Below are 71,695 nucleotides of genomic sequence, written 5' to 3' on the forward strand. Positions count from 1 at the left end.
ATAAGAGTTGGGCCACGCAGTGTTTTATTTGAAAAATAATCTCAAGTAACTGACAAAAGTAAATGGAGCCTGGCCGCTGTGCCAAGCTGCTGAATCATGTTGTTAATTGAATCAGTCAGGAAAAAAAAATATTCATGATTGATGAATAAATAATTACAGAGATTATTATGTTGCATTAGATTTTAAAATTAAGAATAGAAACACACATTCATTGTCCCGCTCTGTCTTGATGTCAGAGAGAAATTGTTCATATCTCGAAGAGAAAAATTGTTTGGGCATGCAGACTAAAGACAAGCGGGGAGGCTAATGGCAAAAGGTTGGGAATCACTGGGGCAGTAGAGGAGGGGACTGTATAGATTTTCTTTTTTTACATTGAGTAAGATATATAGATATAATAAGGGGAAGATAATGCAGCAGCTCATTTTCTATACCCCTTAAAACAGTGTAAATATCATTGTTTCATCTGCACTATTCATTAAAAAAAAAAAAGGTGCTGTATGTAACCCTGGAGAAGGGGAGTTGATTGTTGAGTCTCATTCACAGGTCGTCAAATTCTGACGCTTTGGGTTTGGTAGTGGGACCGAACCACTACTCCTGCTTTTTATTGCCCTCTACTGGTTTCCCTCTGGGTAGCAATTTTCTTTTGTTTCTCCCATTTATAACAAATTTTCACAACTTTATCACTAGCTGTTTCTGGCACTGCACAGCATTTATAAGCCCAACAACTATAAATGTGTACGGTTTCCTAACCCTTCAGGGATGGAGAGGGGCACCGGTTGGCGTTGCATGAGTCAGGTGCCGATGGACGCTTTGGTTGTGTCCGAAATCACTCACTACTTACTATACAGTCCACTATATAGTGAGTTAGCCATTTTGTAGTGCTCTATGAATGTAGAGTGGGAATTATTATACCCTATATAGTGGACTCAAAGTATCCCACAATGCACCATGAAAAGTGGCACACAACCTGCTGTACATGTTTAACTTATAATGACATGTTACCAGTTTCTTTGCCATGTAATAAACTGTACTGCTTCACTATAATTGCAGCATTCACAGACAAACACTTGTCTTTTGCTGGACACATTTTCCCCACAAATACAACATGCTAATATTTTTAGCACAAGTCTATGGCATTTTACATTGTATAAATTAGCCTAGTGATGAGCGGACATTTCCTCTGCTCATATGGAGCCAGGATAAATCAAAAAGACTCAAAAATCAGCTGTCTTCCTCCAGAGTTATATACGGCGCCTTTAATTTACTGTACAGTGACTCACACAGCACCACAGTCCACCTCACTGCCTCCTCTCCAGTTCATTTCGATCGTCTGAACTTTTGTTCTCCCATATGTACAGATCCACACTGTCGCTCAGTCTGAGCTCATACACCAACTGTTCACCTTCTGAACTCTTAATAAGGACGTCCGATGTCTTCTGATGATGTACCATCCCTGTGATGTTAGGTTAGTAACTAAAATGAGATGTTTCACTGTGAATTTTATTGTTTTTGCTTTCACTTCGATCGACATTGAACACAACTTGTTTGCTTTGACACAAGCGTAGAGGCATTTCCTTTATTCATCAGAGTAGAAATGCTCATCTAGGATCACTCTTTTAACTTTGTCTTGCCTGTTTTTATTTTAGCCAATAGAATCTGTAATGTAGTACGAATAGTTTGGGACAGTGTTATAATGAAACATGCAATATATTGTATCAAAAAGCACTGTGTCGACACGGTATGTACTGGTGTTGACCCAGTGACACAAAATGCACAGGTGTGTTTCTAAAGCACAGTCGAATACTGTGAGTTGAACTGTACAGTACATCTTTTAACCAAGTGTTCTGACACCACATGTTCAAGTCGTTGATTTTACTGTAAGAAGCAGGTAAAGTAAAAGTGGTTTAACTGCTGTCACATAAAAATACCCATTGTCATGGACTTTGTTGGACTTCACTGTACATAAGTGCTCACTGAAGATGAAGACAATTTGTGACTGTGACACCACAGACAATGACAAGAGGCTTGACAGCAAGAAAACTTCACCAACCCATCTGCCACCATTTCACTGGAGAATATACTGTAGATTTATAAAAGGCCCTATGTGTCCGTGAGTTTCGTCTGTGTTTTGTTAGAGGGAGCTGAGTGACTGATTCACACTACAAAGTTGTCAACGCCTTTAGTTCCACCTCCACCTTTAGCCACCTCTTTGTTGTAGCTAAAGTCATCGGTCTCTTTATCTCTCTCTCTGTCATTCCAAGTGTGAGTTTTTGGCTCTCTATGTTAATAAAAGTCTATTTATTCTCTGTACAACAGGCTCTGAACAAATCTGTGGGGAATGTGAAGGGAGGGAAAAGCTTGGTTTGGTCTGAGAAGAAACCAGTGGTTTGTTGCTAATCATCTGGAAGATTCAGCACAGCTGTGTGAACAGGTTAGAGTAGCCACACTGCCTGTGTGAGCAGCTGCGGAACATCTAGAGCAGTGGTTCCCAACTGGTCCAGCCACGAAGTCCACATTTCTCCTTCGTCATTAGTTAAAGGCCCACACAGTTTAATATATTCAGCGTCATACTTTTACGACATTTGCTGTCTCTGTCACGTAGCTATCTGTTAGTCACTCACTCTACAGCAGGAAATGGCACTTCAAAATAAAAGCTCTGTGCCGGAAATTGACTGTACTATAAAATACAGTGTGTTTTTTTCAAACTTGGCATGTTTGCAAGTCAATTGGGATCCATTCAGAATGGATTTGGGACCCACTTTTGGACTGCAACCCACCAGTTGAGAGCCTCTGATCTAGAGAATAGGAGGCTCGCCTATTTTTCATGTGATGTGTGTGGTTTCAGCAAACAGTGTTTTGATAACCATATCAACATCATACAACATTTCACAGTTTCAATGTCTATCTGTCACAGACATGAAAAAAATAAAATTTGTTTTTAACTCAACACTTCCTGTATTTGTTTCAGAATAAAAGCCCTCTGACACCATATCTGTGGACATAATCCCTTAATTTTTTAACACAAAGTTTTTTATTGTGAAATATTTGCAGGACCGTGTTGATAATGCAGTTGCAGTCCGCTTTTAATCGTGGAAATACAGTACAGTACAGTATAGTACAGTACAGCAGCAGCAGACAGCTCTGCAACAGCGCTGCAGCAGCAACACTGTCTGTGTGACGCCATCATGCACTGCTCACACAGACAGTGTGACCAGAGTGTTACCTGTAGTGCTTTTTATTCTCCCAACACTTGGTGTGAGTTGCAGAGTGTTGGAGATATCGATCACACAGATGTCTGCTTTTTCTTGAACGTGCTTGATCTGAGCAGTTTCATGTAGGAACTGTTTTCTTTCTACCAAACTACACCCATTTTGAGCCCCACAAACTGAGTGCAATCTAGTTCCATTATATTGGAGAGAAGGCAGACATCTCTATGGCCGATATCTCCAACACTTGGCTACTCACACCAAAACAACCTAGACTGATGAATAGCACTACAGGTAAGAGAAGAAATATGTACTTTTGATTTTAGAGTGAACTGCCCCTTTAACTTATTCTTTCAAGTCTGCAAACTCCATCCACTAATTTTAAGTCCAATCAGAGTGCATGCTGCTTTACTGCAAGCTGCCAAATTGCAAGAAAACAGATCGCCCAGATGTTTGAAGTGTAAAATAAATCAGGAAAATGTAAAAGGAAATGGGAATAGGTCATTTAAGTGGTTGTGAAACAGTTGCAATAATGGCAAAAGGATGTCATATTTAAAGACGTCTTCATCAGTGTCATCACTGATTATTAGGAAGACTAATGAGACATAAAAGCATCTGGTCTTTGTGTCACAGTGGGCTCTAAATCTCCAGCTTTCATAACTGTGGTATAGTAATTTATTATGTCATCTTGTTTATGTGACAGGCTGTGCTTATTGTGATAAAATAACCTCAACCTTTTTGGACAGGTCAAAGTCAAAGAATCTGTTTAAGACAAGACAAATATAATGTGAAAATTCCCTTTATGTCAGTTACGCTCTGGTTTTCTTAGACAGTGATAGAAAATTGTCCTCGGTCTGAGATAAGGACGGAAAATAAAACATTGAATGGGAGAGGGGGGAATCAAATAGAAATCGGAGCTGAAGTATGCCAAGAAGGGATGCAAGACAAAGAATGTGGGGCATGTTTTCCTTCTGTGGTCTAGGAAATGTGCTCTGATTTCTTTTTTTGTTTGGCCAACAAAGGCTGCTGCTCAACATCCAATCGTTTGATGTTTTGTGGATGAACTCCAATCAGTGAACCCACATTTCAGGCGCAGTGGTTGGTGCATTTATTCCTTTAAGAGATATGAAGTTTTATTTTGAAAACTCTGCACAGTCACTATCAAAAGTTATTAAAGGCAATGGGAATTTATCTTATAAATGGCATCTTTAATTTCCCTTAAAAACTACTAATTAATGAAAAACAAAATTAAACTTTATTCAGTGTCTGCTTGCTCAGGGTTCAGGTGACAAAAATGCAGGCAAATATATGAGATACAATTAGGAATCAAGGACGACAGCTTCACTTTACAACAGCAGAATGTAATAGTCTTTAAAGATGTTAAACATTTTAGTGAATCAGCTAAGACTGACAGATACCTGCCACACCATCACAGAACAGTCAGCGCTCCTCTGTTTTGTCTGTGTGTGTTTGGGTGTGTAATACACAGGAACACTAAAGTGCTGAGTCATGCCTCCTGCACTGTGTCAGTTTTCTAATCATTTATTAAACGGGCATGGGAATAAAAATGAGTGAAACAGTCCATGACGGAAGCAGATGAAAGTACTGCAGCTCATGGGCAGCACTTCCAACAAACTTTTTAAACAAAAATGCTGTAGAAAATATAGAAACTAAAAGTATCAAACATCAACTTATATTCATTGTGATTTGTTCTGATTGTGCTGCAGCTGCATTAGTGTTGCAACAGTATCCTAATAGCTCACAACTGCATCGTTAAAACTGAGACACCACTTTGAATTCGAATGCTCCGCCATGTCTAGCCTGGTTTTACAGTTTCCGAGAGGAGATAATGTGACGTTTCTGGTATAGAAAACACTTCAGTTTGCCTGTAATCCATCTGAATAACTTCAGTGTGGGAGAGGATGAGAAGTCAAACAGGAAAGGAATAAACAGGCCAAACATTTCAAGTGACAAATAGCAAAGAACCAAAACCAGACACGATGTGATGATTCTCTTACATTCATTCAGACGAACGGTGTAATAAAAAAAACATTTTGGAATATAAATTGTGCGTGGTTTAAACACTCTGTTCACATGGAGAGAGTGAAGGAGATCTGACTTAAGAGTAGCAACCGGTCAGTAGGTCACACATAAAGAACATTACATAACCGAGGATCAACAGAGAATCCCGGCTGCGAGGCTAGATTATAGGTTAGGGGTAGAAATGGCAAATTGAAGTGACCTCTGGCAGTCCATATGTTCGTGTGTGTGTGTGTGTGTGTGTGTGTGTGTGTGTGCGTGTGTACCGGATGCCTGAAGGCTCTCAAGGCATTTTGGCTGAAAGACAAGCAGCCTCTCTGTACTCTGTGTTAAAGGTTAAACCCTCTCTCTCTGTTTTCTTCTGTTTACCTTAGCTACACCCCTGAGGTTTTAGAGTGTCTATGAGCGTGTGTGTGTGTGTGCAAATAACAAACTGCGTAAGTCTCTATGAACTGAAGATAAAATACTGGAGCAAAAAAAATACGTATACAAAACAAGTAGGGAGTAAGCAGAGTACATGCCCCTCACCAAAGCTGCATAATCCTTTAGTATTGCAAGTGAAATTGAAAGCCAACCCCGAACTGGTGTTTTGCTTTGCGATAATTGCGGGGAGTGGGGTTGTTTGTTTATTTGTGTTATTGTTTTTTTTGGCGCCATGTCCTCAATTTTCATAGCTTCCTCTTGGATGCCGCCTGCTTAGAGTCTGAAACCTGGTTGCTACCTTTTTATAGACCTATTTACTGTTATTAAACAGTGTGATGTTTTTTGGTGGGCGGGGCTTAACTGGTGGCAAAACAATTTTCCATAGACATTAGCCAGCGCTAGCTAGCAAGTTCTGTTGGCTTGTTTTAGACAATGGAGGAAGATGATGCAAGTGGTGTGTTCAGAAATACTTATTCCGAGTGCAGGAGCGTTCTCTGGCTCAAACTGTACCGTCGTAAATTCGTAATGCTGTTGGAATGTAGGCTACCGTCCAAGTTATCCAGAGCACCGCACTCTAGTTAGTGGCAGAGCATACTCTGGGCATTCTGTCTATAGAGATGGAGCACCAGAGCGCCAAGCGGAGTGTTTGTTTATATACTGTTATCCTATGGACTTAATTTAGGAGTTTTCTGGTTGTGTTACGTACGTTATTCATTCATGTTTAATCTGCTTCCTGTTTGTAGATTCTCTCCTCGTGTGTCGTGTCTGGTTTTACTTCCTGTCTTTGTGTGTTTTCCCGCCTGTTTTCTGTCACACCTGTCTCGTTAGTCCTTCCCTGTTCCAAAAGTATTCTATTCACACCTGTTCTGTATTAGTCTCATTTGCTCCACCCTAATGTCCTCCTACTCCAGCTGTGTCTCGTTCTTGTGATTAGTTTTCTGTGTATACCTGTGTGTTTCCCTTTGTTCTTTGTCAGTTCGTCTGTGGTCATTCCTGCGTTATTCCTGTCTTCATCCCTGTGTTCTTGATGTCCTCCTTGCTCCATATCCTGCCTGATATCTTGTGTTTGAATTTTCCTGAGTTCACTGTATTTTTCCCAGTTGGTTTTTAGGCTATTTTTTTGTTCTGCTTTCATTTGGACTCTCAGTTACCTGCTGTAGGCTATCTGGATGTTTTTCATCGGCTATAGTAAAGCTCCTTTTTTGTTAAAACTTCAACCTGCCTGTTAGTCCGCATTTGGGTCCTCCTTGAACTGCTACGTGACAAACTTAACCACTTGTTAATTTATATAGCAATATAATGCTCGGTTAATTTGGCCAGCAGGCCTCTCAGTTTAGTGTAGAGCGTCAGACTGAATTTATGAATGCACCATGTCAGGTCACACACTCTGCGGGACCGCGAGTTTTACTTGAATAAGTAAACACTGTACAGTGGATGGATGATGTCACAGGAGGCTTTGTGGTTGATCACTGTGCCAGTCTTACAGAGGAGGCCAACACCTGTACAGTTTCCTCCAGTTTGTTTTGCTATCAAAGCTAATGTTAGCTAATGTGCTAAAAAGTTAGCATTGCAAAGAAATCCAATATTCCTCTTCATACCTCCCCAATCTCTGATGAGGTGAACATGATAACCCTTAATACACATAACGTTATTCATCCCTACAACAGGAAATACTTTTTCCCTAACCTGATATGAAGTGTGAGTAGCAGTCATGACATTTTAAGACTCCTATGTAGCCTACAGCCCTGTGGTGCCGAGGTGTGTTTTGCCTCCAGCTAACAAACTGACGTCATTGTGACGCTGGCCCTAAAAAGGTCTTCAGAGTCCTGACCTCACCTGCAGGTTGTGCCCCGGAACATCCCGATCACAGCAAAATAAGAAAACACAGGCAGAGGGCAGAGTCTCTGCAGAAAAATACACCACCACACACTTCTAGTGGGTCATAGGTGATGATTGAGAGGGATTACTTCTGTATGAGTCATAGTATAGTTTAGTATAAGTCATAGTGTGAATATATTATGAAGATTGTATAAATAGATATGGTAGATTAATACTCCAACAAGGTCAGTGTTGTCTTAGTACACATAAACAACAACCATCGCTGGAGGCAGGAAGAGTCAGGGACGCCCCAGCTGCAGCCACACAGAAGGGAGAAGGAAACGCATCCAAACACAGACAAACTCAGTTCCCACTGGCAAGGCCCTGAACTAGTGCTGCGCTGAATCACTGCGAGTAACTAAAGCTCAGTCTGACCAAATTTTAAGGACAATTGTGAAGGTTAAGGGTCATTAAATGTAAGCAGTTGTTAATTCATGAAATAATTTAAGCTACTGTATATCGGTACAAGCACTGGCACACTTTAAAATGACATCAGGGAGGATTTTTAAACCAGTAGAGAAAGAGCTGTCAAAGTAAACAGCCACAGAAACACGGAGTGAGCGATGCGAGAGGGAGGTAGCATCCTGAGTGAGAAATATATTGGTGATGTTATCTGTGATCATGGAGATCTTATGAGTGTAAAATATATATTACGTGTGTGTGTGTGTGTGTGTGTGTGTGTGTGTGTGTGTGTGTGTGTTTCTGTTTCCCACAGTGTGACAGAGGAGCATCCGCACCAAGAGTGCACTGTGAGGGCGTTTAGCTGTCAATATAGCTACAGCTCATAAATTCAAATGATTCAATGCATTTCATGGAACATACACAGCAAAACTTAAAAAGAAAGTATTATTTAAGAAATATTCATAATCCTTTAATCTACATTAAAGAAATTGTCTACTCTGGAATAGGCTGGGCTGCAGAGTAGAAGAGTATTAGCATGCAGTGGCAGATCTCCCTATGGGCAATACAGGCAGACGCCCCAGGAGCCAACAAAGCTTTTATTTACTTTAATTTCACAGATAAGAAGACAATGAAACCTCCACAAAATAGCATTTTTAAGTCTTGTGTGTGATTTATCCTGGCTTCATTTGAGTAGAGGAAATCTCCGCTAGTGGCTAGGCTCATTTATACAATGTAAAATGCCATAGGCTTGTGCTAATAATGTTAGCATGTTGTTTTTTGGGGGAAATGTGTCCAGCTGTGTCTGTGAATGCTGCGAGTTATAGTGAAGCCAATTTGTGTACTTGTGTTTGAAATAGATGCTATTAAGCCATATTTAATGTGTTTTGGGTGTGTTTTGAATCAACTAAACTTTACAGAAACAGAAGCCACCAACTAGTATTTTGGAGGTGTAACTGCAGAGTGCCACAGACACACCACTGCACAAGTATAAATGCTAACGGCGTAGGTCACGTGTGTAGGCCTCAGCGTAGGCTCCACGTAGAGCTGACGCACAAGTATAAATCCCGCTTAAAACTACTACTTAGAGCGGGTTGTTCACTAATCAGAAGATCAGTGGTTCGATCCCTGGCTCCTCCAGTCCATGTGTCAATGTATCCTTGGGCTTGATACTGAACCCCAAATTGCTCCCTATGGCTGTTCCATCAGTGTGTCAGAGTGTGTAAATGTGTGTGTGAATGGGTGAATGTGAAATGTAGTGTAAAAGCACTTTGAGTGGTTGGAAGACTGGACACAAGCGCAGTCCATTTACCACTTAACTTATAATTAAGCACATCCTCACAAAAAAAAACAAATTAAAGTTGTTTAATTTATTTAAGATTAAAAGACATTTTGCACCCTCATTTGCACCAGATCCTGCCGATTGTTTTTGCACGTTGGTCTTATTAATCAAAAACTAGCATGGCAAAAAGTAGAATCCTGGATTGCGTTTATGACGAAGAGACATGTGCTACGCTGGTTGTGTACGACTGTAGCTAACCTGATCACAATGCTGTTTGTCACGAGGGAAAAGTCAGGTAATGTAATTTCATTTTAACCTTGTAATTATTCAGCAAGTTGGGGAACACATACTGTAGCAGTCACTCAGCACATTGTGCACAGTTTAATTAGAAACCTGCTCCGTTCCTGTGAGAGACACGCGAGAATTTCATTAGGGATCAAAGCGCAACACTGGTGAGAGACAGTGGAGGCTCGGTGAGCACAGGACTAAAACACAACATACATATGCAAATATACACTTCATGTTCTGTTGTGATTACCATCCATGCTCCAATCTATCAATCTGCAGTTCATTACATGTAAATATAAATTATTTTTAGCTATGTTAAGGCCCTGATATAAAATGATGCAACAAAATACAGAGGAATCCTTAGGGAAAATAATTTTTGGTGGCATTTTATTCATGCTGCTGCTGTAAACAGATGCATTGTTTTTTTTTCCTGAAAGGATTTTTTTGAAGTTTGGGAACTTTTCTCCCTTCCTCACTCTTCCATATGTTCCGCATGTCTTATATCATGAAAATTAGATAACAGTCTAGGGGAAAACAAACCGTTGGAACAGATGCATGTGCCCCGATCTCATCAACACCGCCTGGTATGCACAGCAAACCCCCTGCGAGGGAGAACAGCTCAGCTGCCACACTCAGGCCTCTGAGATGACAACATGCAAACAAGTATTGTTGTTGTTGTGTTTGTTATTGTTGTTTTGTGTCAGGCCACCGACAGGAAGCTCTGACGTGTGGATTTGATGATACGGAATGTCAGGACGCCACCCATACACGTGTACAAATCTGCAGCCGCACACTAACACATAAACACACACGCGCTTGTACACCATCACCATAAACACGTTCACACATACTGTGCACGACGGGGGTCTGAGTGAGACCAGATTGCATGTTCAGAGAGTGTCAAACGGTCAGACTGCTGAGCTCAGCGTGCAGCTGATGTATACTTCACAGGGAATCAAAAAGTTATGAACCAAAACAGAGACACTTTCCTTTTTTCCCCCAGGAATACAGATTAAAAACTAATCTGCGACGGTTAATAATGCAACTACAGCAGGTGATATACTGTAGGTAAATTATTTTGAGATCCAAACTGTAAACAGGTCAAAGGAGCCACAGGGCAAAGTGGAGAAAGGGCAGTAAAGTAATGAAATCCATGAAAAAAATATGGATTGAAGCTCAATCTTATTACCATCCAATATGGCAACAACGTCTGCCTGCTGAACTGCTGGCCCAGCGTTATTAGTTAAAGAAAAATGGAGCTCTCGCTGTGTGTTTATGTGTGTGGCAGGTGGATGGTGGGTGGTTGGGCCTGAGCAGCCAAATGTTACTCCTTTCTCAACACACACACACAGATGCTTATGTTCGGCAGCTGAGTTACTGGACGTCCCCCTCCGGGTGCCTTTACCTCCTCTCTTGCTCCCTCTGCACGTTTTCTCATTCCAGTCCCAATCAATCCCACAATCCCCTGGGGGGTGGGGTGAAGTTGAGAAACAACCCTGCTGGACGCTGCTGCCACACCAGATGATCGTCTTTCCCCTCCTTGCCCTGCAAGTTGCACGGCCACCTGTCCAGTCCTCAGGTCCAAACAGTCTCTAACCTTCACACTCCAGAAAGTTCCGTGGTTAGAGTGGTGATGTCACTCTCTGGTGTTATTCCATTCTGCTTTGTTGCTACGCATTTGCTTAATTTACTCTTTAGCCATGCTGGTGAGGTGGCCCTATGGATGGCAACGTCAGATTGTCAGTTGGTTGGGCTGTTGGTCCACCTCTATGGTCAACACATTCTCATTCTGAACTTGTCACATATTGACGTTTGGTTATGGACTTCTACACCCAGATACGATGTGCAAGGTACCCTGGGTGCCTTGGTTGTTGACATTCTGGGACTTCGTGTTAAGTTCTGCCTGTTACATGCAAATGACTTTGTTTTCTTTTGACAACTAACGCACATAGTTGAGTTTAGGAAAAGAACAGGGTTTGACTTTATAATCTTACAGGACGCGAACAGTCGGTGTTGGTTGCAGCCATGCACCACCCCTCCCACCCACTGTACTTGGACTTTCGTCGCCTTAACATGTGTTCTTGTCCCGCCACGTTTCCCCCTGATGCTGCCAAGTGCCATTAAACTATAACAGTGACCGGCCGCGTATCATGCCGACGTGAAGAACAGCTTTTTTCGTCAGTGTCTGATGCAGCACATCACTGCCCAAGCTGCCGTTGCTATGGTTCAGACTGAAGTACTGCATTTCCACAACTATTGGACTGATTGGCATGAAACTTGACATTTGTGGTAATGGGGGATTGCCATGAAATCTGATATAGACGTTCATGTCCGAGACTGCCATGAGGCCATAGGAATTCTAACTTGTCTGACAGGTGCAAGCGACATATTCTCATATAACAGTCTGTATGATATCTAACAAATTAGCACCCCATGAGGGACATTATGTACCTAACATAAAGTTAAATACTTAACGTGAAGTCACATAGGTGGTTTAGTCAAGTAAAGTCACGTAGGTTAGGTAAACTGGGAAAAGAAACATGGTGACGACGTTCTTTAAAATAACTCAAAGTTCACTTGGTTTCACACAGGACAGCAACACCTGTCTCCTGGGGCAAAGTCCTGTGTTTGTAAGACCCATCCACCACCGCTCCCACCCACCCTTCTCGGACTTTTGCCGCCTTAACTTTCATTCTTGTCCCCGCTGCGCCTCCCCCTGACGCCGAGTGCTGTTAAACTATAACAGCGACCAGGCGTGTATCATGCCAATGCTAAAGGACGGCTTTTTTCATCAGTGTCTGACTCTGCAAGTCGCTGCCAAAGCACTGGATTTCAACAACTCTGGAGTGAGACTGGTTTGGTGAGACAGACATGTCTCTTCCCTGTGTGTGTGTGTGTACCTCTCACTCATGTTGCAATGCTTTTAAGAATGCACAGATTTGATTGGCTGTGTAGAATCACATGACAGCATTTCATGCAAAAATGGACACTGAGGGCATAGAAGTTAAAATTTTCATTAAAAGACAACATGGCTATAACATGACAACAACGACTGCTCTTTTCTTGGTTAGCTGCAGAGAACAGAATGGCTGTAGTAAACTTTAAGAATAAGACAGAGCAATGAAGCACAACAGAACATTAATAGGTTAATGAAACCATTTTGAATATACAGAATCAATATATTGATAAACTGATATTTCTGACAGCACTAATCTCTTCTATATTTTGGTGTCTTTGCTGTGCTCTTCCATTTCAGTAGTTCATTAATGCATTATTTAATAAATTCTGTCATGACACTTTCATTACTGTAATAAGCTGTGATTCATTTCAGTGGGTGGGAAAAAGAGACAGCCTGAATGCTAATGTGACATGTCGCCTAATGAGAGCGCAGCAGCGGGGTTGGCCGGACAGGGAGTCCTGTTATCCATCAGTCTCATCTCCTCTCAATCTCCTCATGGTTGTCCTGACAGAGCGGAGCCCTCACTCCTCTCTGTGGACCAGAGGTCTGGATAACTGTTTACTTGGCTCCGTCTGCAGCCTGGAACCAGAACATCAGTTTTATATGTGAGACGTGTAAATCCCCCCCAGAAGAGATATAGCGGCAATTAAATGAGTCAAATGATATTCATATTCATGGCACACACAAACAAATGAGCACAGCATTTGCAAATATGCACAATAGAGTCTGCCAAGTGATGATCTGCCAAGTTTCAAGGACAACCGCAGAGAACGCAGACTTATGAAATAGTTAAGAGTATTACAACCTAGATTCAAGTCTGATCTGAAACCTAAACACTGTGAAAACACAGAAGAAAACAAAGCCTTTGAACTGTAAACTGGGAATGATGCCAGAACCAAACACATCACAGCGATTAAACAATCTTCCATCTAATATTGAAGCCATTAGTTCCAGTGTGCTCATGGAGCTCAGGGGACAGGCTGCAGGTCACACTTTTGATGGCTGCATTGACAGGAACCGAATGTCTCTTTCATCCAAAATCCAATATTACTAAAAAAATAAAAAATAAACTGCAACATACAGAACCTTTATAGCGCACAGTCCTCCATAAATCCAGAGAGCAAACAAAAACAAATACGACTAGAAAACAAGCAAGGATACACAAACAAACACAAAAACAATACAAGCTTGAATCTCTTTCTTTCAGCAGCGAATATGAGATGATGCATGAGCCATAATCCGCAGGCATGAAGTAATCTGAGCAAATGTGCATTTGGATTATCAGTCTGGAACAGTCTAATCTGAAACACTTCTCAAACTGGTTGATGGAGAGGTCATGAAAGAGATTCAGCCGTGTGGAGATGCAGTGTGTGTCAGTGTTTGCCTCAGTGTTGTCAGGATGATGAGAAACAGATAGACAGTATCTGCTGCAGCGGTTTAAGGGTGCTTTCAGACCTAGAGTTCGCTTGCTTTGGTCCGAGTCATTGCCTAGAGTTGGTTCGTGTTCTCACAGCATTTACAAGCGGACCAGATCAAATGCTTTGCCCGAGAGAGCTGCTCTTGATTGGTCAACACATTCTCACTTCCACATCTGTCACATATCAGTATTTGGTCATGGACTTTCCACGCCAACATACGACGTCCAAGGTCCAAAGAACAGGGTTTGGCTTTAGAATCTTACAGGGTGCGAACACTGCTCTCTAGGGTGAAGGTCGTGTTTGTTGGATCCATCCACCACCCCTCCCGCCTGGCCCAGTCTGACTTTTTCCACCAGATGCGTGTTGGTTGCGTCTCCGCTCCGCTCCGGCACGGCAGCGGAGCTGATAGGATTCAATTCTAGTCAATGTGTGTGTTTCCACCAGCTGCGGCTGTGCTGCGTTCCGGCTCCGTCTCAGCTCCGGCACTCTGGAGCCCTCCGCAACAGATACGCAGGACTTCTATTTTTGACGGACGCCGGAGCACTACGCAGCAATTCCGCACAGAGCAGATTGTGCGGGGCAGGAAGTCGTGCACAGAAACAAAATAAAACATCCGGTTAATTTTCAAAACAAAATACACAGTGTTCACGGCGGATCATATTTCCCTGCACTACACCTTGAAAACTACATAATGGGCACTGAAGTCAACAGGTCAGAAGACACCATGGACGAGGAGATATTAATCATGGCAGTGCACTGAGATGTCTTCCAGCGGAGCTGCACAACAAACGCAGCCAGTGGGTATTGACAGACGGCGGAGCATGCAGTGGATAACCAGTGCTGCCGTTCCGCAACGGGCACGCATCCAGTGGAAATCCAGCGTAACTTTCGTCCTTTTCCTGCCACATTTCCCCCTGATGCTGCTGGGCGCTGTTAAACTATAACAGCAACTGACCACGCCTTTTTCGTTGGTTTCCGATGCCTCAAGTCACTGCCCAAGCACCAGATTTCGACGACTTCGGTGTGAGACTGGGCTCGATTGGTCAGAATTTGCATGCGGGAAAAATCCAGGAAGTAAACAAAACATTGAAGAAGAGTACACTTGCAAGATAAATGTGACACTTTCTAATGTCACAATGGAGGGACAACTACGCAGGTTGATTTTAGCGCTGGTCATCGTGGACTATATTGCTGTCATTGTTCATTTTAGTCAAACCATACAGTTTGAAAACGAGGCGCAGCTCCAACTAGAAAACAATGTTTTGATGCACTGGATGTGCTGAATGTGCATATTAAGGCAGTACAGGAGGAGGTGCACATTAATGATCCTCCAGGACTGTAACATGCTCATGTTTAACCCAAACAGTGTGTCATGTGACTGCAGCTGGTTCAGATCGAGGTCAGAACACCACAAACAAACCGCACCAGAGGTCGTTTGTAACCAGACTGAGACCACCTCTTCAAGAAGGTCTCGGTCTGGTTGTTTTGGTGCACATCTGAGTGTGATTGCTGTGTTCACACCTGCCTAAATGAACCACACTTAGAGGGCAAACTAACTTGAGTGTGAGTAAACCGAACCAAACAGGGCAGGTGTGAAAGCACCCCAAGTGACCTTGGTGGGTAACTTGGGTCCTGTGTTTGTTTACCTCTTCTGTTGGCAAATATCAAGCATACAACACGTTCCTACTCTTATTGGCTTATATTTAGAGTTCCCTTGGCTGCTGCCACACCTTCCTCTGTGAGTCAGTGTGACTTTTATCATCAGGGTGCACTATGTGACAGCTGCTGGCAGGTCTACCAGCACCCTGATCACATTTAGGATGTGCAAATGTGTTTTTCTGTACCCATGTTTCCCCATTCTGCCTCGTCAACTTTACTAATAACTGTCTTCACTGATGTCAGTGAAAGTACCAGTGTATTCTAGGTGACGGGCTGCTGATTTGAATCTGTCAAAGAATCCTGGAGTATCAAGGCATAATCTAATAACACTCTCAGAAGAAAATTCATAGTGCTGCGCTGACTCATTAAAGTTAATTTCCTTATCCTGCTTTATGAGGTTGTTCCACTCTTCATATGAGAACAAGAAGGGGATTTTTCCACCGCTTTAATTCAGACTGAAATACCTCAGTAACTACTGAATGGATTGCCATTAAATTTGGTAGAGATATTAATGAATCCTATCGACTTCGGTGATCCCCTGACTTTTTTTCCAGTGTCACCACAAGTTAACATTTGTGGTTCTGAGTGAAATGTCTGTTAGAGAGAAAACTGTCCAGGGGGCACTAGGACCCAGGCACTATTTGGGCAATCAAGATGAGAGCACCTGAACTGTTAAGAGGCTCATGGAGCACAGGTGTGTCAGCTTCAGTCCTGCTCTGTGATCACTCCTGTGCACGTGCTGCCTTGGTGAGCCAAACAAACTCTTTGTGTTTAAAGTAGGATTATGATATTGTCAAAGTAATGTAGGGGCACAAATGTATGCTGAGGCCATACAGTCCAGGAGTGGAGGTAGTGGCAAGATATGAGAATGTCTCTTTAATTTTTAAATATTAATGTGTTTGCCTGAGGTGCTGAAGTGCTGGTTGTAGGTGCGTGGTAGTAGGGGGGGAGTGGGTCTGATTACCCTGGGGGGCGGGGCTTTGAAAAGTCTGGAATGAAAAGTATTGATTGGTTTGCAGTTTTTTTCCCCTAAGTAATTAGTGTCATAACTAAATCCAAAATGGCTGAATAAATCAATTGAAGGACTGAACTTTGTACAGAAAAATATAACAGAAGCTCCCCGAGGCTCCTCTCACCTCTTAAAGGCACAAAAGGGTGCAGTCTGCCCCTGCACAAGGATTTGTCTCTCAACACACGTCTTTCCCTAAGAAAGAGAAATTGGTATTTCAAAGAAAGAAAGACCGAAAGAAAGAGACAGAAAGGGAACAAAAGCAAACTGACTTTGTAAAATAGAATTTAAAAATGTCTGTGAGAACGTGGGCGGATTATGAGACTATGAGCCTTTGGGCACAGGTTTGAATGAATGAATGAATGAATGAATGAATGAAGTGTCCCACCACTTCCCTGTTTTACTTTTAGGGGGGAAAATGATTTATATTGTGTGTAATTTTATTTATTCAGTGATAGTTTACTTCCAGTGTATCAGCCTGCTGATTGGTGCGCCACCCCCCTGCGGCATGACACCTGAACTTTTAATTGCTTTTATGGAATTGCTGTTAGTGACCCTGAATGTAATGAACCGGTCTGTTACGACATTTCAGCCACACTGACGGTTGACTTCATTATCTAAGCTCACCTGTAGTTATATCAGAGCTTAGTCAGGTGTCACATTAACATGATGTTTGGCACAAATATTCACGTCATCACTGGAATGAACTGCGATAGCTTTGGTAATCCTTTATTTTTTCATCTAGTGCTGTCAACAGGTCAAAATTTCATTTTCAGTCAGGACAGACAAGAGGAATAAAGTAACGATAACATTTAATACAGAATATGAGTGCACAGATTAACAGATGATTTGTGCTGATTAAGATTTAACAGAAGTCTTTGGCGTTTGGACACTAGAGGGAGATATTTTGTGATCGAGGGACATCTGAGCAGCAGCAAGATACATCCTCCCATTGAGTCCAGACACTGGTGGCAGTGGTGGTGGCTGCTGACTCAGAGGCTGCTGACTGCTGAGGCATATAGGCTGATGAATGTGTAAAGACTAGGTGGTGATGGAGAGGTGGAGGGCGTGCACATCTGCAGCAAGACAGAACTACGGCAGAGAAAGAACCATATATAAAATGTTGTGTGCTATTAGTTGATTGTGAATCCGCTGATGACAGACCCAGACAATGACACCTCAAGACAGTGAGTGAGCATGTGTGCAAGGATTGAATGGCAAGGTGAGAAAGAAACTTACAGCCTGAGCATGAAAAGTATTGTGTTCCTGACTGAACTTTCGCTGGAGCTTCATTTGTTGAAGACGATAAACAAATACCTGCAAAACTGGTTCATCAACCTCGGCTGTACTCTTTATACAGGCTAAAAATGGTGAACATGCTAAATATCAGCGTGTTAGCATTGTCGTTGTGAACGCTTTAGCATGCTGATGTTAACAGTTAGCTCAAAGCACCACTGTGCCCAAGTACAGCCTCACAGAGCTGCTGTAGCAGTAACACTCTCCCCACACACAACCTCACAGAGTTAAACATCAGGGCCATTCTAGCATTGTTGCCTCAATAGAACAGGACATCACACACCCACTCAATCACCACCTTACCCCATTTCCCTTGGGGCTCAGGTACAGAGCACTGAGGTGCAGAAGGGCTCCATTTGGGGAAGAGCCTGATCCTACGCAGCCATAGCTACTGTAAACAATAGGCCACGCTGAACAGGCCTGTGTGTGTCACTGCATGTTGCTCCTGTGTGCTGTTATATATGATGATGTCTGATAGCAGACAGTTGTAGGAAAAGGAATCTCCCCCTCGAGGACAATGATGTCTTAAGTAAAGTACTGAAGTGCTGATTCACACTGGGAATTTGTTTTTGTACTTTGGATATAAAAAGGTGCCTGAGTGCATAAAACAAACCCGTCAAAATAGAGCTTGTTATTAATAAAAAAGAAAAAAAAGCTTCAGGGGAGGGTTCCCACACAACCCGACAGAGGTGTGGGCTAATTATTTATATATCAAATATAGAAGATTTAGTTTATTTACTGGCCCCTGGCTTCCTATCATTTCGCAAAATTAAAGCAAGTTGAGTATCCCTGTGTCAGCTTCAGACAGAAGCCCTACCAAAATCTGACACTTATCCTCAAAGATGTTTTACCTTTTTACTACTCGTCCTCTCTGAGTCGCAGCTGTGTGACTGCCTGCATGTTCACTCTGATGTAGAGTCTGTAGGGACCGCTGCAGTAGCTGCTCCGTTACATGTGAAATTCCATCAAATTAAATTAATGCAAATGACCCCAGCTGCAAATGCTCACAGAACATGCTTATTCAACACACACACTTTGCTGGAGAACGTAAATGACCGGGTACACACATTAACACAACACTGTGTGCTTATGCAGAGTTGCACACATGCATGTTCACTTAACAGGAGCTGACACGTTCACCACACAGAAGATAATGGCCTTGTGTCTGTCCATTTGCTAATGTCCCATATGTGCCTGCTTGGTTAGAATTCAGCCCTTGTGCCCGTCTGCATTCTCTTCAGTGAGCCACAAAGTGCGAGTGCATCCCTTGTGTGTAAATAGAGCATCTCAGTGAAAGGAAAAAAGCCATCCTAAAATAGAATAAGTCATATAATTAGTTTGTAGCAGTCAAAACATTTTAATAGTTATTTTTTAATCAAGTGTAATGTGCTTTTTTTTCATGCTTTAAGTCAGATTTGATTTCCTGGAATCAATTTTCAACAAATCTTGTGGGCGTGAACTTCAGCCTAAATGATGATTTAAATCAATAAGTGTTATTTGTGCGTAAAATAACTGTACATAGGTGACCAAAATCACCTATGTACAGTTATTTTACGCACAAATAACTTGCTTAGTGTAGGGGAGAGAGGGGCACAACCTAGCACGGGGTAAATTGTACCACAGACTTTTTGAAGTGGTTACAATGGGTCGATCCTTTCGTGCCTCTGGACAGTTGACCACAATACTGCCAAACAGTGAAACAGCAAAATTCCAAAGATTGGACGTGTTTCAGCTGAGTTCAACGACAAAAAGAGTTTTTGGCCAATTTAAGTAAATTTCTATGTCATAATTGTTTTTCAATTTCTGAGCAGTCTATGTAAGTCAGGTGTGTCCAAACTTTTTTGAATGGGGGCCAGATAAAATAATGTCAAAATACCTGAGGGCCAACTGATTCTTGCATCAAATGGGTTAAAAAAAAACAAATTCAACCATAAAAATGCAAAGTGATCTTGCTCGATTAACCATTATTGTGTAAAGGGCCACATATGGTATATTTTGAAAGTCAAGCTGAGGGCCAATTAGAATTGGTCTGTGGGCCACAATTGGCACCCGGGCCAGACTTGCCTGATGTAAGTCATCAAATCCAACCATATATCATCTTGACGATTGTCTTGTTGCCGAAAACAAAGCACCATTTTGAACTACGTAACTAACTCCCACCAAGTGCTAACTAGGCTTGATACGATTTCCACCTGGCAGGGTTCAATTGAAGGAGATATACTTTGTATTTTTGATTTGTCAGGTATCTTAATGACACACAATTTCACAGTCTTGTCGATATACATACATTCAAAACTCATATTTTGACATATGATCTAAGTCACCCAATCTATGTTCATGTATTGCAACCATTGAATATCAATGACAGACTAATGGATGGATGGAAACCCATATGGATACTTATCTTTTGCCTGATGTTGATGGAGAGATGGTATCTACATACATCCATCCATCAATCTGTCATGGATGAAAAGAGAAAAATCATATGATATCCACACATAGTATGTATCTGTCTAGCATTGGTGGTTAGATGAGGGATGTACAGATGCTTGGCTATCTATCATAGATAGATCCATAAAGAGTGTCAACCTATGATACATCGATAGAATTGAATAGAATTAAGTGTGTTAAATAGACTTTTCCAGCAAGTGTCACAACTAACCCTCTGCCTGTTACAATGAACCCCATCTACGGGGTAACATTTCACGTCTGCCAATTCTCAGTGCACTTGTAGACGAAAGGTAAGTTCTAGAAAAAAAACAACAACTGTTCATTTGTAGCAGAGATGTGCATGTTGCTAGAACAAAAATAATTAATCTCAAACAGTTTTGATAACATTTAGCCCAAACTAAAATGTGTTAGGTTTGCCCCGCTCTCCCCTTCTGAGGTGGGTCATAAGCAAGAGGCCCTTCTTCCTTCCTTTTTAATATAATGTTAATTTTTCCATTAGTTGTACCTATGCTGGAAGGTATATCTGAAGGAAAGACGTAAAGGAGTGCTAAATTCAAGAATCATCTCATTTAGACAACTCAAGGTCTGATGTTCATCTTGCCTTCTAAAATTTTCTCCAACACTAAGGGAATATTAGCATTTTAAATAAAGAAAAACATTATTTTATTGCCATGCATCACCTTTTTTTTATTCTAGTAAGAGATATTTGTGATCCAGTCTCTCTTTTTGCCATTAAAATGCTTACTGCACTGAAAGACCTGAAATTCAAACTGAAATATGTTGCTTCTTAGTTTGAAACTGCTTACACCACATTAGTAGTTTCCATCCTTGTGCCCTCAAATTCAGTCTAATAGATATAGTGTTAGTTTTTGTATTGGCTTTGATTTTGACATTACAGTTAGTGGGTTAATAAAGCAAACTATGCACTGATCTTAAGCACAGTTAAAAGAGTTTAGGACAAAGAGCTGAACACACAGTTTGGGGCAGAGCATCCCTCAGTATGTTTCGTTGAATTCATTTTTCCCACTTCAACTGCCCACTCTGTCTCCTCTCCTTCGCAAGTGTGGAAGAATGGAGGAGTTGTCTGACAGCTCTCAGAGTTGTGTTAAGTTTACTGTGAACACCCAGCAGAGGCATAAAAGATGAGAAGCACTTCTTCCAAAAAACACCCCTTCTTATCTCTCCCAGAGCTATGTGGGTTGACTCTAACTGCAGGAAGTCTGGAGACTGTGCACAGACACAAAGAGATGGCAAATTCACAATTTAACAGCTTCATGTTTCAAAGCATGAGTTCATATCAGCAGAGATAATCACCTGATCTTTATCTTGAATTAAATACATATTATGACCTGGCCATGGTCTTCGCCAACATACACACAATCAGTGTATTTTTGACCTTGTATGCAGTAGCTGACAAAACAATCAAATTGTCAAGTTGAATGTCATTGAATGGCCATTATCGGTCCTTATAGATATGGGTTAGGAGGGGCCTGTTACACCTTCTGGTAGGTGGCAACCTCTAGTGGCCACAGTAATCAAGACGGGAGCAAAGGAGGAAGTCAGGGAACATAACTTAAACATAAAACGTGGCGAAGTCCACTGAGGGAGGAGACTGGGGAGGTGAATGGGTCAAACAAACACAGGACAAGACAATGGGATTTGTGTCCTGTGTGAAACCAAAAGTCAAGGTGACTTATTTTAATTAACGTACTAAGTTCGTCACATTACATCATGTTACATAGCAAACTTAATTTAACCATGATCTTTTTTCTAAACCTAATCACATCCTATTGGTGCCTATCCAAAGTGAAAGTGAAACCTAACAGAACAACGTCACATGACAACCGAAGCGGGATGTATACTTGTGTGTCAGCTCTATGCAGAGCCTACGCTGAAGCCTATGCACATGGCCTACGCCATTGTAAGCATTTATAAGCATATGTATGTGTGAGGGTGTGTCTGTGTCACTCTGCAGTTTCACCTCAAAACCACTAGTCAGTGTGGGGATTTCTGTGAAGTGCTGTGAAGTCTAGTTGATTCAAAACACACATTAAACATGGCTTAATAGTGGCAATTTCAAATACAAGCACACAAATCACTTTTGCTGGACACATTTTCCCCACAAATACAACATGCTAATATTTTTAGCACAAGCCTATGGTATCTTACATTGCATAAATTAGCCCAGCGGCTCACAGACTTTTCCTCGTCTCATATGAAGCCAGGGACAACAGCAACATTTAACAAAAGTAACGTTACAAAATTCAGCTCCATTACAACTCACAAGGTTCACCAACATTACAACTGTCTTATACTAAACATGTTTTCCAAACAAATATAACATGCTAATGTTATTAGGACAAGCCTGTGGCATTTTACATTGTATAAATTAGCCTAGTGACAAGAGGAGATTTCCTCTGCTCATGCGAAGCAAGGATAAATCCTGAAGTATAAATCCCTAAAGGATAAATCACACATGACTTAAAATGCTATTTTTGTGGAGGCTTTATTGTCTTCACACTTTATTGTTTCTTAACTGTGAAATTAAAGTAAATAAAAGCTTCTTTTCCACTGAGGGAAATGGTTTCAGCTTACAAAAATAGACAGGAGGTCTGCGTTGCCGCAACGTTTTCTTACAGTTCTGGGGAGGCGCACGTCAGGCGATAACTTAGGTTATGGATCAGGCTCTACGTTGATGCAGAGTCTACGCCGTAGATACAGCATCGATTGGACGCAGAAGTTTAAATCACGTATGATAACAGCCTACTGAAACTACTAGTAGGTGCAGCAGGCCCCTGACAATTCATATCTATAAGGCTGATAACCACTAGTAGTAGCACCTATTCAATTGAGTGATAACATTAAAAATGTTATATACAAGCACTTTAGAGGCTTGATGTCCGTGTTGGCATTTGATAGCATTTTACTGATTTGATTGAAAGTTCTTTCTTTTTTCCATTTTCTCTCTGGTTGATGATTCTTTCATGTTGTAAACATGGACAGGAAGTGGGACACAGCTGTTGCACACTCTGGCTCAATATGCGTTTGTCTTTCATTCAGATGACATATCGGCCCTCGGGCCTTTTTCCAGATAAACAGTCAATCGATTGTTGATTTTGTAGAAGGCCTGAGGGCTGAAACGTCATCTGAATAAAAGAGCCAGAGTGTGCGACACTTGCTTCCTACTCTCAAGTGCACTGCCAGTAATCAGCACCTCACTTCAACCCTTAATGTGCGTTAGTTCTCACTCTGGGGGACATATTGTGAAGGACAATAATATTCTACACCGCTCATTTGCTCTGGATAATGGCTTTCATGTGTAAGTGAAACCTCTGAGTGGTAAAGTGATTCTTTTATATTCTAATTTTGTTGATTTTTACTGAATTGAACTGCCCTGAAATACTGTAAATTGGATGCAAAATCCCTCCAGAAACTGCTCTAAGTTCTGGGACCACACTGAGAACCGCTGTGAGGTCTGCTCAGATGAAGGATGTCTTAAGCCTGTTGCTACCGCTCTTCACTTTACAGTAATATCCACCCTCATGGCCTTCATAAACGATGTCTACTTTACTGGTGATCTTTTTTCCACTTGACCCACAACCTCACCAATCCTCTTACTTTACTCTACCGCTCTTTTCTCCTGCCCTCTGTTATGCCCCCATTTGACATGACTTGTTTTATCTGCCTCAGGAGCATAAAGACACAGCACAGAGCCTCCAAAGACTCCTGTTCCAGTTTGCAACAGGAATAAAATCGTATTGATTTGTCCATCAGCGTACCGACAGACTACAATAACAAACGGGTGAAAGCCTCCACCTGAAAGCTGTTAGCTTTGTTTTCATGTGATCTGTCTGGTTCTACTCTGCTCTTGGCCTGAGGAGTTACAAGATGTGACAACAGGCCAGCGCAGACCATAAATTACCCTCATCTGGAGCCTGTTGTCTCCTTTTAATACTAATAGGAGCCATGGGGGTCAGGAGAGTTAGTAGCTAATGAAGAGCTGTGATAGTACAAAAGCACTTCCTGAGACATATGACACTCAATCAGGGCGATAAGGACAGGGCAGGAGAAGCCCAGGGAGGAAACCTATCAGCGAAATGACCTTTACTAACGTCAATAGATTAGCTTTCAGATGATTTCACAATGTGCCTCAGCTCTGTCAGAGGAATTCAATGTAAGTGTGTGTAGCTATATACTGAAAGAGTCCCACTCCACTGAAGTAAATATCCAGTCTGGATGACTTTCAAAGTTTAGATGACTTTCAGTTCGTCACATCATCTGTGATTGTTTGGACTGGGCTGTCATTCACCTGAGCTGTGTTCACAGTCATTTTCCCAAGTGTGAAGATCTCCTAAATATCAAAGTGAGCGAAGCAGTTTTCAAATGCACACACACAAAAAAGGGACTATTTGCATACGTGCTCTCGCTGCAACACGGTGTTTGTAACTCCAACGTCACTGACACACACCAAAGTAAATCTTCTGGTGACGCCTGAAGTCATGTTTGACTTGTATCACTGTTGGTAATAGACAGCACAGGGACGTCACAAATAAAAGTAGGTTGCCAGAAAATAAACTTTGGGAGAGAGCGTTGTGTAGCGCAGAGAAATTAGACCAGGAGCTGTGAAAGAAAATTTGCACCCATATATATGATGATAATTTTTTTCTTCCTGTTTCTATAATGTTATACTGTCAAATGTCTCTCACATGTGCAGCTACTAATGGATGTAAGATCATATTAATCTTTTAGCAGTGTAAATTAAAGCCATTCCAATGTGTGGGTGTGGTGCCACCTGGTGGTGATACACAATAGTACCAAAATTATGCAAGTACTTCACCTCTGTCTGTCCTGCCATCTGTGATACAGGTGGTTTATTATAAATCAATATTTCCCAAAGAAAGCTAAGTGGTTACGTTAGAAAAATAAATGTCAAATCTTACAAATGGTCAAGAAAATAGTTTATTTAGAAAATAAAAGGAAGCCTGAAGGAAGCAGTTTATTTATAACAAGCTTTCACTGCTGCATGAACAATGCTTGTAATTTAACACTCTTCCTGGACGTCGCACTAGCAATGCATTGAGCCACACATCATAACACAGAGCACATTAAACTGGAGAACAGGGAAATGAAGAGCTGGCTTGAGATTCATGTGATTATTTTTCATAGGTTTTAAACAAGGAAGTTAAAAGACAACTGCGACATTGTTCCATTAAGTTTTATGTAAATGGACAACTAGCTGCAAAAGAGTAACTTTTCCCCACCATGTGGCAAGTGTCCAGTGAACAACTTGAGCCACCTTAAATTCTAAATGACAAGGTAAATCAGCACATATAATGACTACAGTTACACACAATGACAAATCATACACCAGCAGAAGTATGTCTGCCCCATCAACACACAGGAAGGTGCACATCAAAATCAAAACTGCCTCTCTCTTGCTTCTTCGTCATCTAAATGACCAAGACAGAGTCACATATACTTAACATTCTCACATGTAAGGATTGTAAAGAAAACTGAGGGAGCTTTAAGTGCTCTGTTCAAACTGGAGTGCCAGCAAAAACACTTTGGATACAGTAGGAGACTTTTGATTGATTTGAAGAAGACTAAAACAGTGGTTCCCATCTGGTCCAGATTTCTCCTTAGCCATTAGTTCAAGGTCCACTGTTTAATACTCTCAGCTTCATACTTGAGTTTGGCCGTGTCGTCGAGCTAGTTTGCTGTCACTGCCAAGTGACTGTCCGTTATTCATTCACTCTACAGCAGGGAATGGCACTTCAAAATAAAAGCTATGCGCCAGATATTCACTGTATTTCAAAATAAAATGTTTTTTTACAGACTTGATGCATTTGCGAGTCACTTGTGGTCCATTCAGAATGGACCTGCTACCCACTTTTGGACCGCCACCAACCAGTTGAGAACCACTGTGCTAAAATATCAATAAGGTCAGTTATTTCACTTCCTTCCCATGTCAGTCTCAAGTTGTTCTCCACGCCTACCCTGGCTCAGTCAAGTGACTTTAGAACCTAAATTATCATCTCAGGACAAACTTACTAATTCCAGTGTTATCTAGGTATGGGCATTGAGAACCGCTTCCAAATTGTGTGAACGCATCAGATTCGTATATGCCTTAGAAGCCATTTTACACAGAGATCGCACTATACAGCCACTACAAAGTCCACTCTCAATGCCTCCTTTGAATCTTTACACATAATTAAACGAAGGCAGCATCATTCTTTGTGGAATCGAGAGGGGCGTGGCAGATGTGATGTGTGGCAATGCAGTGTTGGCCTCTGGTGTGGTGTGTAACATGTGCATTGGCAGCACTTTCTATACAATAACAACAGCATTAACGTGTCAGTAGCAATCATTTACCATCCCTGTTATGTGGCGGCTGATGGCCTCATTGTTTTTCCAATTTACAGCCGCTGTTCTTTTTCTCTGAGTTAGCCACTAACTGCTAACAGCTATTTTTTTTTAATCCCCCGCATTGGGTTGCACACATGACATGTTGTCTAAACATTATATTAGAACCGTGCCACCCATGATCCCATCCTACAGACTGTCCGGTTTATATGGACACTGTTTGGGCATTGTTACTACCTCAAGTGGAAGATTAAAGGCAAGACCACTCTGGTCCCCGATTCCATGATCGTACCTTAAATACAGCACAAGGCAGCATGAAGGTGTGATATTCCCGCTTTGAACCGACAGCGTAAAAAGGGCTGGAGCTTATTAATTCCTTTCATCATAGACGGCATGTTTTTCTGATAATGTGCATTGCAAAACGATGTCAAACTCATAGTGCTGGAAACTTGAAACAAGGAATCATGGCAGTGATGAGGAAACGATCCATAACGTGGCTTCATTTCAACAGTGCTGCTTGTATTGTCCATAAGATGATGATTTCAGCTGAGGATGGAAACACCAGCAATATGCGGAAACAACTCTACGCAACGCAGGCTTAAATTCCAGAAATGCCATGTATCTGACACTCTTTGCACAAGAGCCAGTGCTTCCCAGCTGAGCGCCACGTCTGTTACCGAGGGTAAATATCCTGTTACGTTAACATTAGCACCACACAGGCAGGCTTAGCAGGTTTTTCTTTGACTAAGAAAATCTAATTGACGATGTATGCTGTACAAATGTTTTCTTATTTAATCCATTTTAGACGATGGCAGGCTGTCACATGCCTTTTTCTACTGTTTTTACACTGTGTACAAAGTAAGAGAAAATAAAACTGTTGCACTGACGCTAATAACCAGTGTGGGCTTACTTTTTTCCCAGGCAGAAATAGTATCGGGAATCAATAATGGAAACAATTGACAGGATTGACAAATGTTATCAATTCCCATCCCTAGTGTTGGCGTTCAATTTAATTGCAGCTCAGGTTGGACACCTTAGTTCTGATATTGCACCTCATTTAAGCATAAATAAGAAACCACATGTTCACGAGAGGGAGACAAAAATAAACAATGGCATCTGATTGTCTTGTCAGTAACACTACTCCCCTTTCTCTTTCCCTTTGTCCTTGCTCTTGTCCCGAGGTACACGGCCCATGTTATAAAACTCTACGTTTGGCCTCATGTCAGTGAGGTGGGCGAGCCGGTTGGACATGGCAAAGAAAGCAGCGATGGCAGCGATGTCCCACGCATCCTCGCGGTCAAAGCCCACTTTCTCCAAAGACTCCAAGTGTTGCTCTGTGATGGTGTCGGAGCGACACACGGCCATGGCAAAGTCCAGCATGGCGTGCTCCCGTGGTGACAGCTCTGCATTCTTATAGTTAACGACAACCTGCGTGAAAGTAGAGAAGGAGCTCATTAGACAGAACATATGTCATTTAATATACAACTTTTTTGAATCACAAGAAATGTGTTTAGCTTCAGTTGATTGAAATGCCCTGTAACGTACCTACACTAATGTGACAACTGCAGTAATTATGTATTATAATAAGTAAAGCAGAAACAAGTAGTAAAAAATCTATTAAAGGAATACTTCATCCCCCAAATGTTTTTCTTGCATGACTTCATGGTAAGCAAAGACTCCAAAAATAAAGAAAATGTTCGATGAATGGAAGTAAAGGGGGGCCAGGTTTAACAACAAAACTGTGTCAAAACATCTGTTTACAAACTCTCACACAACTCGCACAGTATAATCCAAGTCTCATTTTTACACTTGCCTACTCAGTACTTCCCAAACAGTGCAGGCATTGTGTGAGACTGTTTATGCAGAAATGTTTTAAATATTAATATTTCAGCAAACATGCATGTATTTGGAAAATACCCAGCATACCACTGGATCAGTGAGACTTGGATTATATTGCACGAAATGTTTGAGAGTTTGTTAACAGATATATTTTTGCTGCTGTTATGTTCGATCCAATCCGACTTTAATTCATCAAGAATTTTCTCAGTTTTTTAATTCATCATTCATATGCGAGAAAAACAAGGTTTCTTCCAGAGTTTGACGTAATGAGTAACTGATATACAAATAATCATTTTAGGGGTGAGGTATTCCTTTAAAGAATATACCTGATCAGAAAGAGTGGGTTTCTTTGAGTAGATGCGGTGCAATGCACCATGGGCGATCACACAGTAAAGACACTTGTTGTGGGTACTGGTGGCCACTACAATCAGCTCACGGTCGGCTTTGGTCAATCCACCTGGAAGACATTAGATAGCAAATCAATGTGAAATTGTCGGCATAGGGTACAGCAAAGCGGGATTTATACTTCTGCATCAAATCGACGCTGTACCTACGGTGTAGGCTCTGCGTCGACGTAGAGCCTACACCGTACCCTATGCCGTCGTGGCAAGGCAGACCTCCTGCCGATGTTGTAAGCTGACCCTCATTAGAAACGAAGCCTTTATTTACTTTTATTTCACAGATAAGAAACAATAAATTGTGAAGACAATGAAGCCTCCACAAATTACCATTTTAAGTCTTGTGTGTGATTTATTAAAGCTTCATATGAGTAGAGGAAATCACCTCTAGTCACTAGGCTAATTTATACAATGTAAAATGCCATAGGCTTGCGCTAATAACGTTAGCATATTGTATTTGTTTGGAAAACGTGTTTAGTATGAGACAATTTTGTGATGTTAAACTTGTTAAAGGAGCTATATGTAAGAAATCTAAAGCAAATAGTCGTAAAATCATCCTAATATGTCACAGAGACTAAGGAATAATGTTCATATAACATACTGATCTCACCGACAACAATAGTACAGCCAGAATATTTGCATCTAAAAAATTTTTTTGCAGTCTGCAAATCATGTTTATGTTTTGAATTTGTGTTTTGGCCTGTTGCGCCACCCACCGCCGTCTACCAGTCACACAGTCAGTAGAGTCTCAGCATCAGTTAAAGTTACGACCGAGCTACAGCAACACGGCAAGCAGCATTAGCAGTGTCCCGGTATATAGCATTAGCAGCCAGCTCCTCCTCAGCTGTATCCCGGCAGCAGTATTAGCAGTGTCCCGGTACATAGCATTAGCAGTCTCCTCAGCTGTATCCCGGCAGCAGCGTTAGCAGTGTCTCGGTACATAACATTAGCAGCCGGCTCCTCAGCTGTATCCCGGCAGCAGCGTTAGCAGAAGAGAAGCCGGACTTGCTCGAACGGTCCGCTGGAAAACCGAAGATCAAGGACACGGCGACGCGGCCCTGCCACGGCAGCCACCCGTGGGCAAACAAATCAGTCTCCAACGTGCCGCTGTCCAGCAACCTCAAATCTGTAGGGGAGGGGGGGCGGACACGACTCGCGGCAGTATTTTGAATTTGAGTGCAGTAAGTGTTTTGGCCACATTCTTACATACGGCGCCTTTTAATGTTGCAGTTGTCCTTAGCTTCATATAACAAGAGGAAAAGTCTGCTAGCCCCTAGGCTAATTTATACAATGTAAAATGCCATGGGCTTGTGCTAAAAATATTAGCATGTTGTATTTGTGGGGAAAATGTGTGTTTGTCTGTGAATGCTGCAAGTTATAGTGAAGCTGATTTGTGTACTTGTGTTTGAAATTGTCTCTATTAAGCCATGTTTAATGTGTGTTTTAGGTGTGTTTTGGGTGTGTTGAATCAACTAAACTGTACAGCTGTGTTTTGGGTGTGTTGAATCAACTAAACTGTACAGCACTTCACAGAAATCCCACTGTTCACTAGTGTTTTGGAGGTGTAACTGCAGAGTGACACAGACACACCACCACACATGTATAACTGCTCACAACGGTGTAAAATCTGCATAGAGCTGAGGCACAAGTATAAATCACAAACTCAGGAATAAACTGCCTCCTGGAACTGGTCCATAATATTCAGCGGTGGCCACAATATCACCTGTAACTTTAGAAGTTTAGAATTTTATAATGTTCAGTTTAGTAGAGGCATCTATGGGTCCTCTGAGGCTGTAATGTGTTTTATTTTTATTGTTCAGGATATATTTTTATTCTAAGTGTAAATGCTCGGAGGTCAATATGACTTAACACATGTACAGTAATAATCCAGACCGTGGTTATCCAATAACCACACACAGACCGCAGAGCTGACATAGTTTGGTTTAGTGAAGTCAAACATTAGTCAGCTGAAGTGGAGTGGGACACTTTCAGGTTAGCTTCCGTTCCACATAGTATCTTAATGTCTTCTCATTACGGGCTGTATCACTCACTTCTGAGAAGCTGAAACATGATAATGGGGTGCTCATATTCCAGTCCACTGGCTCTTAATTGGTCTACCCTCAAGGTCCACACTTCTCCTTCCTCAATGAGTCACGGTTCACATGTCGGCTCACGAAGCGCCCATTCAGTTTTATTTCACAAGATGGAAACAAAACAAAAGTTCAACTGAGGTTTAAAAGCTAATGAAATAAAAGGTACTGCAACAACATACCTAATGTGCTCTGCAGATCTCTGGTTGCAATCATTACTCAGGTATATTACGGCCCTCTCACACTACCTGCAGCTGCGTTGCTAACTCAGCGTCTTTGTTGCTAAACTTTTTAGACCCCATTGGTGAATTTATTTAAAGCAAGAGCCTATGGACACATGGAGTAACTTTCTGAAGACATTATGCACCTTCTTTTAAAAGTAGTCTCTTATTACGTTCACTCTTCTAGTGTGCAGTCTTCCCTGCTTGTTATGGCTGTGGCTGTCTGGGTTTACATCTGCTATGTTTAGTGAGTGGTGGAGAGCAGACGCATTCAGGCAACCGTGCAGCCGCCAGACTGAAAATTACACCACTCTCACCTTCTTATACTGGCAGCACCATAACTCCCCAACTACAGCTAAAAATGTCCATATCAGATGGGTGGAGTTTCCTTTTCACATAAATTGTCTGTTTTGTTTCCCCGTCTAGATATTTATGTTCCTACCAGACCTTATTTACCTCAGCTTCGACCACTCTACCTGCCACTGTTTGATCATCAACTGAAACAGATTTAATATCACACCTGCGTCCTTGTGTACCGCCTGCGCTCCGAAAGGGCTTTCAGTGCCCCTGCTGTCTCTAAAATAAAACACACAACCTCAAAAGCCAAACAGAGCACAGCCCTAAAACATGAGTCAGCAATACTGCGTACAAAGGTAGCCACCTTGGCAAATAAGACATTGGCTTATTTCAGAGGTGGACGATGTGCAGTCTGATTTTGTAGCTGGATGAGGGTTAAAGTGTGAATCATTGTCAGCCCCTGGCACAGGCAGTATAGGAGAACGCTAAGGGTGCTGTTATCCATAGGGAGCGCCACAGAAGAAAAATCAAAATGTTTATTTTTTACTGTTTTTTACTGATACTATTACTACTATCATTTTGAAATATTATAATTTTGAAATATTACATAAGGCCACAACAACATAACTACATAGCAAAGCCTTCTAAGGACTTAACCTGCTCTCTGGGGGAGATGGGCAAGTTACCCTGCGTCACTTGAACCCTGAAACATGTTGTATCGTTACCATGTCAAAACAGCAAAGGCTCTCAACTGCCACAACACTACTGAGAGGAGTGTTTATCGTTACCTCTAAGCAGCTCATGGATTGTATTGATTTACACTGTGAAGCATTCAAGCTCTATTCAGTAAAAATGAGTACTGGGCAAAGGTCAATTATTATGTTCTCATGATGTGTTCAATGTAATTTTGTAAAATGTAGCTTTTGGTGGGAAACTTGAATAAACCAGCTGTTTGAAGGAGAAATTTGTTGTTGTTGATGTTTTCACAGCACTATAAAATAGATTTTAGAGAGGGAATTATGACACATCATTTATGTAGTAAAAAAGCTTTTTTTTTTTTAAATTTTTTAACATGTTTTTCCTGTGAAAGAAGGTTATGTTAAATGTTTCATAAAAATGTATTAAATTAAATTTGTGCTTATTGAAAGGTAGTGTAATGAAGGACTGAATGGCTTTAAAACTGTTCTTTTATTTTTTATAATGTAGATTTCTGTGTTTCCCTGGCACAAATGAAGAATTAGTAACAACAACAAAAAAAACAAAAGAAACCAACATAAAATATATTGGCTAATATAAAAACTTTGGTATGGGCTTTAGGCAAAATTGTTATTTTAAACATTGGTATCAATATCAGCCTAGAATTTAAAGAATGGTGCATCTCTAGTTCACTTTGAAAGCTGGTTTGTACATTTTATCATTATTTTACAATGTCATATATTACTTGTTTATTCTTCTGATCAAGTTAATTTGTAATTGTTTTATATATTGATTATTATAGGATTTTATTATTTTATTTTTCTATTTTTCCCCGTTAAAGGGTTTTGGGGGGAGTTTTTCCTTATCCGCTGTGAGGGTCCAAAGGACAGAGGGATGTCGTTGACGCTGTGAAGCCCTCTGAGGCAAATTGTGATTTGTGATATTGGGCTTTATAAACAAAACTGAATGAAAAAAATTGAATTATAACACTTGTACAACATGTTACAGAAAGCAAATTAGCACATATTTGTTAAATTAGCACTTGTTTGTTATTAGCGAGGTAGTTTATTTACAGTTTGGTAATTAAAGAATGTTTAAACATGTTTATTTTTTTGCAAGGGGTTGGGGCACCCGGGGGCGGCTCGCCTATGGCACCAAATATGTTACAACCGCCACTGGCATGAATGATTCATTGGGCCCATAGTGGTACAGGGGGTGGAACATTACACCTACTGTTTCAGGGGCCCAACAGCCGCCCTCGGGATGCCTAGAATTTCTATCACCACCCCTGAGCAGCACCACTCACTGCAGCTACAGAGAAACATAACAAACACACACCTGTCTCCTTGTTCATGAGCTCATTGTAGTAGGCGAAGAAGGCTCTGAACTCTGCTGGTCTGTGAGACAGGACTTTGAAGACATTAGGCAAAAAGCCTCCCTATAAGGAAATGTCAAGTTTAGTAAAATCAGACTCATGGCGGTGTTAATGAATGTGCAGCACAGTTAAATGCCTCATTTATAAAGGTTTGTTTAGTTGTACCTTTGACTCAACTTCCTCCATAAGCGCCACTATATCAAAGGGTAGGTCTTTCTTGTAAGGAACTGGATAGCGACTGATGTTCTCCTGTGGCGGGTCACTGGAGAAATACCTGATCCCAGCTGCAGCCGCCGCCTTCCCCCGGGACAGGGACGCCTGGACGGAGGACATGAGTCACAGCAGTCCCACAGAAACAGCGCAGGAAAAGCAAAGCATGACAGTATCCCACAACTTACCAGCTGTGTGAGCACAGGGGGACGGAAAAACTTCAACACGAGCTTAGTCGCCATGTCAGAAAGTGCAGGAGGGAGCGTGTAAAGCAGCTGTCAGCTCCGGTAGTTTCCAGTCTTTCCACAATGATTAAGGAAGTCCTGCAAATTCTTGTGAGGTGTCGACTTTCTGCTGCTGATGTAGTTACAAAGAAATGTTATTCATCACGCTTTCCTACTTTGAGTCACCTGTAGTAGTTGTTAAATTAATGTGACGAGTTAGCCTCTATCTGGACACTCTGCTGTAGCAGTAATGGCAGTGTTTGTTTGTATCTCACCGTGTTGATAAAATCTTGTTTAGCTTCGGGGATATATGAGAGGTAACGGTCCAATCACAGAGCAGCATGGAGTCACGCCTGCCAACTGGCCCCGCCCTCTTGCACTACTCCTCCCTGCCGCTAGGAAGCAGGCTGTGCGCGCGGTGTAGACGTTGTTTCCATGGTTTCCATTGAGCGCTTATGCCTGTATGTAATGCAGTTTACAGCCAACAAGCTCCACAGGTAAAACGTATATCTGTAGTTTGAGTATAAACGGGTTAGTGAGGGCTTTCTGTCTCTAAATATTAACTATATACTCCGGAGTTATTCCATACATTGACTCCCTGCGAGTCAGAACTCAGGGTACCACGGTTGTTACCGACAACATAACCCGGAAGTGAGTCATGAGCGACGGTTGGCTTTCATTTATTAAGTTCACAACGTTTCGGATAATTTATTAAAACCCAAAGATTGATCGAGTGCAAGTTGAACGTCGCAGCGGAAATGTTTTACCATGTAAGTATGTGTATTATCCTCCGTGTGTGAGCCGACTGTTAGCAGTGTACGGTTGTTTTGTTTGTCAGTTAGCGACTAGCTTAAATGTTTAGCATAGCTAATGTGGCTAAACAAAACTTCCAAATCCACGCCGCGTTGATTGGCGGTGTTGCCATAAAGCCATGCAGATATACCACCAGCTTGATTAACCTGATGCACTGAGGCAGAACCCACAGCATCCCATTCATAAAGGACATTTTTAAGGACTTTAATTTTTCGTATTGTCGGATTTCCCATGATCTATATTCATTGAGGAATACAGAGAACTACAGCTTGAACACAAACGGCTTTTTACAGTACGCACAGTCACAGTCACATTCCTTAAAACTCCCCAAAGAATATTTTGATCATGATCAGGAGACAGATAAACAATTCAAGTCTGCAGCATTAAATAGAAGTGCCGTTTCAAGTGTGTACAAGATGCTGATCCTCTCAGTCCCAGCAGGAACGAGATTAGGGGGTCTGATTGACCCGTGAGGAGTGGCGAACAGTATGGAGGTACCCAATGGGGATGTCTGTGCGTTAGAGCCAGAGTTATACAATTAAAGATCCTCCATACCCTTCAGAATTAAAATAGAATAGATCCTGGTGGTTGTGGGCATCTGGGAGCTTTGATTAATTTGTTTCGGCACTGCCAAGTCAAGTCCTTTTGGAATGAAGTGAGTCATTGGATCTCAGCAATAATGAATATAAATCTTTCCCCATGTCCTCTGGTTTGCTTGTTGGGTTGTAGGGCTGCACAAGTTCAGTCAAAACAAGACTGGAAAACAGTAGGCTTTTACTTATTGGCTGTTAAAAGAATGATATTGTTGAACTGCAGAATTGGGAAGCCAGCATGGTCCTCGATAGAAGCTTGGTTGCTTGAGTTTTCCAGTCTTATTAGTGTGGAAAGAATAGCTGACATGATCAGTGACACAACTTTTTGAAGGGGGGCAAATTTGGGACTGCATGTGAACATAGTATATTTGAAACACTGTTAGACCGACACTGAGCAGCCCTATTTGAAGTATTCCTGAATTTCTGGTTTCCCGTATAAATGGCATGTAGCCTACTCCTTAAGATATATGAATTCATCTACTAATTATAAGGCGTAGTACTGTATACCCCCCTTTAATGTCTTATGTTGTCGCATAATATGTTACTGTATTATTTTAAACCTTTTGTTGCTGTCTTTGTTATTGTTGTGGTTGAGGTATGTCTATTTGTTGTCCTTTTGTGATATGTCTATATTAATATGATAATGTAAATAAATAAATAAAAAGAAATGAAAAATACAGAGGACCATCTCTTTGGAACAACCCACGGTGTCTATTGATCCTTAACAAGTCTTAAAATGTTTTAAATTCAATGTTACAGCAATAAGGCCTTAAAAGTCACTAAATCGTCTTAAATTTGAATTTGTGAGGTGTTAAACAAACATTTGATCTAATTTCATTTATCCATTTTTTTTTAATTTTTGTGAAAATGAGTGAAGCCTTTCTATGTAAAAGTCCACATGTCTAATGTTACGAATCTTTAAAAATCTATAATACTGTAATTTTACTTCATATTTGCACNGTGAGGTGTTAAACAAACATTTGATCTAATTTCATTTATCCATTTTTTTTTAAATTTTTGTGAAAATGAGTGAAGCCTTTCTATGTAAAAGTCCACGTCTAATGTTACGAATCTTTAAAAATCTATAATACTGTAATTTTACTTCATATTTGCACTTACCTGTTGGCAAAATGTAGGTTGATTTAACTCAACACTCTACCTCTGCACAAGACCACATATATACTACTTACCTGCAGTGCTTACCTGCAATGCTTAATTAGGCAAAACATGATTTGTTCAAAAACCTGTCCTAAATTTGGTTAAAAGGTGTCTTGAACAGGTCTTTAAAGCATTGAATTTAACTGTCTGATACCTGTAGACACCTTGCAACCTCTTTCCATCGCTACAATCAACACCAACATTATCATTAGGCTACATAAAAAACATCTTAAAAGGACTCTAATTTACAAATGCTCTACAAAGACACTTCATTGATTCATTTGTAATTAATTCTAGCTTTTAACAACATTTTTCATATTTGTACACTTCTTTTAATTTGTAGTACTGCTAGTCTTGAAACTTTGATCAATTTTGCAATCTTTGTTTTTATCTTTTTCTTTTTAAGGTGTCATTATTGCTATTTAGTAGGGGGCATGTCTTCATAAGCCAGTTTTGGCTCCTAACCTCTTCTGCACAATGTGTACACTTTATAAATTCTTACTGTCTTGCCTATACACAGGTATGTGCAAATAAATAACCTAAACTAATAACTTAAAACAGTATCTTATCTAATGCATCCCACACTAACATTGCTATTGGAAGCAATGTCCTGTAATTCACGCATTTTCTGTGTTTCCAGATTTCTTTGGAGCATGAAATCTTACTACACCCGAGGTATTTTGGCCCTAACCTCCTGAACACCGTGAAACAGAAGCTCTTCACAGAAGTGGAGGGTACATGCACCGGCAAGTGAGTAGCTGCAAGACTTAATTATGTGCAATTATATACAAAAAAAAAGCGTGTTATTGTTCCGAGAGCTTCTTAGTTAAATGGTGAATAGGCTGTAATTTGACTGGAAAGTTAAGTTAACCTGTCATTTCAGTGACACGTTGCATTTGTTAGGTTGGAACAGATGTTACTAAAGTGCGGTGAACTTCAGTCTAATGCAGAGGTTAGTGTAAGCACTTTTAGGGGAAGAGGCAGAAACATTTTTTTATTTCTGGTAAGGTTATCAAGAAATAAAAATATTCTGGTATGATGAATTATTGTATGTTCCATTTGAAAATTATGTCATATGTGTAATAATTTTGTTTAATCAAGACAACATTATTTATATAGCCCAATATTACACATAAATTGGCCTGTGGGGGTTTTACAAACTGTACAGCACATGACGCCGCCTGTGCTTTGACCCTTGCCATGGATAAGGGCAACCCCCTCTAAATAACTCTTGAAAAAGAGAAATATGGAAGAAACCTCAGGAAGAGCACCTGAGGAGGGATTCCGCTCCCTGAACAGACAGATGACCAATAGGCTAGATGTCGTGCGTACAGAATAGACCAACATAATAAAATTAAGATATAGACAGTCCATATGACACAATGATACATAAAATTGAACATATGACAAAGATTGATTCAGGAGGATGTTAAAGGGGAACTAATGTTTTTTTCAACCTGGGCCCTATTTTCTGATCTACTTTTGTCTAAATGAGTGATAGGATGTTCAATATTTGACCTTTCTCCAGTACGAAGCTCAGGCTGACCTGCCTGCAGCCTCTAAGCGTGCGCTATATTAAATAATAGGGCACTGGGATAGCGTCAAACAACGTCAAAATACGTCCACGAAAAGTGCATTTTTTTCACACAGATAGGCATCGGATTGTTAGTATAATTATGCGACAACATAACGGAAAGAAGAAATGAACGTCTGTGTTTACTTTTAGCTGGATTCGGACATGTTCCTCTGCCTGTTGCTGCTCCCTCTCTCTCTTCGTCCGCTCTTCAGTTTCAATGAGTAGTGTCCGTGTACGTCCGACCATGTCGTTATGTCTTCTAGTTTTATGAGATACCAGTATCATCATTCTAAAATCCAGCCCTCTATAGTCTCTGAGAGACTGAAATGTCAACCGGGATCGCTGACGGGTCTCAGAGGATTAAAGCTGTGAGTTTTGACCAGGCAATTTTAAAAAACAGCCAAGGGCAACAGATGAGACCCGATATTTGTTACGACAGTATCAACATGCAGAACAAGTTATTATATTGCATTTACATTCCTACATGCACATGCACATGTACATGTCATTAATTTATGTAAATCTCTCCTTCAGGTATGGCTTCGTCATCGCAGTCACCACTATAGACAACATCGGGGCGGGTGTAATCCAGCCTGGGAGAGGGTTTGTCCTCTACCCGGTCAAATACAAGGCCATTGTGTTCCGCCCATTTAAAGGGGAGGTGGTTGATGCTGTGGTCACTCAGGTTAACAAGGTGAGGGACAAACAGTGCAAGTTTGCTGGATACCTGAAATATCTGTATTTTATTTTGGCTTATGGAATTCCCTACTGTTGTGGAGTACGTCTTTTAACTTCATCACAGTAAATGTGCTCAAGAGTTTATGCTTCTTTAGTTGTGGATGTGTTGAATATGAAGTAATTAATAACTGATAATGGAAATTTTCTTTTTGTGACTTATCCAAATTCTATATTTTTCCATGTCTTGCAGGTTGGCTTGTTCACAGAAATTGGTCCCATGTCTTGCTTCATCTCTCGCCATGTGAGTCACATTAACATTTACAGTTATTGACCGAGTCAGTCGACCTTTAATGTGCTTTTTGATTTATGTATTATCTTTATCTCACATGTATTTTTGTTTATGCAGTCCATCCCCTCAGAAATGGAGTTTGACCCCAACTCCAATCCTCCTTGTTATAAGACTGTTGATGAGGTAAGAACATTCATTATGTCTTGTAACCAACCAGAGGTTTAAAATAATTACAGTAATACCAAAAAGTATTTAATGAAATAAATGTTCACCAAATAGCATTATAAGGGTGTTTTCTTTTCTTTTTAAGGACATTGTAATCCAGCAAGACGATGAGATCCGGCTAAAGATTGTGGGAACAAGAGTAGACAAGAATGACATTGTAAGTCTTTCTTTCTTTCTTTCTTTCTTTCTTGTCTTATAAGGACTGCATATTTCTCTTGGCCATAAGCCAACATAACAGTAAATGCTGTGTCACTATGTCTCAGATGTTACCCAGCAGGTTATAGAAGTGATGTACTGTAGGCCTGTGTTAATAGGCATGAAGTTAAAAACAAGCTTTTCCCTTGTTTTTCAGTTCGCCATTGGATCTCTCATGGATGATTATCTTGGTGAGTATTACACAGAACATTGTCATACATGGTAGACCTGCTTGTTAGATTGGCATGAAGTGATAAAATGCCATACATAGATTTATTTAATGTCAAGTTATTCTGCACAATAAGGAAGATATGCTCCATAGTTTGACAAAACAGCTTTTGTGTTGCTTTAATTTGGTTACTGTGGTTATAGTGGAATAATTTTGGCTGTGTTGCGAGTTATAAAAATGTTTTACTCTCTCTTTTATGATGATTATTAAACTTGCCTTCTGTCCCTTTTTTCCAGGTCTTGTGAGCTGATTTGCCCCAGAGAGAGCACATTTCACATGGGACATTTTATGTAGTAGTTTAGTTACTTTTTTGTGTAAAATGAATATTTTTCTACACTGATTGACATGGTGTGGTCATAGCAACATCGTTTTATTATCGTGCTGCACAGCCTACATTTGTTTTAATCGGAATGGGTGCAAGATGGCATACAATGCATCAGTAGCACATAATGATTTACCAATTTTTTCATGTATAATTCACAATTTCTATCTCAAATATTGTTTTGTGTTTTTTGTACACAGACTGTAATAAAGTATTAGTTGTTGTTAAATCTTTGTATGTTCATGCTTTAAATGTCACAGTATGTTACTTTGTCAGGGCATGATGTGCAGCTGCGTCTGTGTGAGATGTAGCTGAGCATTACCCTGTCCTTAGAACACGAGGCGAAACGTGAACGCGGAAACTCCAAGTGCGCGCACGGCTTGTGGCCGTAAATACGTCACTGGTGCGCTTGCTCTTTCTTTCTCTCGTCCTGAAGATGGCGGCAGGGGTGAGTAAGATGGAAAGATGGCTAACTTGAGGGTTTTCTGTAAACTTTCCCGGCTCAATCCACCGAATATCAGGCCCATCTGCAGTCTTATCGAGCAGCTTGTCATATTTACACTGCTATCGGTCTGTTACGCAGCTGTTAGCGGGGGTATTTACCAAGAATTTCATTCAGCGTTCATACAAACTGGGGTTAGCTTAATGCTAACCTGACGTAGCATTCACAGTGAATGACGCCCCTCTCCTGGCCCAGGCTTGTGCCACGTTAACATGGCTATTTTCCAGCTGTGGAAACATACTCCTGTATTTATTAATGTTTTCGCCTAACGTCGGTGCTTATGTCCTGTTTTTGTAGTCCTCAGGCGAACCTGTTTTTGACTTTATCTGAAGCTAACGTTATGCGAAGGAATACTATCTGCTCACTGTTACCGGTAAAGCCAGCTAGCATCAGTTAGCATTTCAAGCAAGCTAAAAGCCACGTGAATATAGCTTAATTTTTACTTGAAGTCGGTCAGAGAGGTACATGTGGCCTGGTAGCCTTCAGTTGTATTTATCTACACCCCAGTTTCACCCTGCTCCCATTCCTGCCCAGTCATTTTAAATGGTCGAGCATCCAGAGTTGTATAGCATCATGAATTTGTATGTAAAGTACTACCAGAGCAAGCTGTCTCCATTTAAACTGGATGTGTGGCTTTATTTTCCAAAACTGTCCAGATATTTCATTGTGTGTTTGAAAATAATAAACTGCATTACAGGGCCAGATTAATTTTGTACCATAGTGAGGTATTGCCATGAGAACATCCTTAGGTCCCCTCAACTTTTTGTTAACCTGCTAGCAATAATAAGTCATGCATGTACATTCAAAGCAGATTTGTTATGTTTGTTTATATTGTTTGTTAATTGTAGTGTCGTCTCCCCCTCTTTCCAGACTCTTTACACGTATCCAGAGAACTGGCGGGCCTTCAAGGCCCAGATTGCAGCCCAGTACAGTGGGGCTCACCTCAAAGTCGCCAGCAGCTCCCCTGCCTTCACCTTCGGGCAGACGAACCGCACTCCTGCCTTCCTCAACAACTTCCCTCTGGGCAAGGTCAGTGCTGTTAAGCTCAGCTGTTTCTCAGTAGCTCTTGTTTCAATTGCAACAATGAATGTGGCGAATCAGTAACGGCATTTAAGTCGCTCAATTATAATCAAATATAGAAGTGCTGTAACTGGTTTGACTACTCCACTGTTAGGGTGCCAATCATGTTTCATCATGCACTTGACTGCAGTGTTCACTTGTTAAAAACATGCTACATGTGTTGAGTTATTCTTGAATTCTGCCATTGTTTGTAGGTACCTGCCTACCAGGGAGATGACGGCTTCTGTCTGTTTGAGAGTAATGCCATTGCTCACTACTGTAAGTCTTATGTTTATTAATATCATTCATTTAAGTCTCTTATGCTCTATACATTTGGGAGTTCATCCAGGAGATCCACATATTATTTACCTAAAGTTTAAAGGAAGCACAGTAAAAGCCTTCACACACTGAGTCTTTTTTTGTTGTTGTTTTTTTGGATGCATTTTGATAATTCCGTTATTGGGGGAAAAAAATTGTTACGCACAGAAACCTTGCACACTGATTCTGATGTGTTTTATTTCTCTATTCTTTGTGAAAATTTGCAATTTGTGACAAAATTGAGACACATTTCCTCCTTTGCCCCTCCCCACTGAAGTTACTTATCTGGCTGTCACCTCTCCCTCCCTGTCTATCATTTGGTACGGCAGCTGCATGAAGGGGCGGAGCTGTCCCCCCTCCGTGTCTCCACATTCTGTGTGCAGGTCACGTCCTCCTCCTCTTCGTCTACCTGAATATTATTATCTGACCTGTTGAAAGTGAGCTATCTGAGTTTTATGAAATGATTCTGTGCTCCCTGTTCCTCTGTCTTGTGGCTGTGTCCCAGTACCACGTTTTCTTCACTGATTCATGGTCAAATGCTTTAAAGGCTTCTGACAGATGTTCTGAAAATTTTAGACGAAAGTTTCGGACTCAAGTGTGCAAACGTGATTGACACAGCATGAAGTTGTATGTAATTTTAGACGTGTGACAATTTTGGACGACGAAAAAAAAAAAAGACTCAATGTGCAATGGCCTTAAATGCTGTAGGGGTTAAGGGAGTGTTTCTCCTCGCATACTTGGTGTAATAGTGTAACTTGTCATTTGAGTCAGCTAACAATAATTAATTCGTAAATTCACAGGTCACTGTGAGCTAGCATGTGCAGTACATGGGTTCCTGCACACCGAAATGGAATGCAACGATCATTAGTTGTACCTGATAGACGGGCTACATGATTAAAATGTTTGATGCACTGTTGGCAGCATTCTGTCAGATGTGTAAAGGTCTGCACTTGTAACTGCTCTGCTCTGTAACTTGCTGTTGGAAATCATTTTCTGTGTTGTCGGTGTATAAATGTAGAATGGAAATTAAATTATGACCCTAGAGATTTTGTTTTTTTAAAAAACAATTCTACCTTTCAACCACAGTGAGCAATGATGCCCTGCGTGGTGCCACTCCCCAGGCCGCAGCCCAGGTCCTGCAGTGGGTGAGCTTCGCTGACTCAGAGATCATCCCTCCAGCCAGCGCATGGGTCTTCCCCACTCTGGGAATCATGCAGTTTAACAAGCAGGTACGCAGCTCAGCATTTTCTGGTCAAACTAAACACTTAAATGATTATTTGGTCGTTGTGGTGGAAGGTGGGTGCCAGTTTCACTTGGACAGAGTGTGACACCCTGTAATTAAGACTTGGCACTTGACCCTGCAGAGTTAATGTTGTGTAGTCCAGCACAGTCATTCTTCTGTCTGGGTCTGTCCAGGCCACAGAGCAGGCCAAGGAGGACGTGAAGAGGGCCTTGACCGTGCTGAACCAACACCTGAACACCCGTACCTTCCTTGTGGGAGAGAGGGTCACCCTTGCTGACATCACTGTGGCCTGCTCCATGATCTGGCTCTACAAACAGGTCTGACATACACACTGCAGATAACAGCCACACAAAGTTGCACACTCTTTCATTGATTTTTGACATTTTGTAGAGCAACATTTGATTTGATATGCGAGTCACAAAGCCTGTCTGTCCCCTGCAGGTCCTTGAGCCCTCTTTCCGTCAGCCCTACACCAACGTGACTCGCTGGTTCACCACCTGTGTCAACCAGCCCCAGTTTAAGGCTGTTCTAGGAGAGGTCAAGCTGTGTGAAAAGATGGCCCAGTTTGATGGTGAGTTACCATAAATGAGATTTAAAAAAAGGCTCACACTATGAGCATGAGACTGGCTGCTGGAGCATACTGTTTAATTAAAAGTATGTAATTAGACATGCACTTGCCTTAATTTTTGAGCTGAATTCAACAGATGCTTATACTGCTGTTTGTAGGGCTGTACCCAACTCAGAATTACGTCAATTGAATCATCAGATTTGGCTGTTAAAGTTTGGACAGGGCTCAGCGGGACGTTGAGTGACTGTGGCGTTGGAGTAATATAGTAAACAAGCTAACTGCACTAACGATTTGGAACTGTGCCACGACATTTTTGTTGATACTAGATATCAAAAGCCAGAGACTGTATCGTATTAAGGTGTAGTAAGCTACCACTTCACCACCTCCTAAGCAGAAGAGATAATGTTACTCAGAGCCTTATGTTGCAGAGTCTCTCCTCTGTGCTGCTATCTGCACGTCTGCAGGTAACGTCTGCAGTTAATAGGTTAGTATTGTATGCACCAAATAAAGGTATGTGTACTCATGATACTTAAAGTAACCCTACTTGCTATTGTAGGCCCAGTTTAATATGCAACTCAATTTTAGGCATTAGTGGGTGGTGTCGTTCTTTAATGAAAGAACTAGATGTGATTTGACGTACACAGGGTTTACACAGCCATTTACTTTTTATAAAATGTTAATTAATATAAAGAAAATACTGAATTACTCTTATGGGACAGAAAATTTTCTTTTAAACAAACATCAAATTTCTGGCTCTCCTATTTGGGAAGAACCGATGGTCCCCTGTCATTGGGCAAGGCAGTGTCCAGTCATGGCACCAAGTCTTAATCTGACAGGGGAAGAGAAATTTAAGACCATATATTCATCCCAGCCGTCTCAGTTTCAGTGAGTAAAAGGCTGTTTCATGATATGGGCACAGTTTAAAAGACATAAGACAAAGCTACTTGCAGGTTTTGTAGTTCTGAGTACAAAACCAAAGTCTGATAATTGTAAGTTTTAACAGAAAAAACATGTTTTCAATATTTTGTTCTTTCTCTCCAGCCAAGAAGTTTGCCGAGATGCAGCCCAAGAAAGACGCCCCTCCTAAGAAGGAGAAGGGAGGAAAGGAGGCAGCCAAGCCCCAGGAGAAGAAAGAAAAGAAAAAGGAGGAGAAGAAACCCGCCCCAGAGGAGGAGATGGATGACTGTGATGCTGTTCTGGCTGCTGAGCCCAAAGCAAAGGACCCCTTTGCACACCTCCCAAAGAGGTACAAATATCTTTATGCTTTCCTTGTTGTGTTAAACATTTAAAAGCTCGCAGTGCAGGATTTGTAGTCCTCAGACTTCCCTGATTGGTGTACGACCAAACACACAAACAGATGGTCCCCTGTCATTGTGCAAGGCGGTGTCCAGTCATGGCACCAAGTCTTAATCTGACGGGGGAAGAAAAACCTAAGACCATATATTCATCCCAGCCATCTCAGTTTCAGTGAGTAATAGGCTGTTTCATGATATGGGCACAAACCAGATTGAACCTTAAAGATCTACAGTTGATCTTTAGAGTAGTCAAACGTCACTCTGTAAGATGCGTTTGGTTGTGTAAGTCGTCGGTAGTGCTTCAGTTTGACTTTGCACCACATCAAATCAAGTCAAATCAATCACAAATCAAGTTTTTAACCTTGTTAACGTTCATACGGTGTTTTGATATGCTATAAGACAGTGGCTGTTAACCAGGGGTCCTAGAGGGAGTGCCATGGCGTCCCTAGAAAAATGGGAAATGGTTTACTTATACTATTTAATTCACTGTAGAAGTGATCCCAATGTGAGTAAGAGTCATAAGAGTGCCTGTTCTGATCATAGGTTTCACTTCCTCCGCAGTTATCTCTTCAGCTATAGTTGACAAGTACAGAATTCTGGTCTTAATCATATCTTACAACCAAAATCTTCTCAGTCAGTGGTCTCTGAAGTGAAATCTTATTAAATGGGGACCTGGTACCTAATCTGTATCAATTTAGGGGTCCTTGAGATGATAATGGTTTAGAAACACTGAGAATTCAAAATGAGAATTCAGTGCCATGGCTGAGCATTTACTCCTTGGAACAGCAGTGCACCAATATCAGTCTCAAAAACATGGATTCAGACTGCCAGTATTTCTTACGCCACGTACCTAAGAAACCAATCCCATCAACTTGCAGGGCAGGGTGTTCCACATTGTTAGCAGAACACTACGGTAAAATGAGGGGTATCAGAGGAGAAGCCAGGTGTAGCTATGTATCGGTATTTTCAAGCAAAGTCTCACTTTCAAGTCAACTTGTCTGAGCTGTTGATGGGGAGCAAGATTTATTTAACATTAGCAGCACATTATCAGCTGTTTGTTAATGTAGTCAAGCCGAAGGCTCATGTTAATCTGTTACTGTTTAATTGCTGAAGAGAGGGATGAGCAGAGTTGAAGGTGAGTGGGTTCGCTTGCAGGCAAGAGGCGGACAGGCAGGTGGAGTTATAGGCGGGGGCAAATTTTCATGTGCATGTATTTGTGCATACAAAATGAGGTGAAAAGTTACATCTCAGCCATTTTAAGGCATGAAGGGACTTTTTTCCATGGAAAAAAACTTCAGTATGTGTAATTTTGATGAACAGATACATTTTAAGGTGTTAAATCAATGCCACGAGAGGAACTTTAAAGTAGAGTTAAACATTTTTTGAGTCTATTCATATTCTTTGTCACTTGCCTGATTTCCACACCTCGTGTTTCTCTCTCTTTGCCCTATATGTATAGAGAGCAGATATACATTACCCGTCCTTCTCCCTCTACTTTTTTAGCCCATTTGTCATGGACGAGTTCAAGAGAAAGTATTCCAACGAGGACACCCTGACAGTAGCCATTCCCCACTTTTGGGAGCACTTCGACCCGGAGGGGTACTCGGTCTGGTACAGCCAGTACAAATACCCCGAGGAGCTCACACAAACCTTCAAGAGCTGCAACCTTATCACAGGTGAGACTAAGCAGCTGCCACTATATCCAGCAGCTTGAATCCAAAGTGAATGACTTCAGGGATTGTGAAGTAATTGTTTTTCAGACCTACTTATGTTATCTGGAGCAATGTTGTGCCTTTGTGGTTGGAAACGAAGTCCAGAAAGTAACTTTTTAGATTTGGTCTTGGTTTGTCATGTATGGGGGTTTGCTTATTCATGTATTGGCACGGGTTTCCCGTGTGTGTTTATGGTGGCTCCCATAGTCCAAAGACAATGCAGGTCTGTTTAATAGTGGTGTACATGATGTTTGTGCCATCAACACATTGTGGATCAATCCTTACCTAAAGGTTGCATTTTTGTGAATGTTTTCTTAATGGATTGCAAGCAAGGCTTGTAGAATTATTAAACACCACCTGGAGGTCTATTGTGTATATGCTATAGCAACATAAACACATTTCCTCATGGGTTTTGTCCCATATTTTAATGTAGCAAAGCTTTTCTTTGAAGTTAAGTAAGGTCATACTAGAGAATAGAGAATACACAACTGAGGTTAAACAAGGTTGGTCGTTGTTCAAGCCAGTGCTTGTACTGGAGATGATTTAGATTTCATAACCTAAAATGCTCCCTCTCAGAGCAGAAACAGGCCTGTACACCAATCAGGAAACACACCTCTAGGGGAAAGCATATGGTCCCCTGTCATTGGGCAAGGCAGTGTCGAATCATGGCACCAAGTCTTAATCTGACAGGGGAAGAGAAACTTGAGACCATATTCATCCCAGTCATCTCTGTTTCAGTGAGTAATAGGCTGGTTCATGCTGTGGCCACAGTAAAATCACTGACCTTGGGTACTGAAATGTAGAGAATAACTACACTGCAGGTGTTGTAGTGTTGGCCTTAATGTTTAGCCATATGTAAGGAGGAGGAAAAGAAGTTAATGTTGATAATCTAGAAAAGACTCGTGTCAAATGTTAAAAGAAGTCCTGTTTTTTTGTGACCAGTACAGTTCATGTTGTATATGTTAAGTTGTGACTCACTGTTTCTATTAATTGATTAAAAAATTCTCAAACCTTTTTCACAGGTATGTTCCAGCGTCTGGACAAACTCAGAAAGAATGCCTTCGCCAGCGTCCTCTTGTTTGGCACCAACAACGACAGCGCCATCTCCGGTGTCTGGATCTTCAGAGGCCAGGAACTGGCCTTCACTGTAAGTTCTGAAAAGGATGAACACACTGTCCACAATGTCCCGATAACATCACCACCCTCAAGCAATAAGGGCTTGTTTTCAACAAACTGATCTGGGCAGTTATTTATGTGTGTGGTTGTGGTGTAACAGTACACAAGTCAAGGTTTGTTTCACACTGGGTTTGGTTTAGGAGTCACAGAGCAGGGCAGTGAGGGGGGGAAAAACCCCACATGCATAAGGATCGGTTTGTTTTAATTTAACAAGGTTGGTGTCAAAGGCAGACAAAACCATCTTGCTGAGGCAAAATTTTGCCCACTTGCAACTTAAGTAAACTATTGTCATTAGAAAAATAAGGAATGTTTAACACACTTCTGCATTACACTGTACAAACACAACACTTGTGCATTAAGAGGTGTGTTGTTAGTTCCACCTTGACTATATTTGATCATTCAAAGCACAAACATTTATTATCCCAGTGATCAGCACATCTGGGTGATGCTGTCATTGTCGTTGCATTTACATACCCTACAACTCTAGAGCAACGCCAATGCACCGTCTCGTCTTATACACAACTGTTCCTCGGTTGCTGTTGTAGCTGACCGGGTACCTGCAGACAGGTCCTCAGCTGCTGTCATTTGAGCTCGCCATGGTGTGACTGACTCGTATGCCAATCCACTCGTTGTGCTTACCTCAATATGTTGTGAATGGCGTACTGCCTAAAGTATCCAGGTGGAATTTGCATGCAGAATATTCTGCATGTGGCTGTGTGCAACAAAACTTGGTTTGGTAGGTATACATGGAATGCAACTCAACATTAAACAGAAGTTTCTGAAGTAACAATGTTTAATTGGATGATACTCTTATCTCGGGGTTAGTTGGCAGTCCCCTGTCATTGGGCAAGGCGGTGTCCAGTCATGGCACCAAGTCTTAATCTGACGGGGGAAGAGAAACTTGAGACCATATTCATCCCAGTCATCTCTGTTTCAGTGAGCAATAGGCTGGTTCATGCTGTGGCCACAAACGATGTCCAAGCTAAACATTTATAATGGATGTAATATCAGATGTTGTAGGTTGGTAGGTGTTTCCACTGCTGCTTTTGTCACAAGCTAAATTAAACTGCTGCTCAGAATTTGAACATGTTGCGTGAGTACAAAGTAAAATGTTTAACATTTTGACATTGTTCGGATTGTTCAAAGCATTCACTGCAGTTTTTATGCTCTGCATTTCAATGCACATAATGCTATGGTCCAAGTAGGTGGCACTATCAGTTCATCAGACATCAAGGTAATTCATTCACATTCGAATGACATGTTCTTATTCCCCTCCTAGCTGTGTCCGGACTGGCAAATCGACTACGAATCATATGACTGGCGCAAGCTGGATCCAAACAGCGAGGAGTGCAAGACCCTGGTAAAGGAGTACTTTGCCTGGGAGGGAGACTTCAAGCACGTGGGTAAAGCCTTCAACCAAGGCAAGGTCTTCAAGTGAGAGGACACTGGGGCAGTCTTGAGCGAAAGCACTCTGCGCTTCTGCTTTCCAGCACTTAAAACCTACGGACTTTCAGCCACCACGTGCTTACTTTACTGCAAGAATGACAGTGTCAAGACAAGAGTGATTTGTCTCAATGGCCCCAAACTATTTTTTTGTTGTTTGACCTGCGAAATAAAGCATTTTCCACAATGCCATCTATGGGATTTGATGTCTGTGGTCTGACTTCAGTTTGTTTTATGAGCGGTAACCCATCTACAAATACATTTGATTGGTGCCACCCAGAAAAGAAACAAGGAAATAATGGTGGGAACATTTAGTTTGGTGCACACCATGATCAATAAAGAGATTTGCAGAGTAATGCAAACCTGCTTTAAAAAGCCTTGCTACAAATGTGTAGCAGTGACTTCACCTCTCCTGACATCCGCCTTGTATGTTACAACACTGAACGCCAACCACACCCAGTGACAATGCAGGGCGTGGTTGGAGATGTGTCATAGTTGATATTTGCCACCAGAAGAGGTCAGTGAAACAAAGCTTTTCAGCTTGGTGTCAAGTTACTGTAACCTACGACTCACCAGAAACATTTGCTCTAGTTATACTGATGTCGTGAATATGTGAACACATTAAGCATGCATCCTAATTGGGAAACATTTTCTTTTAGAACACTTGAAGTACTCCCCAGAGGAGCAGTTGTTTATCACAGTTACGTCTCCACTGTAGGCCAAAGGTCCAGCTGAAGTTCTCTCACTCCTGCAGGGGGCAGCCAAAGACTTGTCATGGGAAAGCAGTTGAGCTTGTTGAATGGGGAGCATCCAGCAGAGGGAACATGACTGGGCCGAGCTCTGTGGTTTGCTCAGACTAAGACAAAGAATGTCGTCTGCTTTAAACTATGGGTTCTTGTTTTGATGTTTCTGGTGCTTCCCAGAGGAGAGGAAGCCTGAAACGAATCTTTGTGAAGAGGACGCCCTTTAAAATGTCTTCTACAAGGCCAAAGGGTCATCAACACAATATTTGTACTTATTCCCTCTTAGTTTAACTGAGACAGAACACGTTAAGCTTTGTTAAATCTTCCCCAAAACCTTACAGATTCATATTGTGAGAACATGCACATTGGAAACCAGCATTGATGGATAAAGCAAAGCCTGCACATCAACTACAAAAGTTAATTCCCTTACAATTTCTTTTTATAATGACATGAACATACACACAGCATTTTATCAATGAATCATTTGAGGACAACTTCTTTTCTTTGTATGATTCGACCACACCCTACTGAAATGCAGAAATGCCATGTTTCAGTGCCTACTTCTGCAAGTTGGTATCGTTTAGGAATAAAAAATAGACCATGCTGATAATCAGCCATTTTCTTTGCACGCAATTCACCAGAAACTTGCTGCAAACTTTCCCTTAATTTTCTTTCTTTCCTAATGATAGAGGAAATCTTTCTGAAGCTTAATTTAACTTGTTTCTGTGCCTGGTAGAGTTTACGTATGACTGAGGACATACATTTGTTTTAATCGGACACACCCAACCGTATCGAAGCTTACATCGTTGTTGACCGTTCCCACACCTGCAGCCTGGCTTATCCTTTCACTTCTGCTATAACTGAATTCTTTGTTCGGAGCTTCTTTGTGTGCTGTTTACAGCTGCAGGTAAAATAGGACACCTGGACCAGCCCATTATAATTAATCCTGTTTATTTATAATCATAACTATTCAGGTCATCTTCAGTCTTGCAATGTTCAGTAACGCACAATCAGCTCCAGTTTTATCCTTTAATTTGTTAAAATCTAAAGTAAAAAAGATCTTGGGTGGATCTGCTTTTCCGCTCCGACACACACACATACACGAGAGATGCACAAGAAAGAAATCTCATCCTGGAGTGAGTCAGATGTGTCATTTTTTCCAACTTACTAAGCGTGATTCAAAATCATTTTGGCGCAACCATCTTCCACCATAGTGTTGATTTAGGGAGGCCATTTTAGTTTGTTCTGTGGCTCCATGGAAATCAGAAAATGGAAATGTTCCCACAACAGCGAAGCGCCTGCAAGTCCTTGAACACATGACTCACCCATCCTGTGGATCGTGGTGGAAGAGGGCTGTAACTTGAGCAAATAACTAAAAGTTAACCCACAGCGTCGCGGCATTACAACAACGCTGATGGCTAACCCTTCAATTGCTGAGGGAGTGGTGTTACAAAAGCCTTTTGATCATGCAATCACAGATGATAATGTAAGGGGTGAGCTCATGCAGTTTAAAGCTCTTGGGTGTTTCCTAAACAGTGGCTGCGACATCAAGTCCATACACTCATAGTTCTTATTTGTGTTTAGTAACTTCAGAGTTAAAAAGCCAAACTAAAGCCAGCCACAAGAACAATACGCAGTTTTATGCCAACAGCAACATTTTCTCTTCCAGCCCTGCCAACCTTCCTCCCCCCTTGTCCTTATTTCTCTTCTGGCCACACACTCACTACTTCTTTTTCCTTCCTCTCTTCCTCTCTCCTTGGACATTTTTCTACGTCCGTGCACAAGGTTGGTGGTGGTGGTGGTGGTGGTGGTGGTGGTGGGGTGGGTTCTTAAGAGGCAGTTGCAGCAGTAAGACGCGCAGGCGAGGGAAGAACACAAAAAGAGGCTGTATTGTTTCACCACACAAGGTCCCTGTGTGGCTGTCAGCCCCCTGTAGGAGCTTTAGGCATGGTATGCATGTGCTAAGCATCTGTTGTTGCAAGACACACATCTGGAAAAGAGTGAGGCGGCCGGTGGGGGGGCTTGCAACAGCGAGGTGAAGAGCTAACACTGGGGAGTCCGGGGATGGAATCCAACAAAGCTCTCCTTAAAAAAAAAAGGTCAACACATTGCAGCTGTTATCACTAAGGAAGTCCTCTTCTTTGGGTTTAGGTGACTCTAGAATGAGGAGGGTTTTTTTAAGATGTAGCCACAACCGCAAAGTCCTCACTTAGATACATGTCTCAATTTAGACATGTTTACAGCTCTGCAACAGTGTCTGTGTTTAATGGCCGAAACAAGAGTGCGTAACTATTGTCAGACGGTTGTAGGGGCGTCTCTAGGCGGACAGAAACAACAGTGAGCCGCCACACATACACAGTCCCTCCCTCTGCGTTTTATGGAGTTTTCCTTAGACTCTAGTCTAGGGTTGGGCTTGTAATCCCACTAACACACACACGCTAAGCTGGAGCAAAAGAAATGGGGGCAGGAAAATGGATCCTTAGTCAGCACTTGAGGGCTTCTTCACCTTAAGTGTCCCCTCCTTGCATTTGAGGAACTGCCAGCGACGTGTGAATGCTAGACTGGAATTCCAGCAAAAGGCAAATGAGGACACTCACAAAAACATGTAAACAAGGGAATAATGAAAACCATGCAGGCTCTCAGTGGCGGTAAAAAATGCATATCTACATGCATCCTACATATCTGCTTCTATTAGGCACTAAAAGTGACCTTCGGATCTTAACCTTGGTTCCGGAGTGAGGGGCGTTTCTCCCCATTGGTGCACTTAAAGGGGTGTGAGCAGCACATTTCCCCGTGGCACTAAAACGCAGCATAGTAATTTAGTACTGGAATGGAATGAAGGAGGTCAAAGGTGAGGGAGCTGAGGGGAAATAGCTGAAGAAGGCAGGGAGAGACAAGATGATACGATACAGCAACCATGCAGGCCTTGCAAACAATGCCTGTGAGTTACATCCTTAGAGTTAAAGTAGGACATCATTGTTTAGAGACGGGATTATTTATTGGTTATTTCTTGGTGAGTTTGCGTTGCCCTGCAACAGGGGTTGCCAGTGTGAGAGTGGAGAGGAAAAGTGCGTGACACGAGGGAAGGGAGAGAGAGAGAGGTACGGTGGAGGGAAAACAGTCAGCCCCTGCGCTTTTGGACATGAAACCCCAGTTGTCTCTGGCTCATATTACCAGAATCTGGAGGTGGGGCACTGGGAGTGATGTTGTCAAACTGAGGCAAAACTATAATACGCACTATTATGACTACCAAGTGTGGCAATATTGATCACTGTAATGGAAAAACAAAAACTGCTGTACAAGAAGAAATAAAAGTATAATCACTCTAACTGATCCCCTTTCATCACCTACTTAATTATACATAATATCCAGCATTGTGTATTAGAAAACACTACATTCAAAAGCGAGTCATAAATTAAAATCTTTGCAACTGCTGTGCGGTTTGGGTGTGTACTGACACTTCACTTTACCCGTTGGCCCCGGGCTAACGATTAAATTTCCCATGAAACACAACTGCAATTGTCCCATGTTGTAAACAGGTGCTTTTCAGATATAAAAACTACAATCAGCACAGTTGAGAGTAACATAGTTTGTTTTAAAACATTTAAGAGACTTCTTCTTGCAATGCTTGTTAAAGAAAGAGACAGTTTCGGCCTAGAGAAGCTTACTCAACAAACAGGTACCCCGACCATGCTTGTGAACAGATACATTGCCATTTCATGTATTGACTTGCTGGTGGTTTACGGTTTAAAACCCCCCACCCCCCAAAAGACAGACCTGAAGTGTTGGAACATTTGCAAATATGACTGGAATGTGCAGCTGAGGAAGGTATCTGCTTGTGTTGAAGCACAACAGATGGCTGGTGAGCAAAAGGGAGGAGACACTCTTGCAAAAGCCCTTATCACTCCCTCGGATCAATTATTCAAAATAGTTCAACAGTGAGTGATTGTCGGTGTCTGTATAGAATTTGATCACACGGCGGGCTAATCACATCGCAAACACAGAGGTATCTGTGTGTCAATGAGTGTGTCAGATATAAGGAGTTACTTAACTTTCCAGAGGCTGATATGTTGCAACAATTGGGCATAAGTAATACACCTAAAGGTAGTCTTTCAGTAAGTTAATTACACTGACTGCACAATGTTACAGCGGTGGCAAGACCAAACATGTGAAAGGTGTTTCCAACAGCATCAGTCTATTCAAGTGAGTCTAGTCTGCAGACATGAAAAGACTGTTCAGACTGCGTTAGAATAACAGGAAGTTAGGAGATCATCTCGTCTAAAACACAATGTCAGACAAAGTAAAGCAAGAGTTCCTTACTACGTTACAAACTGCTTTGTGGCATGTGATATTTATCCATACACACACAGGGCATTGCTATGGAAACACCCCTGCAAGTACCTGCCCCCTTGCTTATTATGTTGCCATAGCAGCCATCCCAGAATAGTCTCTTTTTTTCTCTCTCCGTCCCTCCCTCGTGTTCGTGACTCACAGCTTGCAGTGGAAACCACAATTCAATCTGTCTCTCATTCCCCTTTTTCCCTTTACATTCTTCTCTGTACCAAAGGACCAGCTCGCCTTTCTGAATCATCACTGTGTGTTTGTGCGTATGTGTGCGTGTGTGAGGGACCACGCGCTGTCGGGGAATTCCGAAATGATTACCAATGATGAGTTGCTATGGTGATGGCAAATATCAGGCGGGGTGACCTGTGTGTTGCAAGATAGTGTATCTTGAGTACTGCACACTGTCATTAGCTGACTGGGATTTCTTTGTAGTCGTAATCTCTCCATGGATACACTCCGCTCTCAGTTGTTACTGTAGGTCCACTTTGTTTTGAGAAGTCCCAGCTTGTGGTCTGCTTACTCACAGAGCTCCGAGCGCAGGATAGCACAAAATCATGGCGTTGTGTACGATGCAACAGATGATGCACGTGGTAATAAAGTTAAGGGATAACTTTTTGAACATCATCTGTGATGTTGTTTTACTTCCATGGTTCCTAACTAATTTGCCAAGAAGATGAAGGAAATCTAATTATCTGTGCTAATTAAATCAAGTTAAATTAATTATTTTTTATTTTTTATTTTTTTTAAAAACAGGATGAGACCTTCCCTTAACTTTCACTTTTACAAGTCAGGAATTTTCCAATTATTTTCAAAGTTTCACCGGTCTCACTTTGATTGAATAATGAAGGGAAGAAAAGACAGTGATTTTTGACCACGGTTAACATTTTAAATTTAGTTCAGATATGTCTGGACATTGTCACCAACAAAAAGAAAGAAAGTCAAAGTACGCAGCAGAATGGCCCTGATCTGCATTTTATTATTATATATCACCCATTCTTAAGAACCCGGAACAAATAAGGTCCTATAATAATAATTCAGTTTCTAGGTTTATTCATTATTTTTTAAAGATTTATTTTTTATTAATTATTATATATCACCCATTCCTAAGAACTGGGACAAATTTGGCCATACCAACAAAAAAAACCCCATTTAATAATAATAATAATAATAATTCAGTTTCTAGGTTTATTCATTATTTTTAAGGATTTATTTTTATGAATTATTATACACAAATTTGGTCCTACCAAATAGCAATAATGTAAAAAATACATAAAATTGCAACTTATCAACACATTTTTTCAGTTTCTAGGGTTAAACATTATTTTTAAAGGATTTATTTTTATAAATTAAATATGAGTTGTAAAATATTTTAATCTGCTTTAATTTTTTTTAATGTGCCAGAAAACAGCCTTATCCCAGACAAGAATTCACAACTTTATATAACCTCCCACTAACAGCTAACTAATACTGATGACATTGGTGTAAAAATGTACTGCTATAATTATATTTGTTTTAAAGAATATATATATACTTTTACAGATGTGTCCCAGATTTTTGTCAACTCTGTTAGATTTCTTGGAGTTCTCTGTTGCTAGGATGAAGGGGGCGGATTACGTCATGCTTGAGGCTAGGAAGGAGCCACTCAACTTAGCTAGAAAAGTTGTATGAATTTGTATTTATATTTAGTCTTTTTTTTTTGTCACTATAGCGCACGTTTGAGAACTTTATACATGTATAAAAGAATTTAGAGAAAGACCCATGGGGACGGGGAAGGTCGGGGTTGAGGGATGATCAAAAGTTGCAGGTGTATATGTGGTGCTACTTTATGTCTGTTACTGTCTTAGTCATAACAGTAGAGCTGTGTCATATGAGGTATGATGTTACTGAGAGAAGGTCAGACAGTTTTTATTTCATTTTTTTTGTTACTATGCTCTGTTTTGCTTATTTAACTGTCTGTCCTTGCCCTGATATCTACATGTGTTGTGATAGTGACAGCAGTTATTGGTCTATGTGTACCTGCTAGTTGTGTTGAAAATATAATTATGCAAATGTTAAATAAACAAAAGACCAAAACTAGATTTCTACAAAAACATATTTTAATCAGGCATAACAGCGTTAGCTATATCCTAGGGATTCCTGTCTCACTTCCTTGTTTCCAAAAAGGCAGAAATGCTGCTCACATGCTGTTAAGCTTTCTATTTTTTGATAAATTCATTAAAAAATATTGCTATCAGGTGTGTCTTAACCATAACAGGTCAGCTCTGTAGCCCTTCTGAATCCAAACTAAATAACTATGAATTTAAAATGAGTATTTTTACAAGCATTAAGAGAACTCTTTTGAAACATAAAATGAATCCTCACTTCGACTGCTGTAAAATTAATAAATATATAACTCTTTGTCGACTCCGTAAGGCGTCAGCTCCATCAGATCTTACTTCTGATATTTATTATGTTTGCTATTCAGGAAAAAAATAAATCCCTGAGAGTTGGGCCCATTACAAGGTTTAATAGTCATAAATTTGAACTTTTACGATATGTTTCCCCAACTATTTGTAGAGAGAAAAGTAGTATTAATAAGGTTTTGTCCCAGTTCTTAAGAATGAGTGATATTATAGTTATAATATCATCATAATATATAGTATAGTAATTAAGTGTTTTTTTGTAGCACATGCTCACAGGGGCAATTCAGAGTGCTTTACATAAATAAAAGTAACAAGCATTAATATATAACTATAATTAAAAGAAGGTGCAAAGTACATTAAATAGTAATTAAAAACAGAATAATATAATTATAAGTAAAGTAGTATGAAAAAAACTCCACCATGGAATTACTGTCACTGATGCGTAACCGTATACTCAGAGTTTTATTGTTGTAGCAGGCTCAGGAGGAGTGAATGTTAAGCACTTAATATGCTGTTAGTGTAATCAGATAATCATATATCTGCTACTGGATTACATCATTACATTCCACCACTGAGTACAGAGAGAAGTCTTCCCCTCTCTAGATCAAGGGTGTCAAACACACGCCAGAAGCCGCCTGCCAAATGATCAAATCCGGCCCACTAAAAGACTCTGCACAGTTAACATTGATGCAGTTGTGAAAGCAAAGAGGTGTCAGGATTCAAGAGCAAGTTAAACAGCGGGTAACAAACTTCATGTTAAAATTTTCGAGGAAGAGGCTTTTCCATCCCGACCAGAATACAGTTCTCCGAAAAAACAGTGATTTATTAGTGCAAAATATTGTCACTCAGCAGCTTCAGTACAAAACAGTCTGTATCAGACTTCTATCTTAAAACAATATAGGTGGAGCCCCGTTGATAAGCCACTGCCAACTTCACATTTGTAAATGGTTTGTAAGGCAGGGGATAACCCGCTTCATCAAACTACTTTAGTTTGCTGTGATGATGTCAGCATTACTACACAGGGGTGGGATATAAGGGAAAATGCACATGTAATGACAGTGAGTAGTGGACTAACTGAATGTGGAAAAGCTGAGTCATACTGCTGAAATTGCACTTATTTTTCTTAACACATCTCAGGCTGTTCAACGTCTGTTTTGTGAATGGATGAATGTTTTCAGAATGTACTTCTTTACACTAAGAGAAAAGGAGAACTTTGGAAGTGTTGTTATTTCTAGGTTGTTATGCAGTAAGCCGGTAAGCATAGTATTGCGATATTTTGTGTGGCAACATCGTATCGTCACACAGTGCCAAGTATCGGCTACTTTAGGTAGCCTACAATAGCTTTCTCAGTCCAGTAGATTCATTGTGCTACAACACAAAATGGCTGAAGTGAGCTGAACAGACTGAAAACTTTATCGTATTAGGTCCTGTTTATACGACAATTATTTCAACCTAAAACGGTGAACTTAAAAGAAATGGGCAATGAAAATACAAACAGTACTTACTGACCCTCATGCTGACAAGAAATCCAGGGTAGTTTTTTAATCCACAAAAGTCGTTCGGGGTATCGGAGGATAACAGCTAGCTGAAATAACAGAAGTACCCTCGAGAACTAGCACCACCACCAGCCATCAGCTAGTCTCGCGCGAGTTGCCATGTAAACACAGCACGCCTGCAGGGCAGGCTAACTGACCACAGTGAGAAATTATGCTATAAAAGTGGAGTAAATTACGTCTTTTCAAGTCAATTTTGCATGCCGCGGCTTCAGGGCACTTGGATTACGACGACGAGCCGTTCTGACGTTTTTGAAATGCAGTTTGAGTTTTATTACATTTTTTGGATTTTTGTGGATTAAAAAACTACACTGGACTTCTTGTCGGCATGAGCGTCAGTAAGTACTGTCTGTATTTTCATTCTAAAGTGGTCATTTCCTTTAAGTTGCGTTTTGGCTGAAAATGCAACGTTTTGAAAACACATTCCAGAGTGCAATTTTTTGTAAACAGCACCATCTCCATTGCCATGTAAACTTGCAATATGCAGTTACTCTGAGACTTTTCGCACATATGCGCATTACGGTTCCAGTCACTAGGCATGCGTGAGGAAGTCAACCATCACAACAACAACGGCGGACTCCTGAGCTCTGTTTGTGCTGCTCATCCTATTGAATTTATTAACGCTTCTCCAGTGAAGTGTAGATTTACTGTAGCAACTCCACCTCGTCGTCCATCCAGACAAACATTTGTGCGGTTGCCATTTTGTGTGTTTATACATCACCGCTCTGTAGAAGGAAGCACATGTTGTTTCATTACAAAGTCACACCGCCAACTACTGGCCTGGCATGTATACTACAGCGTTTTTGGTCATTTTTGCGGATCCATGTGCACAGTGATTTTTCAAAACGTTGTCGTCTGAACTTTTTTCAAAACGAAAATGAGAAACGATTCCCTTTTCAGTGGATTGTTTTCGTGTAAACATGGCCTTAGATTAAACGGATGTTGACAAAATTTGCTTTTGGGACATCATTTACAGTTGAAAAAGGTAATATATCGCAATATATTTTATCGCAATAATATTGTATAATGACTCAAGTATCGCGATAATATTGTATCGTGGACCCTCTGGTGATTCCCACCCCTATTATGCAGTGGTTTTACTGGTTTGGCTCACTTGAGATCAAATGTACGTGGCCCATGAACTACAATGAGTTGACACCCCTGCTCGAGTCATAACCAATATACAAAGATAATTGTGCGTTGCAGTAGCTCTGGTATTAATAAATGAGGTAAAAGACTCTGTTTTCCTCAGGCTACAGTTTACTGAACACACACTTTAAAAAAAGTAGAAATTTAAGGTATTCATTTCCAAACAGTAATTGCATGCCTTTTCTTAAACCCTATCTCACATAATTGCATGAGATTATATGGTATTGCATGCCATTACCTCACATTAAACTTCTGATTATTACAACCTGTAAATGTGAGGGAACTCAGCAGCAACATGTGGGGTCAATTATTTGATTCGATCGACATTTTTATCTCAACAATGAAGGCAAGATAGTTGCAAAAATTCTACTACTCTGTGTAACCCATTGTTTTTCTTGTAATCATTCACACAGGAGAAGTGAAAGATAAAGCTAACACAGCGGTTGTTTGTCTTGTTGCACTTACTTCAACATGAGTTAAGGTCACTGAGCTGAGATAGCAGATGCTGCAGGTGATCACACATAACTTGTATATGTATTCATAACATTCATAACACTATTTTATACCGGAGGAACTGGCACGTTCTTTTTTTATTTTCTCTGTACGTGTGAAAAAGAGGTCGTAATCTCGATGAGCCTGAGTAACGGATATGAAGTCAAGTGCCTAAAATAAACTGAAATAAACAGTAACTGGACCAAGAGTAAACAGCAGTAGGAAGACATGATCGGTCACAATTTATGCTGTTTAATTTTATAGCCTTTTCGAGTCCTCTTCAGCAATAACGCATTCATTCAGTTCTGAAGAACACAAGATGAATCTCTGATGAATTTCCTTTGACATTTTTCGACACTGACAATGCGTCTTTGACAGTGTTTATCTGTCTGTGTCTTCAGCAGTCACAATATTGACAATGTTGCATTGTGTAAAAAATCTAATAAAGCCGGTACACAAAGAACTCCTCTCTCTGCGCACAATATGGTTTGTGTAGCGTAGTGCCTGCTTTAAACAATGATCTTGACAAAGACTTTTAAGTTTAATGACATTTTCAAGTGACCACAAATGCAGCAAACAAGATCAGTTTCAGTGAAAGCAGACCCTTTAAAGAGGCTTGTTGTTTATCCAAATCAGTATTTTGTTTACGTTTACTGCAGTCTTTACTTTCTTTCCGAGCAGGTGATGAATAAACCCCACAGACTCCAGCATTTCCAAAATGTGACACACACACACACACAGTTACAGAATTATTGAAGCTATTGGTCACACTTTACAGGACTTCAAAAATTAAATTTGGCGTGGTCACCTGTGGTAAACATAGGAAACAGAAAAGATAAGAAAAGAAAAAAAAAGGGTAGCAAATATTGAGTTCTCAAATATGTTTTGGAATAAAACCCTATTGTATCTCATGTTCTCACAAATTATCGTGATGACTCATACAAACAGGCTGTGTGCCAAGTACACTGCGTGCATTGTCTGAATTCAGTGAAGAATTTCAGTTGATAATTGTGACATTTTGCAAGTATAATACACGGGTTTTCTCCCTTTTGACCCAACGTAACCTTTATCAGCTATTTTCAAAACTACTGAAAATTCCTGTGGGTTAAACACTCTATTGAAATGTGTTCAGATAGTCCCTTGTGTCTGATTAAACCTGCGTTACACAACCAAATGTGCAACTCCCACCCATCTGGCTCTCATGCCAATAATAGGCAGTTGCTAAACGAACTCTGATAGAATTTAAATAATCATTATATCCAGGTGCGGTGTCATTTCTCTTCAAACGTATCACAAGTTACAGTTTTGCTCAGGCCAGTGCCATGTGACTTCCCTTATCCTGCGGGAGACATTAATCATACACACACGCAGTCACATGTACACAAACAAGCAAACGCAGGCATACGCACACACATTCAACCGTCCATCCCCATCTAATCCTCTGATTTTCCTCTCCTCTACAGTCTGAGCTGCCCTGTTTTCATTGTAGTCATAGGCCGTGAGTCATCGAGCGTCTGAGCCAAGCTATTTGCGCTGGTTCACACTGGCTGACACACCTAGGACCAGGAAACACACCCATTCCCACATATCCTTGTATTCAACTAAAGTGACCTGCCACAAAGCAGTGACAGTCAGAGGGGATTCAGTTTTTAAAAACATGCACTGCATGCGCAAAATATTCGGACCCTTTTTAGCTGTTTAGTTTTATCCCTATTGCACAATCCCCGTTTTAGTCGTCTCAGAGTTCTCTCTCTTTCTCCAACTCTTCTCCTTATCTTCATCTGCTTATCTTGATCTTAAACTCCGCGCGGTGAATTGATTCAGATTTTATACAGGTGAATCAATAAGTAATCAAGGCGTTTATCTGGAGTCACCTCATCAGCGTAAGAATGAGCTCTTAAGTAACATTAAAAGTCAATAATGGTTATCCTGTGTTGTAAAGAACGCACACAGCATTTCCAGTGTTTACTGTGGGATTGTTAAGTGACCTTAAACACTCGAAACCTGCAGAAAAGTTGTTGAACAGCACACAGTTCGGACAGGCCTCTCACTGTTTACATGTGCACACATCTTAGGAGTTGTCTGTCTGGAAGCATCAATTGCTGTAAGCTGATACTGTTCTTCAAAGGCAACAACAGCCACACCTCAGTGGCAAAAAGTCAAACATGCATGAAGCTGAGCAAATAGGTACAGTAGCAGGGAACTTTGTGTGAAGAGGATAATAATCCTTTTCACCAATAAAGCAACATGGCTGAAAAGCACCAGAGGGTTTTTTATAAAGACAACATGTGGACAATATAAATGATGTCTGCAGTCAATAAATGATGTATGCATGTTGTTTACCCACTCAGTATGATTTCAGACGTTTCTGAGCTCGTATCTGTTTTAAGTTATTTTACTATCCTTTAGACTTGTTTATTCAGTTGAGGTCCAGGGAGCAAAGCAATACCACACTTCATACAGAGTTCTTTAGGATCTCTGCTTATCTTGCACATAGTTGGGATAACTCCTTCACTTTTATCTCAGCATGCACACAACTACAGATACACACATGTACCCATGCAAACAATGGGTCTTCCTCTTTTTGTGGGAGAACTGCACCCTGTTTTTGAGAGAAAACAAAATCAGAGCTGTCTTGGCTCATGGTGGTGTTATGTGGTAATATTAATTTCACATGTACAAGCGTGTGTGTGTTTGTGCACCACTCCCTGTTCGATCCCTACAAAGCCACGCAGTAACTTCCTCTGTGTTTGCTCTACTCTTCGCATGTTTGCTATTTCACCTCGCTAAGCACAAATGTGACATATGAACAAGGAGGTGGGGGGTGTTTCAAGGACACTGAACATTGGTGGGAGAGGTGAACAAGCACAGGCGACATCCGGTTTGCAGAACTGTTGCAGTGTACATGAAAAGATTATAGAGTAACTAATCTGATTCAATCAGTAGAAATAATGATTTGTTTACTGTGTATTATCCACATATTGAGGTCAAAACAGTTAAGGTAATTGATAAATGGTTTTAATAGATAGCTTTAAGATCAACTACTTAGGTAAAAGTAACGAATCAACTGTAACTAAATGTAATGGATACATTTTAAGTAGATAATAATGGATAAATGTTTGAAACAGTGTTAGCTAACAGTAAGGTTGAAGCAGTTAGCTAAAAGTAATGGATAAATAGTTGAAACAGCTAAAAGTGATAGGTAAATAGTTGAAATATCTAGCTTATCAATGATGAATGGTCAAAATGATTAGCTAAAAGCAATGGATGAATGTTTGAAACACTGTTAGCTAACAGTAAGGTTGGAAAAAGTTAGTTAAAAGTAGTGGATAAATAGTTAAAACAGCAAAAAGTAATAGGTAAATGGTTGAAATAGCTAGCTCAATTAGTGGATGAATGGTTAACAGTAATTAGCTAACGGTGATGGATATGTATTTAAAACAGCGAAAGTAATGGATACATGGTTGAAACAGTACTGACACGTGTTAGCTAACAGTAAGGTTAAAAAAGTTAGCTAAAGGTAATGGATGAATAGTTGAAACAGCTAAAGTAATAGGTAAATGGTTGAAATAGCTAGCTTATCAGTGTTGATTATGATTAGCTAAAAGTAATGGACAATCATTTATCCATTACTTTTAGCTAATCATAATCATAGCTAATTTTAGCTAGCTAACAGTAAGGTTGAAACAGTTAACGAAAAATAAAGGATAAATGGTTGAAACAGTGTTAGTTAAGAATAAGGTTGAAACAGTTAGTTAAAAGTAATGTACTGGATGTAACAGTGTTAGCTAACAGTAAGGTTGAAATAGGTAGCTATATAGCTATCTTAATCAATAATGAATAGTTAAAATGCTTAGCTAAAAGTAATGGATACATGGTTGGAAATGAACAGCTAAGAGTGATGAAGTAATTGAAACAGTGCTAGCTAACACTAAGGTTGAAACAGTTAGCTAAAAGTAATAGATAATGGTTGAAACAGTGTTAGCTAACAGTTTGATTGAAAACGTTAAAAAGTAATAGGTAACTGGTTGAAATAGCTAGCTTATTAATGATAAATAGGATGATCGGCTGAAAGCAATGGATGAATGTTTGAAACACTGTTAGCTAACAGTAAGGTTGGAAAAAGTTAGCTAAAAGTAGTGGATAAATAGTTAAAAACAGCAAAAAGTAATAGGTAAATGGTTGAAATAGCTAGTAATCAATGATGAGTGGTTAAAATGATTAGCTAAAAGCAATGGATACATAGTTGAAACAGTGTTAGCTAACAATAAGATTGAAACAGCTAAAAGTAGTGGATAAATAGTTAAAACAGCAAAAAGTAATAGATAAATGGTTGAAATAGCTAGCTCAATTAGTGGATGAATGGTTAACAGAGTTAGCTAACAGTGATGGATAAATATTTGAAACAGTGAAAAGTAATGGATACATGGCTGAAACAATGTTAGCTAACAGTAAGGTTAAAAGAGTTAGATAAAAGTAGTGGATAAATAGTTAAAACAGCAAAAATGCTAGCTTATCAATGATGAATAGTTAAAATTATTAGCTCAAAGTAATGGATAAATAGTTGAAATAGCTAGCTCAATTACTGGATGAATAACTAACAGTGTTAGCTAAGAGTAAGGTTGAAACAGTTTGCTGAAAGTAATGAATAAATGGTTGAAACAGTGTTGGCTAAGAGTAAGGTTGAAGCAGCAAGATAAAAGTATTGTATAAATGGTTGAAATAGGTAGCTTAATAATGAATAGTTAAAATGATCAGCTAAAAGTAATGGATAATGGTTGAAACAGTGTTAGCTTGGCATAAGGTTGAATCAGTTAGCTAAAAGTAATGGATAAATGGTTAAAATAGCTAGCTTAATCAATGATGAATAGTTGAAATGATTAGCTAAAAGGCATAGATAAAGGGTTGAGATAGCTAACTTAATGATGAATGGTTAATATGATTAGCTAAAAGTAATAGATAAATGGTTGAAATAGCTAACTTTATCATTGATGAATGGTTAAAATTATAAGCTAATAGTAATCGATAGATGGTTGACACATTATTAGCTAAGAGTAAGGTTTAAACAATTAGCTAAAAAGAAATGAATAAATAGTTGACAAGGAAAAGTAATAGGTAAATGGTTTAGATAGCTATCTTAATCAGTGATGAATAGTTAAAATGATTAGCTAAAAGTAATGGATAAATTTGAAATAGCTGGTAATGAATACATGGTTGCAACATATGGAGTGTGTTTAGGACTGTAACTAAATGTAGATCATCATCTTACTAATGATGAAAACTCTGTGTGTGGGTGTGTCTGTGTGTCTGTTCCACGTTTTTCTCCTCACTGACTTGGTCAGTCCATGTGAAATTTGGCACAGTGGTAGAGGGTCATGGGAGGATGCGAATGAAGTAATATTACATCAGTTGGCCAAAGGGGGGCGCTTTCGCAAGCCCTGTATGTCATGACATGAAACTTTGCACAGAGATGCCTCTCCTCAAGAACCCATAACTTCTGGTTATAAAGATTTTCCGCCATTTTGAATTTTTTGAAAAACACTTAAAATCGATCTCTTCCTAGGAAGTTTGACCGATCTGCATGAAACTGGGTGAACATAATCTAGGGACCAATATCTAAAGTTCCCTCTTGGCAAAAGTTGGAAAACTTACTAAAACTGAGCTTCTATAAGGCAATGAATATTGCAAAGGGCGTGGCTCATCACATAAAGGTGTATAACATCTCAAGGGTTTCACCGTTCACCACGCAACTTTGTAGGCATATGGCCATACATACTCTGACGGGACCCCTCCATTATTGACCCGATCAAACAAAATGGGGGCACTAGAGAGCTAATTTCTTATCTAGGCCTAACCGCCATATCGATTTTTACTAAACTTGGTGGATATGTAGAACAGGATGCCTCAAGGTGACTGGAGGAATTTAACTCTAATTGGCAACTGGGTGGCGCTATAACAACAGAAAAATGCTTAAAAATGGCTAAAATGTGACCGATCGCTGTGGCTCCCCCTGTGGCTGAATGTTTTGGGGTTTTTTTTCTAATTTTTTATATGACTAAGTCATGGTATGGTATGCTGTACATAATCATGGAAACTGTCAGTGTCTCATCCTGTCAGTCAGTCATTCTGTCTGTCCCACGTTTTTCTACTCACTGAAGTGGTCAATATATGTGAAACTGCACATAGGCATTGAGGATTGGCATAGGTAGAAGGTGACAAAGCTACCAATGGGTATGGACTAGTTTGTAAATTCATTTAAATTTTATCATACTCAAATTTATCCATAGTGTAACTTGCTGCAGTTAAATAAATACATCTGTCAACTCCATCCATCAAAAGTCAGTGGGTAGGTTAAAACCTCTGATTGGCTATACCCTTCCAGGCATTCCAGGTACAGGTTTTATTAATAACTACATACCGCACACCAAGATAGCACCTGTTCATTCCAATGGGGTTGCTCACCTTGCACATGCGCCAAAAAATTTTCTAGCTTCTGAGCTTACTTAAGCGGTATGCTGCCCACTGTTTACTGTGTTTCACTCACTGGCCCTGCCCATGAGTTCCCACTCGGCTCATCGACTTAGACATTGTGATGGCATGACAGATTTTTAAATCGCTTTTCTCTGCTCAAGGATTGTCTCACAAATATAAAACCACCATGGCTCAAACATTCAGAATAGTCAAAAATATTCATATTTGACCTTGACTGCAGTTCAAGGTGTCCTGTCAAAAGTTATACAGTTTATGGGGAAAGTGCTTTCTGGGCCTCTGGGGAATTTTTTGCTGCAATACATCAAGTGGCCACTGGTGTAAAATTTGCTGCAAGGGTGAATGGCTTTCCTGGGGGCCTGGTTCCAGGCATCTGGCAGCATTAAACTCTAACATTAACTATGAAGTAGACAGGCTCAGGAGGAGTGTGAGCTAATGTTAGCACCTACGATGAATTGCTAGGTAAGATTAGCCAGCCGACCAGTCACTTTCATGCTGTGTTCCCATTATGAGTGACAATGCAACAGGATGACCACCTACATTATCGTCATGTCGCTGTTGAAGTGTTGAGGCAAGCTCAACTTTGATTTATAGTGTTTTACGCCTGTCCATACTGACAAGAGTCAAGCATCAGTTTGTAGCCTCCTGTCACTGGCATCTACTGAATCTATACATCTATTTTGACATTCATATTAATAAGTCAAATTTGTTCGTCTCAACGGGTAAAAGTATATTGTCTTCACGGGTCAAATGCGCATTAAGATGATAGAAAATGCCCTGTTATTAAGTACATTTCTGATTTCTCAAGACCTTTAGAATTGGGTGCAACCATTTCACCAGTTTCTATCAATGGATAAAATTGTATTTGGTATACATTGTATTTGCATAAGTGTCCACGACAGAATTAAATTAGAGCACATTTGGCATAGTGTTTGGTCATCTATTCTGAGTGTGTTGCCAATTCACCTTAATTCTTTCATATCATATAAAATGAATGCCTTACGTCATTTGTTCTACTATGACTTAATATGACTGATTATTGGGTTCTGCTGCTGAATTTGGCGTCATGTTTCAGTTGATGGTGTTTGCCTCATGTGTTACTGTCTGTTCATGAGTGGTAGGAATCTTTTAGGAGCAGATGTTTACCGTAAGCTAGCTTGGGCTCTGTTAAATTAAACAATATGCTAATGGAGCAAGGCAACCTAATCGCTAACATGCTTAGTTAAAAAGGAAAACAACAACGCTTTGAGATGGCTGTCAGAAATGACAGAGGTATGATCACGTTATACCGTCTGAGACGTAACAGGTGGTGTGTTCCACATGTTTTATTTCCTAATCACTCTAGAAAAGAGGATAAGAGTACCGTTAGCGTACCTTTCCGTACTGTTGCAATAGGAAAACAGTAAAAAAAAAAAAAAAAAAAGTGAGCTGCCGGTTGCCGAGTCGCTCTCCTCCTGGGCCTGTCTACTTAGTAATGACGATGGTTAGCATCATAGTTAAGCTAACGTTAGCGATAAGCAAACACCTGGAATGCCTGCAGGGGTATAGCCAATCAGATGTTTTAACCCGCCCCCTGACTTTTGATGGATGAATTTGGCAGATGTTAGCGCTGCAGCAAGTTAAACTTTGGAAAAATGAACATTTATATAAATACAAATATAAATAAAATTAGAAATAGATAATAAACAAATGTATGAATAAATAAATAAGTTAATAGATTATTAGTATAGAAATGAATAAATAAAGAAACAAATAAATATATAAATACACAAATAAATTGAACATTTATATATTTAATGTCTCAATTAATTAGTAATTTATTTATGGTTACAATCAAGTATTGCATTGCATAATTATTTATTTATTCATTTATTTAAGCATTTTATTATATAATTATATATTTATTCATTTATTTAAGTGTTTATATTATATTATTTATTTATTTATTTATTTGAGCATTCCTAATTATTTCTGTATTTATATATTTAGCTACAGCCCTTAAAACCCTCCCTACAAACACAAGGTAAAAGCAATGGATAAATGTTTGAAATATTTAGCTAAAAGTAATGTTAATGGAGAAATGGTTGAAATAGCTGGTTTAATGGATGGATACATGATTGAAATGCCAAGGTAAAGTAACTCCCAAATGGTAGTAGGATAAAGGCAAACCTGAACAGATATAAAGATTGATAGGTCACTTGTATGAAAAAAACTACAGTATCCACTCATCTAACAACGTTTAAACAACACACTGTTTAAAATCAATCAGTGAACACGGCTGATAATGCTGATAAGGATTTACTTGAGTTCATCTGCTAGAGCTGTGGGGGAACTTGAGAAACTTCCTTGAGAGAACTTGAGAGAATTTCTATCTTAAAAATACTGGTGCAGTTACAGGGTTTTATCAGGCATTTTCATCTGAGCCTGTAAGGTCTCATGTGCTGACCTTAATATTACCCGTAGTCCCATGCTGAATTTGTCTGAGGCACCACCCAATATGACTCAAAGGCTCATGTCATTTCTTCTTTTACCTCTCCACCACACTGAAATGCATGCACAAATTCAACTGCGTTGTTGTTTAACCCGTGTGATCACTTGCAATATTTTCTTAAACAAAAGTCACAAAGTGTGGGAAAAATATTTTCTAATATTGGAGGGAGTTAAATGGCGCTCTGTTGACTTTGGCTGGCCCTGCATTAGAGCTTGTAGAAACAAAGCCTGTGTCTCTGCGCAGTCTGAAACGGGTGTAGCAAGCCTTTTGAGAGGAAGACTGAAACACCATACAGCAGGCCTACATCATGGCTGTAAGAGGAACAGCACCAAGGCTATGACTATGATGTTTCACTCTTAAAAAAGAAATCTTTCATGTGACACTAGCTATTACAAAATTATGCAGGGAAAAGAGCGTGGTCTTTATACTGGCAGTGACTCAGTTTACTATTATAATTGCCATAATATCCACATATGAAATGGCAGAATAAAGCTTTCAAAATCTTCCATATAGATATTATAAAATCCAAAACAGAAATAAAGTTATTAAACATAAAACATGCAGCTATGAGTGCAATTCAGTGAGACTTGGTTTAGGGTGGGCATTGTTAAAACAATAACCTTTAGAGAATCCTGTCTTGTAAATAAAAGCTTTGTAAGTAAAGGACTCACTCCTTAGTCATTATGCTAATGATAACTTTGTGTGCTTTTGTGTGCAGTAATTTACATGCTGTAATAACATGTTTATGCCAATGCCCATCATATGATACCCACATTGTGGCGTGTTGCTCTTTGTAGGCTGCTTCATTCTTACTCTAAATGTGAGTAAAAAACAGTGAAAATAGTTTTTTTTTTGTTCATTCTGTTTAATAAATAGATTATAGAGTGACGAGAATTTAAGAAAAGATACAGTTGGTTTTGACTGCTGTGCTGATCATAGTGTTAGCATTTATGCAAGGCAGGTAAATGCCTCCTTTTGGCCTACAGTGCGGTGTGTCACATGCCTTGAATTAGCTTAATAAAACAGTCAAAATGTGTCTTTCAGGGTTTTTTTTAATTATTATTAGCAGCAGCAAAGATAAAGCACAAAATATCCAGTCATACTTTGCTTGAATAATAAATAATATGGACTTAAAAGTGTCTTCTCAGTCACTGCTAGATGCTGACTTTGATATTGTAAGTGCCTTTGATAAAAGCAGATTTAAAAGTGCTGAATGCTGGTAACAGTTTGGTGATACATGTAGGTACTTATGGGCATTTAATGTAGCTATGTTATAGTTCATTAACATTTATTTCCTTTCTTCAAGCAGAGGTTTCTTTTCCTGTTGCATGTCATCTGAGCCCTCTGTGTGAAGCAGTGGGTGGTCCCACGGCTGCTGAGAGCCACTCCCTCGCACCGGTCCCCTCCCCTGTATTCCCCTCCTTCTTCAAACCAGGAGCCCTGCCCTAGCTCCCTATCCAACCACTCTGCTCAGCCCAGAGGAGCAGCCACACAGAAAAAAAGTTTAAATCAACTCAGCGCTGAAAAGGGAGGAGGGAGAGAGGAGAAGAAGGGGGGGGGGAGAAAACGCCCTGGAAACTTGGTTGATCAAGAAATAGGAAAAGAGTGACAGAATCCTAACAGACTGCAAAGTTGTGACTGGAAGAAGTGCTTTCCTTGGGCTGGGTAGAAGGGGACACGACACGTTTCCAAGGATGCTCAAGCTGGTGTGAGGCTTCTCGGGCGCAAAGACTGCGCACAGGTAAAGATGCACTTTTTACTTTTCTCTGATTGAAATGAATGTTTATTTCAAAGTGTGTTTGCAAATGTTGCTGCCAGCTGTGCTTTGCTTCAAACTTACTTGTGCTGGAAAATAGCAACCGGCTTGTAACAACTTGGTCAAAGTTGAAACAACTAAGTTACAAAATCCAGCATTCCTGAAATATCCCAACGGGCGATTGTGAGTGTGTGTGTCAGTGGGAAGATTACAGTGACTTTGTCCTACTTTATTATGTGCGGTTATCTCCTGTGGTATCCTGTGGTTTGTCCTCAACGGAGGTTTTGCTATAGGGAAGTTTTCTAGGAAGAGAAAAATGTGGATTAGTTGCTAGTTTTTCTGTCAAGGTGCAAAGTGGCATTATTTTTGTGTGAATATCATCATGCTGTAAGTTTTAAATGCTGATTTATAAGAGCAAAAGACATGAGAAGTGGGTGTGTACCCACAGCCACCACATGAATGCAGAGGGCTTGACTGGAGTTGCGCACTTAACTTTTCTTTTAACTTCACACAATTGTTGCTCTCCAAGGTGCATCGGAGTTGTGAGCCTGCTGTTATAGAAAGAGTTTAGGGTATACTCATATGATTCTAAGAATCACGAATCACTCCGTAGTGATTTGACTATTGTGCAACGTGGATGTCCTTTGCATACACATAATCTCTAGTCTTTGGGATTGTAAGCTTTTTTAACATCACTGGAAAGTCCCACGCAGTGAATTAAAGTTGCATGGAAGAAGTTGCAGAGAAATAAGAGTCCCAGCATACACCCTTTGCTGACACTGGGAGGTTTAAAAAGTAAAGGTAATTTCTCTACGAGAGCTTGCAGCAACAAGCTTGGGTGTGGATTCCTCTCTTTCACCT

The 71,695-nt window shown here is 40.4% G+C and overlaps 5 protein-coding genes across 56 annotated transcripts in view; 4 read left to right on the top strand and 1 right to left on the bottom strand.

Annotated features, from left to right (window-relative positions):
• Window positions 1–2,298, top strand: part of LOC126389467 (neuronal acetylcholine receptor subunit alpha-7-like) — a 65,243-nt gene extending 62,945 nt beyond the window's left edge. For both annotated transcript variants that reach the window (XM_050043184.1, XM_050043183.1), the window contains exon 10: window positions 1–2,298. This exon is cut by the window's left edge and continues 755 nt beyond it. The gene's annotated coding sequence lies outside the window, so the exon portion shown is untranslated.
• Window positions 2,299–25,254: 22,956 nt separating this feature from the next.
• On the bottom strand, window positions 25,255–34,315 carry si:ch211-175m2.5 (uncharacterized protein LOC568697 homolog). The gene is made up of 5 exons (XM_050042142.1): window positions 33,986–34,315; window positions 33,753–33,905; window positions 33,551–33,650; window positions 28,837–28,967; window positions 25,255–28,099 (listed from the first exon to the last, which is right to left on the bottom strand). The coding sequence occupies exons 1-5, from the start codon at window positions 34,037–34,039 to the stop codon at window positions 27,809–27,811; spliced, it is 729 nt and encodes a 242-aa protein (XP_049898099.1). The 5' UTR covers window positions 34,040–34,315; the 3' UTR covers window positions 25,255–27,808.
• Window positions 34,316–34,439: 124 nt separating this feature from the next.
• On the top strand, window positions 34,440–40,328 carry polr2g (RNA polymerase II subunit G). Its single transcript, XM_050041742.1, has 8 exons — window positions 34,440–34,791; window positions 37,226–37,335; window positions 38,696–38,855; window positions 39,090–39,140; window positions 39,246–39,311; window positions 39,439–39,510; window positions 39,706–39,739; window positions 40,014–40,328. Exons 1-8 carry the CDS (start codon window positions 34,780–34,782, stop codon window positions 40,025–40,027), a joined length of 519 nt encoding a protein of 172 aa, XP_049897699.1. The 5' UTR covers window positions 34,440–34,779; the 3' UTR covers window positions 40,028–40,328.
• Window positions 40,329–40,416: 88 nt separating this feature from the next.
• Window positions 40,417–49,621, top strand: eef1g (eukaryotic translation elongation factor 1 gamma). Of its 2 annotated transcripts, none has more exons than XM_050041741.1 (10): window positions 40,417–40,547; window positions 41,472–41,630; window positions 41,876–41,939; window positions 43,065–43,207; window positions 43,395–43,538; window positions 43,663–43,792; window positions 44,831–45,035; window positions 46,588–46,760; window positions 47,819–47,943; window positions 49,252–49,621. In XM_050041741.1, the coding sequence occupies exons 1-10, from the start codon at window positions 40,536–40,538 to the stop codon at window positions 49,408–49,410; spliced, it is 1,314 nt and encodes a 437-aa protein (XP_049897698.1). In that variant the 5' UTR covers window positions 40,417–40,535; the 3' UTR covers window positions 49,411–49,621. The 2 variants fall into 2 exon arrangements, with proteins under 2 accessions (XP_049897698.1, XP_049897697.1); XM_050041740.1 differs by lacking the exon at window positions 40,417–40,547 and adding an exon at window positions 40,927–40,974.
• Window positions 49,622–70,545: 20,924 nt separating this feature from the next.
• Window positions 70,546–71,695, top strand: part of ahnak (AHNAK nucleoprotein) — a 32,891-nt gene continuing 31,741 nt past the window's right edge. For 24 of the 50 annotated variants that reach the window (XM_050042621.1, XM_050042583.1, XM_050042626.1 and 21 more), the window contains exon 1: window positions 70,547–70,819. The gene's annotated coding sequence lies outside the window, so the exon portion shown is untranslated. Of the gene's footprint in view, window positions 70,820–71,695 lie in introns of all 50 variants that reach the window. The other 26 variants (XM_050042607.1, XM_050042606.1, XM_050042591.1 and 23 more) reach the window with 3 other exon arrangements.

Source organism: Epinephelus moara, chromosome 4 (genome assembly GCF_006386435.1).
Source record: "Epinephelus moara isolate mb chromosome 4, YSFRI_EMoa_1.0, whole genome shotgun sequence".
In the NCBI taxonomy this organism is placed as follows: domain Eukaryota; kingdom Metazoa; phylum Chordata; class Actinopteri; order Perciformes; family Serranidae; genus Epinephelus; species Epinephelus moara.

Excerpts from the sequence above, each read along its gene's own strand:
- si:ch211-175m2.5 (XM_050042142.1), bottom strand. The coding sequence starts at position 34,039 with ATGGCGACTAAGCTCGTGTTGAAGTTTTTCCGTCCCCCTGTGCTCACA. Across the intron at positions 28,968-33,550 it reads GCTCATGAACAAGGAGACAG|GTGGATTGACCAAAGCCGAC; the intron begins GTGTGTGTTTGT and ends AATGTCTTCCAG. Across the intron at positions 28,100-28,836 it reads AACCCACTCTTTCTGATCAG|GTTGTCGTTAACTATAAGAA; the intron begins GTATATTCTTTA and ends ACTTTCACGCAG.
- polr2g (XM_050041742.1), top strand. Across the intron at positions 39,312-39,438 it reads GTTATAAGACTGTTGATGAG|GACATTGTAATCCAGCAAGA; the intron begins GTAAGAACATTC and ends TTTCTTTTTAAG. Across the intron at positions 39,511-39,705 it reads GAGTAGACAAGAATGACATT|TTCGCCATTGGATCTCTCAT; the intron begins GTAAGTCTTTCT and ends CTTGTTTTTCAG.
- eef1g (XM_050041740.1), top strand. The coding sequence starts at position 40,942 with ATGCGAAGGAATACTATCTGCTCACTGTTACCG. Across the intron at positions 40,975-41,471 it reads CTATCTGCTCACTGTTACCG|ACTCTTTACACGTATCCAGA; the intron begins GTAAAGCCAGCT and ends CCCTCTTTCCAG. Across the intron at positions 43,539-43,662 it reads TGATCTGGCTCTACAAACAG|GTCCTTGAGCCCTCTTTCCG; the intron begins GTCTGACATACA and ends TGTCCCCTGCAG.